Below are 72,089 nucleotides of genomic sequence, written 5' to 3' on the forward strand. Positions count from 1 at the left end.
AGGTGAAAAGTCCTTTGCTCATACAATGAGGGAGTATATATAACCCAGGGTGACTCTTTGACTACCCTCATGACTATTTGACTTCCTATGACTTTTCAACTTATATGACTCTTTACAATACATTTTGAATACAATATACATGATCCACACTAGTTATGTGGCATATGACCACTCATGACATGACATGACATGACACTGCTGACATGGACTGCTTGATGATGTGGCAATGTTAAGCCAGTGTTGTTGCTGAGAGTTGAGTGTCTTCATGAAGAATATTTCCTTTTCACCTTCACATGCCTTGGTGATAAGGAGTATTCAATGATCTTAAGTCTTGGATAATGGTCGCAAACTAGTGTCCTTTTACTTTCTCCTGATTGATTAGCTTGCAAGTTCAGCTGCAAGAGTGTCTTTGAACATGCTTCCCTCCTTCTCCTTCTCCATAATCTTTCCATGACATGATAGGGTACCTATTCCTGAAATTCAATCATGATGAGACAACATCAATTCAAAAATTCCTAGCCTAAGATGATGCATTATGATCCATAAACTAAGCCCAGAACAAGTGATAGGCTGGGCTCAGTTACTATGCAACTGCGCAGTTCAGACATGCAAGGAGAAGCCTTGAGCCTTGAGATTGTGCACTACATAGTTCAAGCAGGGATGAGGAACAATATTGTGCAGTTTCAGGAGCCAGTCGGATAGGTTGAGGGGATGGACCTTGGGAGAGCATATATGGAAGCTACACATATACGAAAGATATGCACATATACAAAATATATGCATATATAAAATCTGCACATATACAGAAGATATGCACATATACAAAAGATACACATATACATGAGAGGTGTGCATGTATGGAAGATATGTGCATATACGGAAGTTGTGCATATATGAGTATATGTGTATCTTATGTATATGTGCATATCTTCCATATATGCGCAACTTCCATATATGTGTATCTTTCGTATATGCACAGCTTCTGTATATGCGCATATCTTCCGTATATGTACAACTTTTGTATATGTGCAACTTCTGTATATGTGCATCTACTATATATGTGCAACCCCTTGATATGCACATATATGGAAAAAGCACATAAACGAAAGTTTTTCATATACAAAGAACATTTACATATATGAAAGATTCGCATATATGAAATTTACGCAGCTTCTTTATATGCACAACTTCTATATAGCATATCTTCCGTATATGCATATGGTACCACCCGCCGCTAGAATCTAGAATCTTTCATATATGCATATGTCGAAGCTACACATATACGAAAGATATGCACATATATAGAAACTACGTGATGCAGGTATAACCATAGGTCCTGCACTTATAAATAAGCACATACCATAAAAAACTGGATTGAAAGCCAATATCAAAATGGACATAAAATCCCAAATATAATTTATTAAAGACATAAAATATTTACAAGAGAACTTCTCATACTTCATTCTCACACTACTTGCACACCTTTACATACTTACATGCCCCATGGGCTCACCTAGATTTATACAAATGGATTAGAACCGAGGTAGGTTCTAGATCCTAAACTAACTCCCAAAATATCTCTCATGATCTATAAAATCTCTCATCTAATCCCTTGTCCCTAGATAAGAGCTAACTAATCCAAACTTTTCTCAAACCTTTCAACATAATCTCGAACCTTCTCCTATTTACAAGAGTTATCATTTTCTCCTAAAACTATAGAAAAATTAAATTAATTAATTAAATCCTTACTTTGTGAACCAACTCCCATAGTAAACATTTGACCTAGGTTATATGCATTTTCATCACTACACATAAGTTGTGCATATACGAAAGTTGCGCATATACGGAAGATATGCGCATATATAGAAGATACGCATATACAGAATATGTGTGCATGTACAGAAGATATCCGCATATATGTTTATCTTATGTATATGCACAATTCTGTATATGCATATCTTCCATATATGTGCAGCTTCTGTATATGCTTACCTTCTGTATATGTGCAACTTCCATATATGTGCATCTATTGTATATGCACAAATTATTGTGTAAGACACATTTTGAGAAGGAGTTGTTATCATTAGGACAACCAGGCCTAGTAAGTTAAGAGAATGTTGAAACTATCCTGGTTGTCCTAATGATACCTATCTTTCCGTATGTACTCTACTAATCAAGCATTCCTCTCCATGATCTAGTCTTCTAGAGATATGATTCAACTCTTTAAAGGCATGATTTCATACTTGATCTATGAATTCACATCCAAAGAATAGATGTTGAACCATTTCAACTTCCAAATGGAAAAAAGTACATATAGAGGGATCTTGTATTCCTTTTTTCTGCAATATGAATTTGGAAGGATTCTAACATTTCAGGTAATAACGATTAATAACAAAATAATATAAATATTTACCTTTTGTCTTTGTGAGGGTTTCAAGAATGATCAATGTTGAAGGGTTTGGAAATCTAGGGTTTGCAGTGATCTAAAACTCAGATCTTGAGAGTTTCCTGATAGGGGAGTTTCCCTATTTGGAGAGTTTATGTATACATGGAAGCTACGAATATACAAAATTCACACAATTTATATATATACACACCTTCTGCATAACATATCTTTCGTATATGCACAACTTCCAAATATGCGCAACTTTTGTATATACACATATAATGAAGACATGCACATATATGGAAGTTGTGTATATACGTAAGATATGCACATATACGGAAGATATGAACATAAATAGAGGTTGCACATATACAGAGGTTGAAGTTGAGAACAAATTCTGCATATGCACATATATAGAATTTACACATATACGATAGTTGCATATATACAGAAACTGTGCATATACGAAAGCTACACATATTAGAAATTCATATATACAAAATTTGCGCATATACAGAAGCTACATATTCGAAAGATGCACATATCTTCTGTATATGCACATATCTTCTACATATGTGAAACTTTCATATTTGCACATATCTTTCGTATATACACATACAGAAGTTGCGCATATACATAAGTTGTGTGCGACTTTTGTAATATGCATATATGGAAGATATGCGCAAATATGAAAGTTGAACATATACAAAAGATATGCACATATACAAAATTTTTGTATATACAACTTCTGTATATGCACATATACAAAAGATTTTGTATATGCGCAACTTATTTATATATGCATATATGCTTCTGTGAAATTAAGATAAAACGTGTTAACTCATCAAATCATGAGAAATTGAGATCCATAATACCTAGAAATTTGGAACAGGCATATTCATTGAACAACTTGATAAGCAAAGCACGTCAAGAATATAACATAATGTTCTTCAATACTATAACTGAATCTAGGATCACTATCAAGAGAAAACATAGTTCCTTGAGCTCGGTCAATAAGAAAATACAATGTGGTTGCAAGTCAAAATCAGGGAAAGACAAACTACAATTTGAAATGTGATTTTTAATAACTTGCATATATTCAATCAATTAATTTAGTTTCATGCTATGTTCATTGAAAGATATAAGGACTCTTATCCATCATTGAATTTAGTTCAAGACTGTTGCAAGCATGCCTATAGTTTTATTGAAAGCCTTGAGAAGTTTTATGAAGATGATAATTTCATGGATGAAGAGATCATGGAAGCATTGTATGAAAATTCATTTCAGCAGCACATAGAAATCTTAGAGGATACTTGTCAAGATCAACAGGTTGAAGATGGCCATATGAATGTAATTGATGAAAGAGAAGAGCTTGTTTCAGATCTGCCCACAGAAGAAGACCAGATTGTAGATTGTGATAATGCTCAGTCAGCTACTTCAGAACTAGATTCAAATTATGATGACCAGGAATATCTTGTGCTGAAGCCCATCAAAGAGAGCTCTACTGTTGAGATCATAGACAGAGTTTTGGATTCAGATGTTCATGAACAGCGAGGTGAGATCTTTGTGCAAGTAAGTGATGAATCTCCTTTCAATAACTCAGTAATAAATGATAGTTTGAATGCCTTGTCATATAAAGATAATTATTGTTTAAGCAAAAGAAAACAAAAGGCATTGTCTCCTTTGTCTGAAGAGGAGATAGATCAGCTTTTGAAAGGTCTTGTTACAGCCCAAGCTACAGCAGATTCGCAGTGCGCACACAATCAGGAAAGTGTTGGGAAAACTTTTTCCTCTGTTGAAAAATATGACTGTCTTGTAGATCAGCAAATAGATAATGTTTTCCTTCACAAAGATGATACTCCGGCTGTCATATCATTTGAAGATGACATACCATGTTGTCTGACTACCGAAGATCATAGCATACATGATTACCTTTCAGATTCTTCATATGTTTCATGTGCTGAAATGTTTTTCCAAGAAGAGATCTGCTCATCCATTTGTTCGGAGTTTTTTGAAGCCCATGAGCATACTTTCACCGTAGCACATGAGGAAGGCAAATCAGAATTTGAAACAAAAGACACCTTGTTCTTGCAGCAGGAGGTGGCAATGGCAAATCTTCATGTTTTTCACGATCCTCTAGCAAGTTTGTTGCAGCCAACAGTGATAGTGTTTATTGCAGTGTTCAGTGATGAAGGAGATCATGGTCAGCTATGTTTTTGGATGCCCGGTTACCAGTATCTATTGTTGATCATGAGATCTGATTGGGAGAATCAGTCAAGAAGGCATTTGCTTGATTGGTTGCATTGGCATTTTGATATAGTTTGATGTATATTGTCTTGTAAGAATCGCAGGTGGTTGTCATCATGATTTCAAATCTTGATGGACTGCTGCCCTTCTCTTGTTTTAGTTAAGTCAGTCATGAGTCATTTGTGTTTGGTCTATTGAGTGAATTTTTTCAAGTTATTTTAGTTTGCCATCGAGTCGGTTTGAGTCAAGCTTCAGTTAAGTTTCAGTCAATTTTCAGTCAAGTGTTCATTCAATAAATGCGTCAAAGTTTTGTGTCAAAGGTGTAAATAATGACTCCATCGCCCAATGGTTGCAAGCACTAGTCTGCTCTCCCGGATGTCTAAGGTTCTTGGCACCTCCAAGGAGCTACCATCCCCATTGGAGCCAATGTTAGTGTCAGTCTTTCCAGCCTTCCTACAGTGATCAAATATGCTCTTACAAAGTGTTCTCAGAGTGTCAAGGTCAAATTTTGTCATTTCAGTGAGTCTTCAAGCCAAAATTTGGTCACTAGGCATTACGTCTAGGGTTTGCCCAAATGTCAGTCCATGTCATCATTCAGCTGAGCCTATCATCATTCAGAGGGTTGTCATTATCATGTCAGTGTCAAATGAGTCATTTTACGCCTTATTCATGCTTCAGTCGTGTCTTGGCAAGGTCATTTCCCTCTCCTAGGGTTTTGAAGCCAATTTCTCTTGGGCGGCTAAATAACCGGAAAAACTTGTTTCCTTATGTTCATACACCTTCCCCTATCCCTAAAGTACCTTATTAAACACTTCCCAACACTCAAATCCGCAAAATTCCTCATTTTTGCACAAACCCTAGTTTCTAGCTACAACCTGGCAATTTTCTAGGTTGGGCCTGTGTTTTGCCCTTTTGGACCCCTTCCCCTCACTCAATCTCTGAGATTCCACTTTCCCCTACTTCCTAACATCCCTCCCCACTCCCACAAATTTCCCCAAGAATTTAGAAGCCCCCTATCCCCTTCATTTCGCTCCATTTCGACAAAATTCCTTGTTTCACACATCGGGACAAGTGACACTCAAAAGCTGTTTCTGAGCAATAAAAGATGAATTTTGGAAAACTGAGAGAGGTTTTTGTCCATAACATGCCAAAGAAGAAAACCCTCCTTCACTTTTTACACAGGTGTCATGGTTTGAGAGAAATGTCAAAAATTCCGGCGAGAACGAAGGTGCTCCAAGGACGGTTGGCCAAAGCACAAAAACGAAGGAAAACGCCCGATCCACTCCAAATTTTGGCCAAAGACTCTTTGACTGAGCATGGTACTTGATTGGGGACTCCCAGCCCAAATTTCAAGAAATTTGGAGAAATTTTTGTCATTTGTGAATTTTTTGTGCAATTTACAGGTTTTGGCCATTGGAGTGGTCTCACCCCGCGCGCGACCACTCGGGAGGACTGCTCAGAATCACAAAAAGTTGACATTTTTGGAAATGGCATGCAAAAACTAGAATTACCTATACTTGGGGTCAACTTGATTTTGAGATTTGGGCCTCCAAAAGCTCAAAATACATCAAAATTTTGACTTTCTGCCCACTTTTTGAGTTGCAGAAAGTGACCTTGGGAGAATTGACTTTTGAGGGGTCAAATCAACTCCAAATCCAGAAATTCCACTTGGGATGGAAAGTAGACACACAGCGATTTCCAATGAGCCATTTTGCACTTGATTTGGACAACTGGAACCCACTCAAAAAGTGCTGCAAAGGGGCGCGACCACTCGAGCAGGGGGCGCGACCACTCGAGCTAAAATTGCCAGTTTTGACTTTTCAGGCCTGCAAACTCTGTTTTTTACCTTGGTTGATCATTTGTACTTGTAAATGATGGATGTATGGATAATTTTCATGGCACATTGATAGATTTAATCTCTCTTAACCCTTCTAGAAGCTTCCTTGATGTAAATAGTGAATATTTAATGCATGGATGAGTTAGCTAAGTTTTAGAGGCAAGTTGTTTTGACTGCCTATTATCTAGTGCTAAGTTTAGAATTAGTTCAAACTACTCCTAGGAAGCTGAGCTCGACCCCTAGAGGTGGGGAAAGGAGTTATATGGTCTATATTATTCCTTCTCTTGCTCATTTTCATGGTTGGACTCTTGTGGGAGAAGCATTATTGTATATTGTACATCTATTACTGCAATTTAAGGAAAAGGAAGGCCAGGGTTTTGCAGACATCATTGTGGATTCTTGTGGATTGTTGTGTTGATGGTGTGTTCTCTACATGTTATTGTAAGTGTGTTTATGTGTTCCATCTCTTTCTTTGCTGCTAATTGAACAGATGAAGTGATAAAGTTTGAATTCATGCATGCCATGCTCAGCTTTTAATTTTGTTCAATATCTATGTTTTCCACTGTCTAAAGAGGATTCAAAGTTGTTGTTTTCCCTCTTTAGCTCCTCCTCTATCATTCCTGATCATCCATCTCAGATTAAGGCATCAGCACTCACTCCTACCTTGCCCCAAAGATCCCCCTGCAAAAACTGAGCCCAATCCCCGCACCCTGAATTGCACTCCCTCCAATTGCCACCAAAAACCCCAAAAATCTTTAAATCAACCTCGCTTATCAATTTACTAGCCTAAAATCTTTATTCCTAATTGGTCAGCTTATCATATTGAAAGATCTACCGAATCTGACCCGAGAGAGCCTTCTCATACCTCGTAGGGCTAGCTACGAGGTGAAATGGTTTGATGTAGCCTTGAGAGTTTCTCTATCTCAGCCTAGGTGAATTCCAAGCGCTAACAGAGTGTATGAGATGGACTACTTGGTAGGGAAACTTCATGAGGGGTTGGGAAAAGTGCTACATTATCATGATTTCATACTCATTAATAGTATGCATAGGGTTTCTAGTATATATACCTAGTAGGATTGTGAGGGGAGCAAGGGGAGATTAATGTTGGACAAGATGGATTAGTATCCTAGTATTCAGGGATTCCTTCATGACAGGACAATGTAGAGGTCGGGGATGAATCAGTGGTGCATTTGGGACCTTGGCATAGTTCACATTGGTAGTGGGGATTAACAACTAGAGAGGGTGTTTGTTCAATCATTGCTTGAGGATAATAAATTTTTGGCGAGGAGGACTGTAATATCCCCAATTTTGATTTTTCATTTGAGGAGATTAATGAAATTTATTAGGGAGGTGCTAGGTATAGCACAATTTTGTAGTTAGAGTTTTGGAGATGATTTTGGCTCGAGGAGCCTAGGTGAAGAGGAAATATTGTATCTCGTTGGCAGGTGGGGGTCATAAGAGAGAGAGAGAGAGAGAAAGAGAGAAAAAAAGGAAATGTTCAGTTGTGGAGCTAGAGAGAGAATAGGAAAGGTGGTGAACTATTGGAGAGTGGGAGGAACCAAGGGAGAGGGAGGCCAAGAATTATAAATAGAGCAAGGAGGCTCTCATTTAGGATATCTTCGATCATTTTAAATTTAATCACTAGTTCCCTTGAGTTGCTAATCCAAGGAAACCCTTGATTTTTCATAATTTTTTCTCATTTTTTAGTTTGCACGATGATGACTGAGAGATATTGAGATTTTTAAGAGTGCAGATGAGTTAAAAATAACTCATCTTACGCTTTTAAACTCAGATTTGGAACCTTGACACTTTATACCCTTTGAAATTTGAACCTTTGTAACTTTATTAGCTTTCTTGAAACATTGGATCTTTTTGGAACTCTGAACTGTAGCCATTGGAACTTTGAAGTACTTATTACATATACAAACATAAAATTACATTTGAAATCAAAATTTATTGAAGATAATTTCTTATTACCACTCCTCTTTTGCTGGATTTTATCCGTGAAATGAAAGTTTTAGTGAGCTTGAAACCCTAATGACCTAATGGAGACACTGAAATGAATGAAATCATGATCGTGATGACTAACATGATGATGATAGTCTCTTAGTGATGATACACTTAGTTGAGTGATGAAAGTGACCGGTATGTGAAATTATTGAGAGAGTAGAAATAACCCTAGACACACTAACGAGTGACCAAATTGTATTTTGAAAACCTAGTGACATGATAAAATTTGACTTTGAGACCCCTAACAAAACTTGGTAAAATCATATTTGATCACTGGTGATAGCCAGAAATGACTAACACTAACAGTTTCCAAGGAATTAAAGTTATGGAAAGAGGCATGAGGTAGCTCAATGTATCATTTAGCTACCGAACCAGTTAAATTTTGTTGCAAAAGACGAAGACAGATGGAATCATCAGTTAAAGAATTTGATGCACACCAAAGATGATATGTCATCACATGATTAGATGATTCTTATTCTTATTTTTGTTCCAATTTGTGTATGCCACTTGCTGACGTGGTAGGAATCACCGACCAAAAAGGATAATATTAAATATGAACGTTGGTTAACCAAGATAAATCTAGTAAATCTAGTTTCGCAATAAACGGTAACTACTGGCTAAGGTCTTGTAGTAAAGTTTAATAACCTTGCGGGTTAAGACCAACCATTAGAAGCAGATATCCAGAATATCCTAGAATAGCTTGAGCAGTTGGAATTGTTATTCGACTAGGGTAACCAGGGTGAACCATATTGGGTTGAGGTTGAGTAGGGACTTGATAAGTATGATCAGCGTACAATTGACTCTTAAAAGGTTGATCTTGACCCATTTTACATAAATAATATTACCCCTATATAGGTTATACTTGTAAAGGTTAACCTTGAACAAATTGACTTGTAACATGTTGACTTTGGATAAATTGACCTTGAAAAGTTGGATTTGGAAAGTTTGGCCTTATAAAGGCGAACTTTGAAAAACTTGTCCTCGAAAAGGTGGAACCTGGTAAGATTGACCTTGAAAAGGTGTTTTCATTATTCGAACAACAGGTTTTCTGATAGGAATATGTGGTATAGACTATATTGTAGGAACAGTTTGAAAAACAGAAGCCTGTGGGATTTCCTAAGTAGTCTGAGGAACAAATATTTAAAAGGTTACTGGAATGGTCATTTGTGATACTCCTAGAATAGGTGGCTGAGGATAAATGGGAACTGGCTACGAAACATATGTTTGAATAAAGGTTAGTCATGAACTTTGAATAGGTCATTGAATCAGTTGTTGAATAGGTGTTTGAGGATTTCCTTGAACAGGTTGTTGGACAGGTAATGCAATGCCTAGAACAGGTATTTGATGAATAGTTTTCCTAGTATGCTAAACAAATTGATAAAGTGGCACTTGTGGATCACCTGGACCATATTTTTGATTAAATGAAGGATTCAAAATAGTTTTTGTCCTAGGATAAGGAGTACCATATAAAGGTTGATTTACAATAGGTTGACCTAAACAGGGTTCAGGTATCTGACCATAGGTTCTAGTAAAATTTTGACCCACATCAAAAGTTTGTCCTCCATGTGGAGGATAAGGTGGTTTCCCCCAAGCTAGTATTAAAAATGAGTCAAGGTTAGTTACTTGGATTACTAGAAACCATGTGAAATTGTTGGTCTTATGTTGTAAGTGCTTCAGGTATGGACGTCATTCTCTAAGCAGTAGATGTGGATAAACCAGATTACCAAGTAGAAGGTTGGGGAGAAGAAGGTGCTCCTGAAAAGGTCCTAGTAAGTGAATGGTATCTAAGAGGAACTCATGGACCACCATACAATAAAGATTTCGGGGAGCTGGTAAACATAGATGAATCAATGGGTCGGCTTCCAATATGAATTTTTGAAATAGCTCTTTCTAGTGAATAAAAAGGGATAAGTGGCGGTGACAAATATTGACCTAAAAAACTCAGAATTATAGAATACCAAGGGTCGGGTCGAAAAAGAAACAAAGGAACTCTTGGTTCAAAATTTTCAGTACCGGTAAATTCAAAATGAGGTGTCTATGTTTCTTCGGTAACGTCTTCATTGCTAATTAACCCAGGCAGTAATTCAGTCGTAACTATCAGATTCCTTTGAGGTGAAGGTGGCTCAAAAGTAGGAGCTAAAACAACTGAAGGTGATTCATGTTGAGAAACTTCAGACTTGGGTTCTGCTACCTCTGGTTCAGTTAGTTCAGTATCTGAAACTTCAACAATGTCATATTCAATGTGAACTACTTCAGTAATCTCTAGATCAGAGTGAACTAAGCCTGATTCTACTTCCTGAGTTGGATTCAAATCGATTTCTACTGTCATCGATTGTAAAATTGTTGATGTTTCAGGGTCGTCTTAGGCTTTTGATCATGTATACTTTGACCTTTCAGTTTTTGTCTTTTCCAACTGACTTGGTGTGTATTCAGGAGGTTGACCTCACATTCTATGTGATTGTCTTGGTGATTAAGCCAGAATTAAAATTTATCAAAAAATTAAGCAATATTCGCAATATAATCCTAAGGTCACTAAAAAAGTAAAAAACAAACAATATAATATGCTAAAAAAGCCTAAGTATTCAAACCATGCAAACAAGCTTTTCACAAGGAAATCACTAGTCGATAATGAAATCCATTGTCGCAGAATTCAAAGTAAAAAGTGGTTGTAAATAGAGCGAGTAGAACTAGTTACACTGGCAACCTGCTTAATGAAACAATCTGGTGCAATTAACTTCACTTATGCCATCTCGAGTGAATATTTCCCTCCAAAAATTTCAACTGAGTCTAGTCAACGTCTATTCCAGGTACAACAGGACCTTCCCTCTGTTTTCAACTAGGGTAATAGCCCTAAGACTATGGTACTAAGGTTACCAACGACAATAATTCTACTTGCAGGGATAGTCGTTGATCAGATGTACACACAAGGTCAGTGTAACAAAGCTCAATCCCCTTGAAAGCCCCTCAACATGGTTAATTGGAGGTTTACATTCAAGTCACACCCCAAGTACCTTTTGGCACCATTTTAATACGTACAAATCATTGTACAATATCCAATGAAGTGGGTATGATCACTTCAACATGTCTGATATGATCTCATTCTTGAATCGTTTATAAGGGGAGCTTCCTAGAGAAAAACTTAAATAACTGGATTTATCTCCCTATCGCAAGATTCTAGTGTTTGTCTATAGTTTTGGAAAGTTTACTAACTTCCCTATTCCAAAGCCCTACAAATTTTATAGGTGGAAAAGAGACCTTAGAATAAAACTTTCTATATTGATTTTAATATTTGTTATTACGCAAGGTAATGGATGTGAAACTTGACGAAACTATGACTTGATGCAATCCTAATGTAATCGAAAATGATGATATGAGATTTTCGTTTCAATGAAATTATATCTAAGGTAGGGAAAGAGTCTTTCAGTTTTTGAACTGAAATATAAACAAAAACATAAAACCCCACCATAACCCTTTTTGCTAAAATGCACATAACCAATTGCAAATCACCCGAATATTGAAAACAATTTTAAATTTTCACTTTGTCCCATAACACAAGAAAACAAGAAATTTGTATTTTCATACAGTCAGTCAAAAATTTGAACAATGCAATAAGAAAACAATAATTACTAGAATTGAATTTTCCCTAATTGAATGCCATAACTCTGCTTGCAGCAACTAATTTAGTTCATAAACACTTCAGCAAATAGATAGAAAATTGATCTTTCATTTCAGAACAAGCATAAGAAGCATTTTTATAAACCAAACCTAAATTATCTTGTAAATCATTCACTTTTATATCCAAAATAAACTTTTTCAAAATAGAAATCTGGACTAAAAAACTTATTTAATCCACAGAAGAAAGATAGACGACCAACTCAATAGGACCAACAAATCTCTCTCTTGATAGGTTGACCATTAATGAGACAAGACTCAACCCTAATTTACAAAAGCAAGACTAATTGTAAGAAAAAACCAAAATAACATTCAATCAGACTAACAAACACTCACAAGAGGTTCAAATACGTGTAAGACAACAGGAAAAAATAAAAAGTTTGGATTTGAAGAGGAAACAAGTGATTTTTTCAAAAGTTCCAAGTATGTGCCCAGGCTCTGGAGTAAACAAGTGTGAATGTGATTTGTTGCTAAAGTGTAAATGCACAGAAGTGTTCAATGTGCCAAAAGTATAAGTGTGCCCAACAGAAAAATTAAGAAAAATAAAAAATAAATCAAATCCAACTTAAAATCCAAATTTCTAAAATTCTCAGACACTCGAGGAAGGCTTGTGCGATGGGTTGAAAATATCAAACAAGGAAAAAGACATATATTGAAATGATTCCCCAGTGGACTCACCAATTTTTGATGTGGAAAAATCCCTCTTGCGGGCAAGAGTGATCTCCCTAGACTTCAAACAATCCTAGTAACAAACAAACAATAATTGCTACCTTTCTCTAGGTTCTGATCGACTGAAAGAAAATAGAATGAAAGAGGCATCTTACTAGTTTAACGAACTAATTGATGAAGTCCCTCAAAGATTTCAATCACTTGCTCTTTGATCCTCTAAATGTCCTCTCGTCGCTCCCAACAACTTTGCCATAATGTCTTGAAATATATCTGCAAAGAAAGAGACAAACAAGAGATCAAAGCATACAACATATAGTCAAAGAGATAAATGAACTAACTAATCAATTATACAACCAAAACCTATGTAGGTGATCAAGGAATTTTACAATTTAAATCAATGGAGATGTAACTGAGAAAGAACAATTGCTTATATTCATAAAACTAGAGAAAATCCTTACAACCATGAAGCCTTGATGTTGCAAGTTCCTTCTACAATCTCCAACCCTCTCCCCTGCAAGAGAAGTCTTCCAAACTAATCTCAACAGCATAAACCTACTTCAAACAATCCTTCCCCAATCTTCCGACCTGTAGTAGCTTTATAGGCCAAGAATGGGAAGTTATGGATCCATTCTCCAAGGGATGAGATCCACTATTAGTGGGATAGAGGTTCCACAAAGGAAGGGGAGTTACTCCATGATCGGAGGGATTAATACTGAATAGGAACTCATTCTAAGCTCATTGGTTGGGATAGATGATATCAACAATGCTTCTAGACTTTGCTTTTTACTTTTACATACCTCAAGTCATTTTTGCAGGTCATAGTGGAAGACAGTGCGTACTTATGCACAAACATTATTTGTCTTCTCTAAGTATGCATAACAATTAGCTAGGAAACTATGAATATAGCCAAAATAAAGGTTTTGTACCATAAGATCTAGAAATTATACTTTCTTAAAGATATTTCAGATTCAGACTTTGTAGGGGAATGTTCTTGGGACACATTTGTGAATAGTGAAAGATCCAAACCGATGGTGATTTGCCTAATGTGACAAAATGACGTGTAACACCTCATGCCTTCCTTTTATCATTATACTAATCCACCATCACTCGAGAAATCTATGTGTTTCCCCATTATTATCATTGATGCCTCTATAAGTAGCTAGAAGTAAGAAAGTTACAAGCTACTATAGAGGTTTTGGAGGTTCAGGAGGCCAACAACAAGCTAAATATTTTGTGCATTTATATTGAAACCAAACATCTCATCATATTTAGGATGAAATTGTCATATAAGAACAAGACATTGCAAGACAGCATGGTTGTCTCATTGATTTAGAAGTTGTAGACTGGGTGCCTGACATAGGGCACACTAGAGGAACGTTTAATTAATAGATGAACACCATGGACACTTACTAGCATATGCAAATTCTTATGGGTAGAGTCATGATAGATGTAATTGAGGCCGAGGAGGGAATCATCCTATTATTGAATGAATTACAATTATTCTTGAAAACTTTGGATAGGCACCTAAAGTGGATATAAGACCGCTTTATCTTGCCTTTAGATCTTAGAAGCTCACCTCGGAGTAGTAAGGATCCAATCACGGTAGACTTATTAGATACCTCCAAGTATGCATGAATAGTCATTGTTTTTTAGGATTCTTTAGTTCTCTATTGGTTTTTTATTTCCATGTTAAATGATCAACTATGTTGTAAATATACGAATCAAATTCTCTTTTTTATTAATATTCCATGAATTATGTTTGAATGTGAAAAAAGTTATAGCTTTACCATTAATCTGGTTTTCTGAGGGCAAACCAGAATAAACCAAAACCAATATATATGAATAAACCAAAACAAATATATCTTTTTAATAAATAAGTAAAAATTAACCCCAAAAAATTAACAAAAATTCAATCTGTATTTCAAATAAATCAAAACTTTTAAAACCACAACTTCATTCCATATTTAAACTTTTTAAATTCAAATTATCCCAAAATTTTAAATTTTAAATAATATTATATTCACCATCGTGGTAAAGAAGACAGGTCAATGGAAACTTTTCAGCATACAAACTTTCACAATATTTTAATGTAATTACATTCGTAATGCGTTTCCCTTTGAAAACACGTCCGAGCTACCACCGTGTGCAATTGTGTGCCTTCCATTATCTATATTAGAGGATAGAACTATCTTATACCTTCATATTGATACCTCCATCAACATATCAAGGGGTTACTAACTCCCAAGTAGCTATGATGGTAAAGAAATCACCAAAAACAAGAATTAAAGGGGGAGAATTTCAGTAGATCAGGCATGGTAATGGTGATGAAAGAGGAGGACTTTCTAAGTAACCTACAAATAACAATGCAAGCTCCTTTTGTTGTGTGTCCAACTGAGAATTAAGTTATGTTTCTTGAACTTGATATTGTTAAATTTAATTTATGTTTCTTGATTTTGATACAGTTTAACAGGTTACATGGAAAATCTCTATGAAAAGTTCTATGAAAATATAGCAAAATAATACATCAAATGAGAAGAAGAAGAAAAAGAGACAATTTGCTAACAATCTAATCTGGAAAAACAACAAACGAAAACATCACTGGAGATTAAGGTATTTTACGTTAATGAAGCAATTTTAACATCCCTGTGGGGGTCGAAACTTATGTGGACGATTCTGGAGGAGTTTATAAATCATGGTATAGTTGCAGGGACCTCACAACCTTTTGCAGCCTTTTGCAGAGGAATTCCTAATGTTTTTATTCTTTTACATTTTCTTTAGACACCCTACTTTCCAATAGCCTATTTAAATCTAGACTTCTCTCGAATGTGCACTTAAATTAATTTAATGTTTATTACAATTTTTAAATTGAAAACTACATTGGGAACGAATTGTTGGAGAGTGATTTGTCATTGATGCTAGAGCCATGGTAGGATTATGGCAAATTATTTTAGCATTTGATTTCTCGGATTTTCATAATTTATTTCTGAGAATGAATGAATATATATATATATATATATATATATATATATATATATATATATATATATATATTATATTTAAAAACGTTTTTTTCTAATAGGAATTATTTTTAAGAAGCAGGGATTGTTTTCTATTATTGTATGTTATAATTGTGAGAGTGACATATTTTTGTCATAATAGTCAAGATTTAATCTCTACCCTAATTTTGATATTGAGATTGAGGGAATACTTTGATATATATGTTAATATGACATTGCATTTGCACATATTTATATCTAAATATCAAAGGTTTAATCTCTACCTTAATTTTGATGTTTAAGGTTGAGGGAAGTTGTGATACCTACGTTAATATGGAAATTAAATGTTGTTGTTAGCTTTGACATTAAAGTTGAGGGAAACTGCGATATTAATGTTAATATGGAAAACAAATAAAAACTTAGTTCATCCTAACAACTTCCATGTTCCACATAGATACATTTATGAAATCTTCTTATCAACTTCAACATTATCACACTATCATGATTCCATGTCCATAAAGTCATCATATTCTACTATCTTCTCTATATCTTCTCTAACATATATTGATTTAGTAGTCCTGCCCATTCTAAATAGATTAGAACTCTATTTCAACATTTTGGAATGACATTATGGATAGATTCTTTACTTCAACATTTTGGAATGAGATTGAGAGAAATTGTGATATTAATGTTAATATGGAAAACAAATAGAAACTTAGTTCATCCTAACAACTTCCATGTTCCACATTAAGACATCTATGAAATCTTCTTATCAAACTCACAATAGTTCCCATTATGCACCAAATATTGTTAGAGTACCATGCCACCAAACCTATAAAGTATACAATAGTTCCCATTATGTCATTATGCACCAAATATTGTTAGAGGACCATGTCACCAAACCTATACCCATTATGTCATTATGCACCAAATATTGTTAAAGTACCATGCCACCAAACCTATAAAGTATGAAAATATTTTACTTATTTTGTTTTTGAATGCTTAGAAAATACATTTTAGTTGCTTTATTTTTGAATGCTTAGAAAATACATTTTACTTGTAATAATTTTTCATTTAAACAATGACCATTTGGTAATACATGGGAGTAGTCTTAGTAACACTCAAAATCAAATCTTCGAGTTGTCACATAAAACCATGAGTATATCCAACTACCTACAAGTTAGATATATCAATAATTTTTTGGTTTAATAAGGGCCGAGATATTGCCAAAAAAAGGTACCTACTCTTATTTTATCATAACAAGCTAAACATATCTCCTTATAACAATAGAACCAGAGTGGAAAATAAAATTGTTTATAAGTCTCTTATTCACCCAAATTCTACCAACCTAAAAAAACCCATATACAATAACAAAAACAAAATTTATAAACTTAAACATTTTCAAATTAATATTTATTATTACTCAAACAAAATTTTAGAACTCAAGATAATCTAAACTAATATTTATAATCCATTTTCACTTATAACTACTATTTTTATTTAAGAAGCCAACATAAGACATTTGAAAACATTTTATTATGAAACGCTCAATGATCCTTTTTATTCTATTTTTAAAAGAAAACATTAAACATTTGAAAAAGAAATTACTAAAAACCCCTTAATCTTTTTTTTTACTAGAAATTATCTAATCATTATGAATTATTGTAATTATCTTTGATTTTATATACGAATTGACATTTGTCAATATTCAATTAAAAAAATTAATCATTTTTTTCAGTATTGTAGAAATTATCTAATCATCATGAATTATTGTAATTATCTTTGATTTTATATAAGACTTGACATTTTGCGAATATTCTATTAAAAAAAAAAATAATCCATTTTATTCTTTATTATTTTAATATAAAACTCATTATATAAGAAAGAAATATAAGACATTTCAAAATGTTTTATTACAAAGATTTGAATTTGAATTTTATTATTTATTATTTTATTATAAAACCTCATGTATTATCTTGATAGAGATAGTAATTATATCATTTTTTTAATATTTAATATTATATAATATATTTATTTTAAACCCACATCAAGGAAGTTGAAAATATATGGAAAAGGGTATATTAGTGGGTCCTAAAATCTGTCATTTATTTTGATAAAGATATGGAAGATTACATTATTTTTTTAGATTCTCTTAAAATATATAAAAATATATATATTTTTTATTTTGATATTGTTTAAAAAAATTAAAACCCATCATATATTTCGATAAAGAATAGTTTTTTAATATTCTTAAAAAAATTATATATATTTTTATATTTTGATATTTACTATAGGAAATCTGTAGAAAGTTTTTTTTAATCATTTTTATTTTACAAAAATTACTTATATTGATAATTTTGTTAAAAATTGTTTTTATCAAATCACTTCTTATTTTGGTGAATGATGAATGAATAATTCCACGATAATTCTGGTGAATGATTAATTGGTAATTAATCATTCGTTGGAATAATATGAAATAAAGCCCAACATCAAACTTCCAATTACTATAATGCGCTTCGAATCCTTTGAAAAGGATTTAAAATGCCTTTAAGAAATACATTGAGAAAAAGCAATAAATACATTCGACAGCAACCAGACATGAAAATCAATTTGCAAACCGGAGTTTTTAGAGAAATGATTTACCCAAAATCTCATTGCAACATAACATTTGGGCCTCCCCGGACTAATAATCCGACCTCGTATTATTCAGCCATGGGTAGCATCAAATAATGATAACTGAACTACATATTGTTGCGATCGTGAACACATTTTGGAGGCATTTTCTTGTTTCTGGGCGTGTCAGTGCAGTAATTGTAGATGGTGTAGTGCTTCCTCGCCCATTTCAAGTACCGCCATTACCACCCATATAGGTCTCTGAACTCCTCCTGATCCCACCGCCACCACCCCTGCGTAGTGCACACCGATTGCGGAGCAGAAGCCTCACACGCATCGACGTGGAATTTCATGTAGGAGGCGACGAATAGCGCCTTGGCCCAGTCGGTTTTCTCCAGACCACCTTGGGTGGCCAAGTCATTAGCATTCCACAGGCTTAAATATATCTTCATCGGCTAGTTAAATGGGTACCTCATGCCCGGATCCTTGCTGTTGTTGAACACCCGGATTGGTACCTCATCTACCAAAAATCTGCGCCCCAAAAAAAACATCACACCAAACCATATTAAACAAAAAGAGGTTCATTGTAAATTACATGCTACATTTGCCTTTGGCTTTGGTTCGATAATAAATAATGAGCTCGGGGTTGGGGGCTTACACAATTTGGTACATGTTCCAGAGCACAGCATAGGAATGGTAATCCTTGGTGGGGTTAAACCAACGGTATATTCGATGTTCTCTCTCACCCTTCCCGCCTGTAAATACATTGGTCTGAAGAATGTAGGGTTCCCCGGACTTGTTCCCCAATAATTCAAATTCTATCTCATCGTGCTCTGCAGTCTGAGAAGAAAGTTGCCCGCACCAAAAGAAGTATAGATACATAAACAGGCAGAAGAAAACTTAGACCCCCCAAAACCCCCAATATTATTATAAATACTTACATAAAAGGCAGTGACAGTGCCAGCGGAATCGTCGGGAACCAGCTTTATTTGCATACTAAAATGCCCAGATAAATATGTCCCCTTAGACTCGAACCCCGCACCTGCCAACCCATATTTCATCCCACATTGTTATTCCCACAGCTCATAAAAGGATAAAACAACCCAAAAATATACAGAAAGAAATCCAATGTATAATAGCTTACCATATTGTTTGTTGAGGAGAAGCTTGGTCTTTCGAGCACCATGGAATTTTTTGATGTGATCTGAGCCCCAGTTGGTGACATAATTGTTGTGAAAGGGCACACTCACTGGCTTCCTGGGAGTGGCAGCCATGGTAGCAGAATGGAGTAACAGAATGAGAAACAGAATAAGAAATTGTGTCCTCTTCATGGCTTCCAATGACCTTTCTAGCGCCCGAAAATGAAGCTGTGCAGAGGAAGGCAAGCCTTATTTCCTAACGAGGATTCTAAGTATCTTCCCATTGAACGCCAAAGTTGCGAAAACAATTCGCTGAGCAGTGATATAAATTTAGTTTTTCTAATTTAAATATAAAGCGTGAATGTTGAATTTGAAATTCTCTTAGGTAGATGGTGCATTGAATACATGAAGTGAATGTCTAATCCACATTGGTCTAGATGTCAGATTGTCCAATATCTGCATTAATTACATTGAATACTGGAGCTTGTTAAAGGTAGAGTGATCGAGTTGCCGAAATGTCCATGGATATTTATGGCTTTCATGCATATGTAGCATGCCTTCGGATGCATGAATGTCCTGCCACAGGTACTTAGCACTCATCAAATAACCTATAGGGGTGGAAATAAGGCTCACCTAATTAAAATACGACGCATAAAAATGACGTATTGACCAATCAAGTCATTCAAAGCATGGTATCTTTACGGAAAATCAATGAATCGTAATAATCATAGAGCGTTCATGGCCCATGTGTAAACATCAAACATTTTCTCAAAGAAAATTAAGTTTTTGGGGCTGTTGTATCGATAATCAACACTTAAGCCAACCCTGTTTTGGGTTTCCTCTATCTTGGGAGGCATGTTGATGGTGATGTGTTGTGTCAGTAAGTCAATGTAATGATGTAATGATGTCGTTCAAAGAAGACCATCTTAATCCATAGATAATTTAGTAGTATTTTTTTTATTTAATATGATTTTATCACTAAATTTTAAAAGATAAATAATCACTTTTTCTTGAGGATGAACCATATTAGTTGGTTCGAAACGTCGACCAAATTCTAATGATGTGATTAATCCGAAAGACATTGATTCTACAATATAGATCACAAAAGTCACAAATTGAACAAAATACAATTTTATTAAAAGTTGTTACAGTTTTAAGTATATTGTTTTCAAAAACAAATCTTGATACTTGAATAATAAAACTTAAAAAATAAGACGATTAATTTAAAAATTTTGAAGAGAAAAAATTGATTTTAAAATGTAGAAATTTTGGAGAGTCTTATTTAACTTTAATTTTGGAGAGTCTGGCTATATCAGTAATGGGATCATTCTGCATGTTTAAAAGAGTGAAACATATCACTCTACACGATGGCATGTTCGTGGATGTTTCAAACTGTCTTTTCTTGCAATTACCATACAGTTTTGAAGCTCCATTGGTTCATGTTAGAAAAGCTTAATTTTTTTGAGCGATCTCATTTTCCTTCTAATCTTTTTACTATCATGTATCTATATAAATGATGATATAATTGAGTAGCTCATAGAAAAATGCCATCTTCTTAAAAACTTAATAGTCCACATCATGCAAGGCTAAATAGTTTGAACATTTTTGCACCAGATCTCAAGCATTTAGATTTAAATGGACTTTATTTCTGAGACTTAATAATCAGTTTCCCTTAGATGGTGAATTTCATAGCAGATGATTTCTCAAGTATGTGAAGGTTGGAGCTTAGTTTTTGCGAGTTTATGAATTTATTCAGTACAAAGCTTAATGTAATAACACGGATTTCTACTACAAACATATGTTGAGAAATGTCACTTTGTAGGTACCATACATGAGTGCATGACCATCATGTATTCAACGGGCCTAGAAGAATTACTCTTCATTCTAGTTGACAAGTGCTTTCAATTGAAGTTGTGGGAAACTTCTTAATCTAGAGGAACTCTCAATAGAAAGTAAATGGTTTAAGGTTAGTCATGCTCATGCTTTAGCTTTAATATTGCCATGATATTTGTATATTATAGAGAAATTGTTCATACAAAACTTGGATGGAAGACTAAAGCAAAAAGCCTTGAAGTATCCAGGATGACCTTTTTCATGAAAATTATAAAAAAGGTTTAGGTAATGCTTTCAACTTTTGGTAAGGAGGAAATTAATCTCTTGGGTTTCCTTTTGAGAAGTTATCTAGTCTTTCACCCTCAACCTTGTCATCCTCATGGACATTAACTATTATTCCTTTGGCAATGCACATGACTGTTACTTTGCATTCATGTGTAAGAGAAACCCTTGTACATATGAAGATAACCCTATCTTGGGGAATATTTATTGCATGATCATGTTAATGAGGTTCAAAATCTGATTATGGTCAAATCTGATAAGATTCCAATGCACCCCCTAGTGTATGCTCAAATCCTATTAGATGCGGTAGAGAAACATCATGTTTTAATAACTTCTCAATTTTAACCAGTATGCATCCTTTATTTACCATTTTTCCATGCAGATTATGCCCAAGCTTTGTATTGAGGATGGAGCCCTCACCCACTTCACTCCATCTTTCTAAAGATCTACCTTACCTCCAAGAGAAAATGTAGAAGAGCCATTTGCACATGTAAAACAAAGTAAATAAGCTTAGTATTTTCTCAAACAAAATATTTAGTATAGTCTCAATAACACTTAGCACATGCCTCAAAATTTTGATTTACCTATGTTGAGCCGAAAATACATGATCTTTCAATGATGAATATCCCCTTCATCAACATCTTCCATGATCAAATCTGGTTGAGTGACATCAATTATCAAAATTGTACAATAATCCGCATTAACTCTTTCTCGAGCATAATAAGTTCAAGTATCTATATATTCAACCCTTCCGAGCCACCCAACAATTAAGAGGTCAACATAATCTCCTTTTGTCAAAATCATTTTTTCCATTGTAACTCATACCAATTCTGCAAAACATAATTGTAATTTGTATTTAAGGTTAAACCATGTAAAGTATGATTTATATTTTAATGAAAACACAACTTTCAAAAAAGTAATATGGACGAAATAATTCAGAATATTGTTGTAGCTATTTTATATTTCTTGAAACATTGTTCCCCATCATTTAGTGTTTGGTACCAATATATATATATATATATATATATATATATATATATATATATATATATATATATAAGTATGTATATGAAGACCTAAGAATTAGATATCTAGGTAATATTATAGAATGATAGATGTTAACTCATACCAAACCACCAAGTTCCTATTTAACTTTGGAAATGGTGCCTGTATTATTGATATATGTGTACAAATAATGCTCATAAGAATTTGTAGAAGTTGAAGAACCACAACATGGTCCTTTAGAACATCAAAGAATGTCCAAAATTGATGGTTCTTGAGATTTTAAAAATCCCTATGTTAAGTAGAAATCATATTTATATCTCACTTAGTGAGGATGTTTGATGTACAAACTGGACATTTGAAAGTCATTCTAGAGGTTTTCTTCCAAAAAGAAGTTTTAGTAGTATATATACTAGATAATTTTCATTTTTACTCTAAAAGTTTTGAAATTACATTTGAAAACTTCAGTTCTAATGTTAGGACTCCCTACCTTTACATATCTGAGAATGTACTATTTAGGATGAATACAAAGAGATTTTAAACTCTAGGTCCTTGAAAAGTGAAGATTTGATTTTTGACAGATAGTCGTGTTGACGAAGAAAAGTGTGACCTTATGCATCTAGAAATTAGTGAAGTTGATTTTGGAAGTTCATAACTATACATGGAGTGGAAAGAAAATTGATACATGTTGCTAAAACAAATGTTCTTATCACTTTATAGTTGCATATTTGTGCATTGGAAGCAAAGTATAAAATAATTTAATAATATATTTATTGATAAACTCCAAAATTGGACAAAATCTTATTTTCTACATGAAATAGTCCTTATAATATGTGTGTTAAATTTAATTCTTTCACAAACATAAACATATTGCCAACAACATTTTAGAGAAAAATAAGTCCGCCACATTGTAAATTTCCTTTTATACCAAACAAAAGCATCTTGCCAATAACAACACTACAAGGTGAAAGAAATCTGACACGTGCAAGATTTCCTTCTAGTGCAAACACAAGCAAGTAACAACATTGTAGGGTGAAAAAAATCTAGTACATTCGAGATTAACTTCTATCACAGACACAATCATGTTGTCACTAACAACACTTCAACACAAAACAAATACAACACATGCTAGATTTCTATCTAGTATAAACAAAAGAAAATGCAAGATGAAACAAATCTATGCATGCAATCAAGGATGGAATTTGATGGGAATATTGCTTGTCATAGACCATTTTCACTGTATTTAATGTTTACAAAATTTTAATTCCATTTTTCTGGATGGTTTTGGAACAGTGAAAAATGTATTTTTGATAGTCAATATTTTTCTGAAAACACTATTAGTGCCTATTCTGCAAGTACTTTGCCTACAGGATGAAATTCCAACCTTTAGGCATTGTTGGAATCTTGGAATCTATCGTCCGGGTTATTGGCAACTTGGCATCTCAGAGAATCATATAAATGAGGAACTTGATTACTACGTTGTCGTCGTCACGAAGTCAAATATTATTCTAAGTGTCTTTGCCATGTGGCATGAACAGTATTGCAAAAAAAAAATGTTTTGTTTATTTACTAGCATTTTTTGTATGAATGACATCGCATGGAAGAAATGATATGAATCCATACATGGAATCCTTGCAAGGCATTAGTTATATACAGTGTGGTCCCATGGGATATTCCAGGGAATCATCATGGGAAATGCTACATCTTCCTTCTTCCAATTCCCATGGAACTTTCAAAAGTCATCACATGTTGCAAACTTAATCAACAATCCATCGATTAACTCTAAGTTATAACAAGCTTGAGTGACTACCTTCATTTTTCACCATCTTAATAAATTTTTCATCATTTTTAAAAATTAAAGGGATTATGAATTTCTAGAAACTTTTAATCACTATAAATTATCTCTCATTTCATATCAAGATTTTGAAAATATATATAATTTAGTGCTTTCATTTTCTTGAGAATTATACAAATATATTTTCATGATAATGATGCATCATAAACTTTTATCCTCTTGGTACAATGATAGAGGATAATGTGGAAGGAAATACAATATATAGACCTCTGTGTTTGGACGAGTGGCTTGATTCATTCAACTATTTTACATATTCTCTTGTTTGCATGTGCCTTGAATTTAATATGGAGATAAAAAGAAGCAGATGATAAAAATGTTATCTATGGGAGATAAGAAATGTGATGATTATGAAAAAAATTATATGAATGATGAGTGAGTGGCTTGGAATCAATTAAAAATAATAGTAAGATGATAGTTGTAGCAAAATTGTTTTTATAAAAGATAACAAAATTTTCCTTGTTTTCTTTGTGCAAATTGAATAATTCAATCAATTTGTCTTTAGTTACATCGCTGAAATAACAATGGTCCTTAGTTACATCATTGAAATAACAATAAAAGAAATTTGAATGTGGTTATGTATAATAACACTTAATTTTACTATACAAAAAAATTATAATTTTTATTTGCTATGAAAATTGTTGAGATCCTTTTATAAAAAGCCATTTTTATTTATGCTGAGAGACAATTTTTATGAAATATTCTTATATGTATTTATATTTTAATCTAATTTTTTGTCTAATGGTCATAAATGAAAGATATTGATATATTCTGGTTATCAATATTTACCTTTTTACATTTACCTAATACAATAATGAAATCACCACAGAAATTATCAAATAACAAATAACACCATGTGAATCAACCCATTAATTTTAAAAGGTAAAAAATAATGATTAACATATATCAATCATATTTATTAATATAACTGTACCGATCTTAAATTTGTCAGTTCCTCATATTTAAATTATTATTAGTTATAAAAATAAATATATTTGTATTTAAATTAATTAAACATTAATCATTAAAAAATAATCATTCATATAAAATTTAAATTTAAAAATTCATTAACCCATAAGAAACAGGTATATTAGCATTCATATATCAAAGCACTAAGCTTCAAACAAACTTGGAAAAAACAAGTACATTATTTTTTCATATTTACTTTTAGATGGAATTTCAATATATTAGTTAGTAGTTTTCTTTCCTCATTTTTTTTTATGAAATATATAATTTTCTACCTTTATATGTCGATAAAGGGTTTTATGAAATTTAGGATGATATTAAAATGTAAAGTGTAGTTTAATTGTCTAATGTTTTATTTTTTTTAGTAAATTTTGTGGTTAAGGTATCTGTTGGATTGTTATAGTCATATATTCTACACAATTTAAGTTCTCCAAGGGTTTTTTAGGGCATTCAATCCATTTATGAATTCAAAAACACAATGGAAAATTATGATTTTGCCAAGAATTTTATCATCAAATTTTGACAAAAAGACCAAAATATAGAAATTAAATTACACCAAATATTAAGAGACAAAGTCATATATATTGACTTTCCACCATTAAATTCTCAAGTTGGGCTTAGGAACCATATCCATAAGACCTACGAGAGGGTAATAAGATTAATGGCTCTCATGAAACCTTGAGCTCATGATATATAAGCTAAGTAAGGGAGTATCCTCCAACAAAGAAGGGTCCAATCACTATGAAGAAAACACCAATTAATAAAGCTTTTAACAAACACACTTGTTCTTGTGGAAGTGAATAGACAAGGAAAAAAATTTAGCAGAGCATTTTTTGAGCACATAAACGTTTAAAGTCTTAACAATTACATTTTCATAACACCCCTCTCTCTCTTGATAGTTATACATCCTCCCACACTCAAATTTTGTAAAATACATACATTGAAAAAGATGCAACATTGTAAGGAAAGCAAATAATTTTTCTGATGCTTGTTATTAAGTACAACACACATGTACATCTTGTTACCAGACATGCTAGTTTTAGGGTTAATATGAAACATAATTTTTTATAAAATGACAATTTAAAAATAAGAGGCACTCATGTACAGTACCATGCACACTATATTAGGCTAACATTTAATAATAATAAAAATGTTAATGCACTAAATAAAATAGCTACGTTGATTCAAGTGATACAATGTGTAGTATAATAAGTTTTAAAAGGATTGTTGTTCAATGTGCACTAAACATACCATTGCTCTAGTGTGCTCTAAATAGACCATTTCATTTATGTTTCTTTATAGAAGGAGCATTGCATCAAGGTCCCATTAAATTATTTTATTTAGAAATGGATTTTGAAGTGTACTAAACATAGCTACAAATTGGTGCATAATACAAACATCTATAACAAGGTAGGTTAATATATTTTATAGAGGAAAACATATTAGTAGTGTGACCTACACCTATCAATGTGACATTGCATTAGAATATGAGGCACATTGGAGTAGGGTAAAAAAAGGCACCAACCAAATTATTATTTCAATTTTCGTTTAATACTTCACACATGTTCAAGCTTCAAAGTTGTCTCAGAATGTAATAATGAAGGAGGAAAACATAGAATAATCCTATTACATGATGTTAAGTGATCCACAATTCCCATTTACTTTTTTAATTTTCAAAAGGTTCAGGTACTATGTATTCAATCTTATTAATATTAGTGTATATCTCATGATCCAAACAAATGCTAAAATATATATGGTAAAATGTATATTTTATCTTTAGATCCAATAATATATATTAGATTATGTAAACCATAACATAAACCATATTAACTAATCTACTTTTGAGTTTTTATTTATAACATTCAATAGTTGTACTCTGTTAGTGATCTTATATGACCCATAAGATCTCCTTAGTCATATGTCATATATACAAATGCAATGGAATGTCAGGGTCAAGAACATTTGATTTCAAGTTCCAAAGATTTTGTTGTGAGTGTTCCATGCAATTTCAAACCAAGATTCAAGATTTAATAAGTCATTTGCATGTTATGTTAATTTTGTTTTTTCACTGTGACATATATGTGAAATTTTTTAACATAATTATGTTATTGAAGGGTAATTTTTTAATTAAAATTTAATTGGTGAAGGGTTAATTTATTGTGAGAACATCACTCTTGAAGGGAGAAATTTTAAACGTAACATTTCTTGGAGGTAATCATAAGGACCCAAAAAGTCAAAAAAAAAATTGTATGATGGGTGAAAAGAAATCCAAATTCCAAACTTGCTTGCAATGTGCTTGTGTTTATGTAAGAATAAAATCTAGTGCACGCTAGATTTGTTTTACCCTGCAATACTTGCGTTTGTCCATTTTTTTTACCTTGTAAAGCTTATGTGTGTGCTAGAAACAAATATAGCATGCACTAGATTTGTTGTACCTAGCAATGATTTGTTTGTGTTAGAAACAAATCTACCGCATGCTGGATTTGTTTTACCACGCAATTTTTTTGTTTGAGATTTTTTTTTACGTTGCAATGTTTTTGTTTGTTTTTTGCCTTATAGTAGAGTTGTTTTACCTTACAATGCTTGTGTTTTTGTTAGAAACAAATGTAGTTTGAGCTATATTTGTTTTACCTTTCAATATATGTATTTATAGTAGAAGGAAATTTAGCATGTGTTAGATTTTTTTTACCTTTCACTGTTGGTGTTTGTGCTGGAAAGAAATATAATGCACACTACATTTGTTTTATCTTGCAATGTTTTTGTTTGTGCTAGAAAAAAAAATATAACGTGCACTAAATTTGTTTCACCTTGCAGTGTTTTTGTTTGTGCTAGAATTAAATCTAACACATTCTAGATTTGTTTTACCCTACAATGCTTTGTCTTTATGATTTCATTTTACCCTATAATGCTTTGGTTTATGCTTTCATTCTACCTTGAAATGCTTTTGTGTTTTTCCTTACACTAGATTTGTCTTACCTTGCAATGCTTGTGTTTGTGTTAGAAACAATCTACCATCCACTAGATTTATTTTACCCTAAAATGCTTTTGTGTTTGCTAAAAAAAAATCCATTGTGCACTATATTTGTTACAATGTTTTAGTTTGTGCTTTTTTTAACCCTACAATGCTCATGTTTTTCCTTACACTAATTTTTTTTTACCTTGAAATGTTTTCTTCTGTGTTAGAAACAAATCTAGTGAACCTAGATTTGTTTTACCTTGCAATAATTTTGTTTATGTTAAAAGAAAATGTAGTGCGCACTAGATTTAATTTACCCTCTAAATCTTGTGTTTGTTCAAACCTAGAGCATGCTAGATTTGTTTACCCTGTAAGGTTTTTGTTTGTACTAAAAACAAATCTAGACAACACTATATTGGTTTTACTTTGCAATGATTGTAATTGTGCTAGAAGCAAATCTAGAGCACGCTAGATTTGTTTTAGCTTACAATGCTTGTTTTTGCGCAAGAAACAAATCTAACACGCACTAGATTTGTCTTACCTTGCAATGCTTGTTTTTGCACTAGAAGGAAATTTGTCACATGCTAGACATTTTTTACCTTGCAATGTTCGTGTTTGTGCTAGAAGGAAATATAGCATGTGCTAGATTTATTTTGTCTTACAATTATTGTGTTTGTGATAGAAACAAATCTATTGGAAGCTAGATTTGTTTTAACATGCATTTTTTGTGTTTATGCTAGAAACAATCTAGTGGGTGCTATATTTATTATACTCTACAATCCTTTCGTTTATGCTATAAATAAATCTAGTGCACGCTAAATTTTTCTTACCCTGAAGTGTTTGTGATTGTTCCAGAAACAAATCTAGTGTTTTGTTTTACCCTACAATGCTTGTGATTATTCTAGAAACAAACCTAACATGTGTTAGGATTTTTTTTACCTTGCAATGCTTGTATTTATTCTAGAAACAAATCTAGTGTGCACTAGATTTGTTTTAACCTGCATAAAACTTGCCACAAAATCCTTTTAATTGACCATAAGGGCCGGTGAAATCAATTACCAAATTTACAACATAAATATGTAGAGCGTCACATAAAATTGTATATGAAGAGGCACAGTAAAAACATGAACAAACCATGAATAAGAGAAAACATGAATCATCAAAGACAAATATGATAACAGAGTTCACTTAGTCAACCCTTCCACTGGGCTATGTCTCCGGATTCGCCTCCAAAGTTCAAATAATTTTGTTGTCTCCTTCAAAAGAGGCTAAATGTATACAATGCTTTAAAAAAAGGACTGACTCTCAAAACTACCTTCTAGTGTTGGAGTACAAGAGGTGGAATATCTGGGTCATATTGTATCTCATGAAGGTGTTAAGGTAGACCCTAGCAAAATTAAAACCATTAAGGAATGGAAAATTCCCACATCCATAAAGCATCTGCGAGGATTTCTCAAGTTGACAGGATATTATCACAAGTTTGTTAAGAATTATGGGAGAATAGCAGCACCTCTAACAACATTATTGAAGAAAGATGCATTTTCATGGACTCGAGAAGCAATGAAGGCCTCTGAACATCTTAAAGACGAAATGTGCCAAGCACATGTCTTAGCTACAACGAAATTCACAAAAACCTTTATTGTGGAATGTGATGCCTCAGGAAATGGAATTGGTGTTGCCTTAACGCAAGAAGAAAGACCCATTGCTTTTGAAAGTCATCCAATCAAAGGAAAGAATTTACAAAAATCTATTCATGAGAAGGAAATGTTAGCAATACTGCATGCACTTAAGAAATGGAGACCCTACCTAATGGGAAGACAATTCAAGGTCACAAAGATGGGTCACAAAGATGTTGGGTTATGACTTTGAAATCATCTACAAAAAAGGGAAGCAAAATGTTGTGGCAGATGCACTCTCAAGGAAGGATGAGGACATGGAAGCATTTCTTTGCGCCATTTCTATTATCCAACCAGATTTGATAAACAAAGAAAGGGATGAATGGAAGAATGACGAAGAAGTTTGGGAACTCATTCAAAGTTACAATAAGATCCCAGCACATCTAATACATTTAACTAGAAAAATGATTCATTATGGTACAAATATCGGTTATACCTATATAATAATTCCCCACTCAAACAAAAGATTCTTAGGGAATTATACACCTCTCCCTTAGGAGGGAACTTAGTATTTCTAAAAACTTACCACAGGGTTAAGAAGGATTTTTTTTAGGATGGCCTTAAATCGGATATTAAAAATTTTGTGGCGGAATGTTTTGTTTGCCAGCAAAATAAAGTTGAAATAATTAACACCCCATGTCTATTACAACCTTTATCCATTCCAAGCCAAAATTAGGAGGAGATTTCAATGGATTTTTTCATAGGTTTACCCAAGTCCGAAGGAAAAAGTGTTATCACGGTGGTAGTTGACAGACTTACCAAGTATGCATACTTTTGTGCATTATATCATCCATTTAAATTGAGTACAGTTTCTACTACATTTATGGAAACAATTCAAAAGCTACATGGAAACCAAAAGATTATTGTAAGCGACAGAGATCCCATTTTAATTGGAAATTTTTGGACAAAATTATTTTCTTATGTTGGTACTCAGTTAGCTCATAGCTCATCTTATCATCCTAAATCTGATGGGAAAATTGAGATAGTAAACAAATGTTTGAAACGATATCTTCGTTGCTTTATATCTGATAAACAGACAAAATGGGTCAAATGGTTCCCTCTGGCTGAATGGTGGTATAACACTTCCTTCCATACTGCAACCAAAATGATCCCATTTATGGAACTTTATGGATATCATCCACCATCCATCACATCATATTTAATAGAAAATTCTAAGGTTCAACTAGAGGAATATCACATCGAGCATCAACAACAAGTTCTCCAACTCTTAAAGGACAACCTCACTTTAGCACAGAATAGAATGAAACAATAGGCAGATCAACATCACAGCAAAAGAAGTTTTGATGTAGGTGATTGGGTATTCCTATGGCTACAACCATATAAACAAATGTTCCTCAAGCAAGCTAAGAAGTATAATAAATTATCACCAAAGTATTATGGTCTGTACAATGTGTTGCAAAATATAGGTAATATGGCATACAAATTGGAGCTTCCTACAACTTCCCGAGTGCACCCAGTTTTCCATGTTTCATGCTTAAAGAAGGTTATAGGTGACAAGCTCCCAGTTCAAACAATATTGCCAAAACTTGATGAGGAAGGAAAAATCATATTGGAACCTGATGCATTCATATAAATAAGACTTGACAGCTACGCAATCGATCATTTTAGAGTATCTCATTAAGTGGAAGAACTTACCCGCTGAACATTCCACATGGGAGGACGAGAATTTTATACAGAAGCATCCATAACTACTCAAGTACTGAGGACAACACCTTTTTGAAGGAGAGGGGCATGTTAGGTCCCTATAATACTAGTGATTCCCCCATTACTATTGTCATTGTAGCCCTTATTGTTAATTTTGTGCCCCTGTTGTCCCCATATTGTTATTATTGTGCCCCATAGAATCCCACTATTGTCATTTTTGTGCCCTTATATTATTATTGTTAGGTAGGCTTTGGTTATATTGTGACCCCTTAGACTCCTACATATAGAAAGGAGTTTTTTTCATTTGTATCATCCATGAATTGTTCATTTGTGTAATGTAAAGGAGGTTGCCCCCTTGAAGAGGTTCATTTCTAAGTCGTTGATCTATCTTTTCTATATTTTTGTGAGCTGGTTTCATAACATCCTTGGCTTCTCAATTTTTGCTCTAAGGATCAACATTCAAGTTGTTAGGCTTGTGAGAAGGTACTAGCTCTAATACCAATTGTTGGAAACACTTAGGGGGGGGGTGAATTAGTATTTCTTTTCAATTTTTATTTTTACCAGTTAGATCACTTATATTTAGAGCACAAAATAAACAATAAGAATAAATTATTTTATTAAATTCTTCTTTCCAATGAACCAAGTACAATATATGTAGGGCTCCAACCCTAGATGAAGACATCGATTTTCAATTTTCTGGGCTCCAACCTGTATATTCCAAGCATCAACTTAGACATCCAAGCCTCCAACTTGTATTTTTCGAGCACAAACTTGGACTTCCAAGGCTCCAACCTTGTCAATTATGAGGAACCAACTCCAAGGGTTCCAACCCTATATCTGGTTCAGGCTCTAACCTGGTTTCTTGAGGAATTCGATCCTGTAGGGCTCCAACCCTATCTTCTCAGACACCAACCTTGTATTTTTGAGGCATCAACCTCTTAGGCTCTAACCCTCACTTACTTCATCAAGATGTATTTGGTTATACTTCACGTCTCCCATTGTCTTCTTCAACAAGCCCTGTCAAACTTTTCTTAGTCTTCACTTTGGTCTCCATGTTACATCATCAATGACAACCTTAATCTCTTAGAAGGTGTCACCACTGCTCTTCATCTTACCCAAACACTTTCTCCAAGGTCACCTCACGATGACTTCAATGCATCATGGTCTTCAATGATCTCCACAAACCTTCAATATGCTACTTCAGAAAGTTATCCAACTTTGTCCTATTTTGTTCTCAAGAGAAGACTTCAACAAGCTCTATTTGTCCAATCCCAATAAATCAACACTTCAACCACGAAAACTATGACAACTTCAACCATGACAACTTTAACCACGACAACTTCAACCATGACAACTGCGACCGGTTTGACCATGGAAACTATGGAAAATTCAACCACAGTAACTTCAACCACGGCAACTACGAAAGCTTCAACTATGGAAGTTGCAATCACGATAACTACAGAAGCTTTGACCGCGATAACTATGATAGATCCGACCATTGAAACTACAGAAAATACGACAACTTCTATTCTCCTAGCTCGAACCTCTGGGAGACTATTTAACCCAAGAACAATTCCACAAACATTTCTTCCTTGCTTTTATAGGCTGCAACTGCTTCTCTACCTCTTGTCTTGTCTCCACCAAAAATCTTAGCTTGAATAGACGAATTTAGTTTTATATTTATAGTGGCTTTTCCATATTCTGAAGGGACACATCTCTTTGCCAAGGGTTATGAACCTACTCAAGTTGGCTTGGAAAGTTTCACAAATTTTGACATATGCTAATTTCAAAATTGATTTCTCTTCAATGGTAAGGAATTAGGAGGCAAGTGAGTACTCATTGGAAAGAGGAAAAAATATTCTTTAAGATCGTCTAGGTCCCATTAAAAAAATATGCCTCTACTGTGGGAAAAAATATTTTTCTTTGTAACTATCCTTAAATTTTATGTACAAAAATTTTAGGACATCATGAGAAATGTTTGGGACAACATGGTTTCTTCATTCTTTAGCTTCTTCATTATTAGCAATGTGTGAGTGTGTCATCATGTAGGAGTTTTGCATTGATGTCATCATGAGTGTATCCAATAATGAGTGTATCACCCCATGTCATCATACGATGGTGCATTGATATGTCATAGTGCAACATCATTAGGAAAGTTATAAGGTATTCCTCCATATGTCATCAAGGGTTAAGGTCTAGATCATCAAGTTACATGAAACATTATAGTTAGTTCAAGAATTTCTTAGGACTTCTTCACTAGAGGTTTGACATATTCATTGATCACATCCTTACCAAACAAGTTTTATGACATCATCATCTAGAACCAGGCATCTCAGGAATATTTTCCATCCCAATAATGCCATATTGATATCAATGACAACCTTGATTAATAGGGAAGAGATAGTGAGCCCAAAGGTTGTCATTATCAATCATAGCCTCATCTCCAATGATGTTGCTTTAGAACCGAAAAACATTTCTACCTAGGAGCAAACCATTCTACACTCTGAAGAAAAATTCAGGATGTTGGGAATAAAAAGTATGCAAGCTTGAAAGAGGAGATGGCATGCCTTGCCCCACAGTCCATAGATCAAAGAATATCACTCTTCTAAAAGGCTAAGGAATTCCCTGGACAGATCACCATTGTACAAGAAAATCATGTAGAGGATTGAAAATCAGGTGGATAGGATTCAATCTTGATATAGGGATTAATGCACGGGTGGTTGTGGCTGGAACACCCTCAAGGATCTTCCTGGGATCCAAGGAAAACCGTTTACATTAACTACAACTCACACAAAGAAGCATATATAGATATCTATATTAATGCATGATATTCAAAGTAGAAAGGAAGAGATTACCTCATATCTTAATGCACTTTTACTACCGAACCCAATGTAGCAGAGCAGAAGACCCCTTTGCTAGCTCCTAGATTAGCACCTACATATAAACAAGATGAAGAGTAATAATACAGCATATAAACTTTGGTAATCAAAGCATAAATACATAAATATATGGAAATAACATGCATCTAAGCTACTCATAAAACAATGGTACTAAATCAACATGTAAGCAATCATTACATCGATACCATCGAGTAGACAACACAATAGCAAGTTTATATTATTAAGTAGGAAGGAATGATTACAACCATCTAGTGAATCAAGCTTCCCTTACTCCTCCAGATCCTTTCTCTCTTTCTCTTCTTAAGCTCTTCGTAAAGAACTATATCTCATACAAAGTTTCAACAATTAGTTGACAATCCTTCAACCCCTTTCACAATGTCGAAGCCTCCAGTATATAGTTGATGGGAGGCTTATCCTTGCCAATTCCCTCATGAGTTCACTTTGGAAGAAGCTAGGATGTTTCCTTTCTTTATCTCTCTTTGCCTCCAGTTATTACACTCTACTAGAAATAACAATATACTTAAATAGGTTGAAGGTGGATGTTTCTTGCTTTTCAGGCTGACATTTGAGTGAAAAGTGGAATACTAGTCATTCAACCCGCTCATTTGACCTCCAGAATCTCACAAAAATTGGGTAACGTTGTCCCTAAGGCAACATAGTGAGTTACCCTAGGGATTAAAGCCCATGTCTCATGCATAGGGAGTGTTATAACTCTTCTTTCTAGTTCTTGGGGAGCGTTACCTTGGAAAATAGGCCTGTGAACTTGGTCTTGTCTTCAACCAAACTTTCTTTCTCCTCTGAGATGATGAGGAGGTAATTTTCCTATATAAAGGATGCCCCCTAAAGTGTGACGTCAAAGATGAAGAAGATGGCCAAAATACTTTAGAATTATTGTTCGAAAAAAGAGAGACAGGATTGGATCTTCGAGACTATGAGAAACCTGATAAAACCACATATGTTAAAAATCTAAAATCATGTCCTAATTCAGGCATTCGCACACTTAGTAGTTATGTCAGAGTGATATCTCAAAAGAGGTATGACGATCATATCCACCGATAAGCATAATGTATAACTGTGTCATAATATGATCATCTCGACAAGTTGTCTCCAAAAGCAATATACGCAACTTGGGAGAGGAAACAAGGTTGAGTGATGTAAGCCTCTACCCAAGGTCTTGATCGTCGTTTTATCTCAAAAAAATATTTCGAAACGTGTGAATAAAGGAGTTGAGGTTGAACATGTGCAAAATAGTCTAATTACCAATCAGTAATGAAAGTTGTTAACAGACACGATGGTGGCCACCGATAATATGATGGTATCGAAGATGCAAAGTACAATATAACGAGTGTGAATAATGATGTTTTCATCGAACACTCTTAGAATCATTCAATTGTGAGCCAATAATGAAAACCCTCAATTAAACATAAGATAACTTTCCACTAAGGATTGCAAGTTCCAGGGTATTGATATGTTTCTAGACTGCTTCGTAGATAGAGTGTTGAAGTCGATAGGAAGAGACCTGTCAAAAGGTAGGAAATAATATGTCCTACATGAGTTAACACAAAATGAGACAAGAATGATTGTTTTTGAAGATAAATTTTGAGCAATGGGTCAAACATAGGTAAGGCTTGATGGAAGCATATGAGTGACGATTGATACAGGAAGCAGAGGATAAAGGAATCCCTTGAACAATAAAAGGCACAACACAAATTTTTTCCAGGCAGCTTTATACTCATGAACAACAAGGAGTGTTAGGATACAGGGATATGGGAACATCAGTATATAGGTTAAACTCATAAGATGGTAAGGTTCATCTAAGAGGCTGGAAAAAGGGAGGTTTTTTTGAGCGAGTGCCATGTTCAAGGGAATGACTACTGCCAAAAAATATTTCCGAATATAGACATATAGAAATTGCCTTGTCCAGTTTTTCCCCATCTGATTAAGTTTAATGAGTCCATATGGGTAAACTCGATGGTCTTTTTATATTTAGAGAGTATAAAAAGATCATAAAGGGAAACTCTAGGGGGGTCACATTGTCATAGATGATAACCGGGTGTGACAAAAGTTTAATAGTGTACCCAGCACAATTCCTTTTCCGTAAGTTATTCTATTGAGTCTAGATAAAGTGATAAGCATATGCTCAATAGACGTTTGCCTCATTTTGTTACGAGTATGAGGGGAAGAAGTAAAATCAATATTCTTCATCAAATTTTAATGAGTCACGTGAAGACAAACTCAATAGATCTTCATCACATTTGAATGATTCAAATGATGAAAACTCGATATACCTTTTGTAGTTTAATGAGGGATGAAAAAGAAATAAAATAACTACTCATGCCTTCTTTGTATATTTAACGAACCCGAATATGGGAAAAACTTGGGGATTTTTTAATTTAAGAGCGAGAAAAGGTCCCAAAAAAGAAAGTGCTCATATCGTCATCGTAGGAGTTTTAAGAGCTCGAAGATCATAAATCGGGTTTTTTTTTGAGTTAAAGAGCAAAAATATATCCCATAAAATAAAGCATGCATCTTGAATCAAACATGGTCAATTCAGAAATTCAACGCTAAAATATTCATCAGAGCATAAATAATATTGACAGCATATCAAAATGGCGTATGATAAACAACATAGGAATGAAAAAATTCAATTTCAATGACTAGCTAAGATGATTCATACCTCCAGAGTGACTATAAGAAGGGTTGAAAAGCCTTCATTTTCACCATTTGAGTTATGTGACAGTTTTCTATAGTGAAAAAGGAGCATATCTTCCCCGAGTGATTGCGAGCAATCAAGGCATCCATTCGATGTGCCGTATATTCCAAGTAGATAGTCTAACCCTCATCTTGCATTATATTACCCTTTTAAGCTATTTTGGGGGTGAAATTCTAGTTTATGAGCAATCCCTAGTTACCTTAGTGTGCCTAACGTGGCCTCCTAGGGCAGGGGGGAGCATTAAACACCTTTCACAACCTACAGGGTTGCGTTAGCATGCCCCGTGGGCCTTGGGGAGCAGTGTTATGCTGCTTGGTCACAAGTCAAAACCCCCATGCTTGCTTTCCTAGGGTTTTCAACACCAAAATGACTGATTGATGGGTGATTTGATACAAGTTTTGAGCCATCAGCATGAGCCTTTGGAGGGAAAGAGCTCACAATAATGAAGAACTAAAAATTCTTAATGATCCAACATGCTTACTTGCTTTATGTAGATACAATTTGATGAAGTATGCTAGACGTGACCTGATGAAGGGTCAGGAAGAAATCCTCAACTGGATTATCCAAAAATGGGATGAGCAACAAGGTGTGTTCACGATCAGGGATCATGAGATTGCGATCAAAAGAGATGATATTTACTTTCTTACAGGTTTATCGTGTAGAGGTCCACGAGTAAACTTGACCAGTGGTAGAGTAGATCCACGAACCACCCTTGAGTTGGTCCAGACTCACTGTAGGCTAGGTAGTGGTTTAGTTACTAATAGGGTCCCCATCGAGAGGATCACAACTAGGCCTATAAGGGTCATTCTTATGATGATCGTGCGCTTGGAGGGGTCCAAGAGCTAGCACGTAGCCACAAATTTTCAACTATTACTATCCATTGATTATTTGCAACCCCAGATATTCAACAGTTGTGAGGGATTTCTTCGCCAAGTGAAAGCAGAATTGACAGCTTGCAAGACTCAGGCCCAAAGAGAGCTTTGGTATGGTACTCTTATCATATCCTTTTTCCTCGAGAGAGTGCCTGTGTTGAGGCCTCGAATGAGTTTGGGTCTAGCTGGTCCCATGGAGCCAAGACAGGGGCGATGGGCTTCCCTAGTACCTAGGATTGGAGGGGGGCTAATTAGACACTTATTCAAAGATTATTTTTTCGAGTGTCTTAGCTGTCAGATTCTCATGATCGATGATTATGCCTATGCAGGCATGGATTTCACAGGAGATCTAGAACTAATTTTTCCACCTGGCACTCAGTGGGGGCCACAAGGTAAGAGGATTTGATTAGAGTACAAAAAGTATTTTTTAACTTTTGAAATTTATGTAATGTTTTTTAATTATGGGTGAACAAGTACTGACATGAAGTGTTTTCTTGACACAGATGTGTCACCAGTACGTCCTGCGGCTATGCCCCACCATGCAAGGTGGGGTGATCAGCTACCTAGGGCTAGAGCAGGTGCGGTAGCCACCGAAGAGGGAGATGACACACAAATTCTTTGCGAGGTTGCTAGGAAGCTCAAGGGTATGAGCATGGGTGTGTCACCTCTTTCCATGAGGGAGATACCATCTCATATGTAGCGACACATGGTGGGTGTTCCTGAGTGATTTCTGGTTCCTCTTAGGAGGTTGGCTAGAGCTTTTATGAGTTATCATGAGTAGCAAGCTTATCAGTAGTATGGTATAGCTAGCGAGTGTCATAGCGAGGCTTAGTAAATTGATTTTATACTTACAAACACCCAAGTTTTGGGAATTTTTGATGTAAAAAGGCTGGACTCGATATATATATATATATATATATATATATATATATATATATATATATATATATATATTCGCGATTTATGATGTAAATGTGTTTTTTTTCTAGCTTTTTAATTGTGTAAAATTTTACTTTCATGCATGTATCTATAATGAATGACATAGATTCCAATCTAATACATAATTTTCTATCAAATCATTTACTGCATTAAATTCTCGAGGAATGTGTTCATATGTAATAAACTCAAATTGACGTTCCAAGAGTCCTACCCTTAAATAATGACGTAACAGGATTGGATTGTGAATGTGATACTAATTTGTCAATTGCATAATGACTAGTTGAGAGTATAACCTAACCACCAAATTGGAGATGCCCTGAGATGATGCTTCAGTAACAAGTCCAATTACATACATATACTCAACAATATTGTTGGTGACAATGCAAAGAAAAACTTCCACAGAACTAAGTAGTTTCGACTCAGGTGTGTAAATGACCAAGCAACTGATGCAATGTGTCGTGTGTGATGACTAGTACCATCTATGTATCCTATGTATGGTAAGGGTAATGAAGTCATTTGCGCAACAAGTTACATGCATGAGATAATACTCATAAAATTCCAAAAGGTCCAGTGACAACAAAAGAAGAAAAACTTATAAATACATAAAATTACAAAGTAAATGCCTAGTGCAATACTAGGCATAATACCTTTTTAGATAGAGCCCCTTGCGGGGCTCTGCAAGTGAGATTCTATCACAGTCTTGAATTTCATGGAACCTCTTGAGAGGGCCTTGGTAATGACACATGGACCAATCCACAATGGTTGAAGCATACCAGCCCCTAAGAGGTCATGTTTTTAGTCATAACGTAGAACAAGCTCACCTTCTTGATAAGAATGAGGCTTAACAATTTTGTCATATTGGGATTTAACTCAATGCTTGTGGACTTCGAGGACCATTGTGACATATCAATGAGTCTCATCCAGTTGATTGAGAGATAGCAAGTTCTCTTCTTTGGCGATGGTGTCGGGAAAGAGTTCAACAACTAGTCTTAGTGAAGGAATCTCGCATTCAATAGGTGGCACTGCTTCCCAGTTGTAAGCGAGTTGGAATGGAGTAAACCCTGTAGCAGTGTTGATTGAGGTTTGGTATGCCAAAAATGTAGGGTTTTTTGATGTCCTACTAATTGGTGGATCATGGTTTTTAGCACGTCGTTAACAGCTTCCACTTGGCCATTAGCCTGTGTGTAGTAGGAGGAAGAATGTTCTTGCCTCAAACCTAGCAACGACATTAAGTCAGAAATCATGTGGTTTTGAAAGTGAGAAACATGGTCTGTAACGATCGTGTGAGGCACACTGAAACGACAGATCATTTGATTGAATAGGAATAATGCCACGGTTTCTTCACTCATCCAAAAAGTGGGAATGACTTCTTCCCATTTCGTAAAGTAGTCCACAATGACAATAATGTAGTTGTTTCCATCAGAGGAAGTGAGGTTACATGTGACGAAATCGATGCCCCATTTGGCAAAGAGGTCAATGAAGATAACCAGGTGTAGGGGGTTGGGGGTGCGCACATTTTCTTGGTAAATATTTGGCAAGGATGACACTCCTAGATTGCCTTAATACAATATTTAAACAAGGTCGACCAGTAGTATCCTGCGCGTAGAATTTTCTGGGCAGTAGCCATGCCAGAAAGATGAGTGCCACATGCCCCAGCATGAAAATCATTTAATACATGTTCCACCTCTTCATGAGTGCGGCAACATCTCATAATTGTATCAGTGCCACGGTGATATAAATTATTGTTTAACACTAAATAGTGTTGAGCCTGGTGGCAGTTTCGACAACAGTCACCTGACGATAGATCAGGGTGGAATTGTTGTGCTTGGAGGTAGACAAGAATGTATCCCTACCAGGGGTCAATTGAGTCAATCAGATAGATAGATTCATTTGAGAGAGGATCATGGGCTATCTCATTTGGATCAACTATGGGAAGATCTGACAATAATTCTGTGAATACTAAGGATTTTTTCGCCTTAGAAGTGGCGAAAAAAAAATCAAATTGCTAGAGGATAACAATCCATTTGGAATATTTTCCTCTGATGACTTGACAAGACAAAATTTGTCACATGGGATTCTCTAAAGTGATGAAGGTAGTCTGTCGCAGTGGTATATAGTGTCGGAAGAGATTAACAACAAATACAACTACCAAGGTAGCTTTTCCACATGTGAATATCGAAGTTTGGGCCCAACCAAGCCTTTTGAGAGATAATAAATCACATGCTAACTAGGATCATCATGGGTTTGAACCAACACCACACCTATGGAGGATGGTGAGGCTGCCAAGTATAGGAGAAAGGTGCACAAATAGTTGGGAGCACTAAGCAATGGGGGAGATATAAGTGCCCCTTTCAAGGCATCAAATGATAGTTTGGTTTGATTGTCCCACAAGTATGGTACTCCTTTCTTCAGTAGGCGCATCAAATATTTCATCAAATCAACATACTTCATGATGAATTGCCATAAGAAATTTGCCTTCCCTTGCAAATGTTGGAGCTAAAAATGGATTGTGGTATGGGAAATTGAGTAATTTCCTTTACCTTATTGGGATCAACCCTAATCCCATGTTTGGAGACAATGAAACCAAGTAGGCATCCAAACTCGACAAAGAATACGCATTTGTGCTGATTCAGACATATGTTATAGAAGCTCCAGCTAAGAAAAGTTGCTCTGAGATGAATTAGGTGTTGGGCTAACTTCTTGGAATGGGATGGGAGATCGTCCAAGTAAGCTTGAAAAATGAGTGTAATATCATGGAATCTGTAGTCCATGTCCCATTGAAAGGCCGCTACATCATTCCTTAGACCAAATGGGAGTTTTTGATATGAAAATATTCCCCAATGGAAAATGAAGGCAGTTTTGTGCTGATCTGGAGGTTTTATGGCGATCTAGTTATAGCCTAAGAAAACATCCACAAAGGAGAAGGATTCACAACAGGCACAATCATCAATTATTTGCTCAATTAATGGGGTCGGATAATTATCTTTTGGACATGCAATGTTCAAATCCCAATAGTCAACACAGACCGAGATGGTACCCTATTTTTTATCTATAGGAACTAGATTGGAAACCCATTCCATCAAAGGAAAAGGGTAAATGAAATGAGCACATAATAATTTTTCCACCTCAATGTTGACGGCTACAGTTCTGCGGGGGTGGACTGGTTAGAGTCTTTGGCAGGTAGGCCTAGAATTGTCATAAACCTTGATCTCATGCTCGATGATAGATGGATCTATGTTGGGCATTTCCTCGTAAGACCAAGAGAATATATCATGGAAATCCTTGAAAAGGTAGGTGAATCTTGCAATTTCCTCAGTATTTTAATCAGCCCCAATCTATATATTTTCCATGATGTCTATCTTGACTAAGATATCAATGAGCATTGTCTTTGAAATATTTCCCATGTTCCCTTATGAATCAAAAGTTTGGATAGTTATATAACTCAAGGGAATGACCTTAGGTGCTTCAAAGGACAAGATTTGTATAGGGGTCACATCTGAATCAGATATCGAAATGTGATGGTGATATTTTTCCAAAGGTCTCTCCTCTAAACACATGATCTCTTGAATAACTTCATCTAAAGGTAGGAATTGATTGAGGAGATTATTAGAGGGAGTAGATGTGGGAGAGGAGATGGTACCATTGGTTGTGACTAAAGTGACAGGAGAATCTGATGCGGATTGAATGGCTTGATAAGCCATTTCGACTGGTGACAATGACATTTTTTCTCCGAGTCAATGTTTGAAGGGGCCAGGTGGATCCAGGGATCTGTTGTGTCATGAGGAATAGTGGAGACCATAGATACAATTTGTGGAACCTCAGGCAGTGCGAGAGGAAAGCAACCCATCAGGGAAGAACCCTTCAAAAGACTGGTACCAATATTGACATAAGAGTTAGGTATGCCACCCACTAAAGATATTGTTCTGCTAGGAAGCAGGGAGTAATATGGGCTATAGAAAGACAACTAGTCCATTGTGACTATTATTCCATACAATGGAAATAGTATGATGTGGCAAACTGTAGACGTAATAGCAGTCATGAAATAAGTCCAACTACGGCCCAAAAGTAGATTATAGTCGAGTTTTCGATCTACAACTTCAATGTCCATCATTACCGTTTTCCCACTCAGAGTGATGGGGTAGTTGACAAGGTAAAATTTTGGGATGAATGTATGGCCATCGAATTCTTTAATGGAGTTTAACAGTAGAGAGAGGGTTGGATAACCAAGGCGAGCCAACATGAAGTAGACATGACGCAGGTTAAAGCACCTTCATAAATCGAAATTGTATGTAGACCTCAGCCTTCTGAAAAAAAAATTCACATAAATGAAAGTTGGTGGGAAAGGGGGGGGGTTAAATTTATATTTTTCGATTATTGCTAGCATGGAATCCTAAGGGTCAACTGCATCAATAGCCGAAAGAAAAGATTTTTGTTTTGTTGGACAATTTTGCAATTCTCCGAGTGCAGACATAGCTGACGGTGCTTGTGCCAAGTCTTCTACAATATTGTAGTTCTGGGCAACACGTGCAGATGTATTATGTGTTGTGCAATGAAGTGCCCCTTTTCAGGGGTGAATTACAAGATCAGCAATAGGCCTTTCGATATGAATATCCTTGGGCAGTGGTGGCTTTGAACTCAAGGCAGTGTCTTGAGTGTTAGCAATTGGATCTCCATAAGTTTGCACTCACGTTTGAAGATTAGTTGTTTCAAAGGTGTAAACAGTCGATAATCCTTCACTAGAGGAAAGTTAATTTGAAATGTTGTTGCTCCCTTCCAAGGGTTGAGGCATGTTCATAATAAGATGTTGTTGCTACTGAGGGGGGAAAGGGTTGTGTAGGACTACGAAGATCTGGGCAGTGTCCATTTGAGAAAGAAGATCCATGCATTCTTGGAGACATGGACATCGATGTGTCATATGATCTTTCGCATATATTTTGTAGGGGAAATTCATAGCTTTATCCTTTCCACTGTCAAGTGGTGCGACAATTTTCTACTTGGGGTTGGATTGCTTGGCTGGCTACTCTTCAAAAGCAGAGGTCATTTTCTTATTCTTCATGTTATTACCACTGGGTTTTTTCATATATTGTACAAAGTTTATCATAGCGGTAGGAAAAGCAACCAATTGGGTAGAAGTAGTGAGATCAATTGACAACTGGGCAATGTGCCTACTAAGTTCTTTTACAAAAAAAATAGAGGTAGCATCGATGATACCATCAATGTGCGCGTTGTGTTTCTGAGTAGTGGAGCATTGGAAGTTCTAGTGGCATTGGGGATTACATTGTATAATGTGCCAGATTGTGAATAAATCAAATCTAAGTGTTGGGCACGATGAATCGATTAGTCTTTAGTGATTGCACCACTAAGGCAATGTCCTTGGTGCTTTGGGGAAGAAGTGATTTACAAAACCAATCTCCTAATAGACAATCCATAATGAGAGCTTTGACTAGCCTCTACCTACATCTCCATTCATGAATGTGATCAGAGATGTGGGTAAAGTTGTCTTGGCGTAAGGTAGTAAGAAGTTCCGCCCTAGTTTTGTAGTGGATGGGAAATTGATAGTGCTTCAAAAATTCCATCGCCGAGGCGCCAAAGGTATTAACTGATGCACATGGTAAATTGATGTGCCACTTGGTGGCATTGCCAATAAGGGTGTGGGGGAAGTGCTAGAGCCAGATATTGTCATCCACCATGGATTTCGATATGCACCATAGATGATAGGTGGTGACATGTGTACCCGGATCATCCCCTTGTTTTCCATCAAAATTCGGGATGTCAGCAAGTATTTTGTGAGGGAATGGGGGCCAATGTAAGTTATGCTAGATGGCGTTATTGGTCAGTTTGTACAGTTCGAGGATGTCGAGTGTTTCCAAAAAATGTAAAGTATTTGGTGCCCCTGAGTCTAACCAGGGTGATGACAAATGACTTGAGGGAACCTAGGGTCCACCCATCATATTTTTCCCAATAGTGTGCATAGGGTTTGTTGGATAATAGTTTCCTTGTGGTGGAGGAACATTCATATAATGTGGCTATCCATATGGGATGTTAGGCTGGGGGATATAAGCTTGATTTCCCCAACGATAAAAATTTCCCCCTTGACTCAATTGAGGTTGATAATGGGGTGCCCAAATGGACTGACTGAGATTGGGTTAAGGGATCCTGCCAGCCACATAGTTGGCCATAGGCACATGACTGACAATGGGGTAGTGTACATTTGGAGGATTGATGTCAATTAGTGGCAGTCTAGCTTGTCCTATACAAGGAGGGGGAATAATAATTCCCTCTGTCGACATATGCATGTTGGGAACATTTCCCCTTGGAATTTGAGCTTGGGGGTCTGAACTAAACAGAGGATTCCAACCAAAGGGATTACCGAAGGGACCCGTGGTAAAAATGTTGTTGGGTGTGGAGCCTGATTATCTTCTATATTCAAAGGTATCGCCACATAGGACCCCAGCTCGAAATGGGGGCGGCAACGCCGCCCGTAAAATGTTCGCTGCAGGGGGGTCCAGGGGGGGCGGCTGTGACCTTTGGGAGCCCCCCCCTGGCGGGGGGTTTCGGGGGCAGCGCCCCCGAAGCTAAAAACAGCTGTAAAATTGCCTTGTAAAAGTATAGTAATTTATAGTCAATCTGGATCGTTCATTAGGCGGATGATCTGACGGTAGAACTTATGTTTAGTTTAGGGTTTTTTTTGCCCTAAAAGGCAACCCCTCTCTTTGTATGAGGGTATTGTATTTCAGGCTGTGTGATAGATGTGTATTCTGTGAGTGAGGAATAGAGAGGTGAGACTGTGAGAGAAAACAGAGGATATTACAGCGGATTTGTTGTAGGTTGTGTCTCTTCATTTTGTTGGATAATGGAAAGGAAGGACTAGCTGTTCGGGGTGGACGTAGCCCAAACTGGGTGAACCACGTATATCTGTGTCTCTCTTGTTTTGTGCGTTTTCTGTGTTTATATTTCTGCAATAAATTATGTGTTCCATTGCTCCGTAATATATAATTTTCTAACAAATGTTATTTGGAGCACCAACCGAAGGTCCAGGAGCATACACAAAATGGGCAGAAACTGGTATGTACAGGGTTTCGCTAATGGTAGGTGTAACTAAGTTGCTCGGACTTGGAATATTTTGGATAGCGGGGCTACCAATCAGTTGTGTATTACTGACTATCAACTGGGGAAGTGAGGGTGGACCAAAGTTGTCCACAAAAGCCCATGACCTGTTAGTTGCCAAGGGAACGGTGGATGTAGGTACAGTTGAAGAAAAGGTAGGCACAGGTGAAACTTGAATCAATAGTGGTCACAAAGGATTAGTGATGGGAGGATTATAAGGATGTACAAATCCTTCAATTAAAATGTCCTTCGACAGTATTGTTTTGTTTTATTTGATTCGGTGTTAGATATTGGAGACTGATTACCTGAAGAAGGGTAATCGAGATCACCAAGGCTCGGCGGATCCTCCGTAGTCAATGGAGGAAGACCTTGTTGTCGCCGAGATTAATGAATAGGGCCGTATGTAGCCATGGTGACCAATATATTTTATCAAAAAATTTATAGTGATATTGATTATAGTCTCAGAGATAAGAAAACAATAAAAAATACTCTAAAATCCAATCAGCAAGTAGTCAGGGGATATGACTATGTCTAATAACCACCGTTTGTTGGAGATGAAATGCACTATCACATGGATAAAAGAGATATCTGGCCACATATATAGTTACAATTACTCTTGAGCTTTGCCTGAACCTCATATTAAGGGGCCAAGTACTCTCATGAAGATGAACACCCTCCTTAAAACTGAAGGCAGAGAAATTCTGTCTGTTTAGGTACCAAGGCAACATACCCCAGTCACCTTATGTTTGTCACTAAAAAAGGTTAGCCACTATGGTTACCTCAAATCACAGACACTACTGGGGGGGACATTTTTGTAGATAGTATGTTATGTGGGTAGGATACCTGAGTCCCTGACTCAGCTCCGATACCCCTGAAGGGATCCCCGATACACAAAATAACCAATGGAGATGAATTGAAGGTGGGTTACCTTGTCTCACATTCCAACGTTGTCTCTCATTTAACTCCACTTTGACTGGAGTGGTATTGGATAGTATGAGTGCAACAGGATTTTCCCTCTTTAACGGCACTAGTCTCAGTTTTATAATCTTTGGTAGTTAACTCACAACTGCTTAGCCCAAGATCCTATCCTATACTAATATGTGTGTATACTAAAAAGTAGTCATTGATCGATTTTATTATGAGATAGATTTTAAATGTACTTTATTAATGTCTTCAAAAGGGGTGCTGACATATGAAGTTTTGTAAGACTGACACAAAAATTCAGAAAATGCTTTTCAATTTCAATTTGTTAAATGAATTATTTCCACAAGGAGAGAATCATTTATACATGAATCAACACCATGCATCCAATGCACTAAACACTAGCACAACTTGCAGACATTCAACGCTCTCTAACAACTAACCTAATATACGGATGCAGAATCTAACCAACTAAACAAAAACAAATTTATATTTTATTTTCATGAAAAACATAAGAACATAAGCTATTTTCCGAAAAAGAAAAAAATCTCAAGAAATAGGCAACCAAACACAAGTGCACAATTGTAGATCCTTAAACATACTATAGGCAACTTCCCCAACCCAAGAGTTCACAGAACAGGTTTCTGCTCAAGATATTGGCTAGCTAACACACTTTAGGAGAGACCACAGAGAGTTAGTGATACGAATGACACTTTGTCTATAAGCCATCATAGCATTATAACTCTGTTTTTCACTACTGGGGTTCTTTAAGGGGGAAGAAGCTATAAAAGGAGTTTTTTAGGGTCATATCAAAGGATGAGCACAGTGAAGAGGGTGCTAAAAAGTTTTGAATGGTTAGAAAGGGAACCAAGAAGAATAGGAGGACCTAGAAAGAAAGAGACATCTAGGAACTTGGTAGAAGAAGACTGGGAACTAAGTGTAGTCCGCAATGGAGTCGCCAATTCCTCTATATGGATTAATGCACGGGTGGTTGTGGCTGGAATATCCTTAAGGATCTTCCTAGGATCCAGGGAAGACCATTCAGATTAACCAAAGTTGGCACAAATAATCACATACACATCTATATTAATGCATGATATTCAAAGCAGAAGGGAAGAGATTACATGAGATCCTGATGCAGTTTTTCTAAAGAACCCAATCTAGCACAGTGGAAGACCCCTTTTCTAGCTCCTATAACAACACCTGCAGATAAACAAGACGGAGAGTAATACTACAACATATAAACTCTGATAATCAAAGCATCAATACATAAATATATGGAAATGACATGCATCTAAGCTACTCATAAAACAATGGTACTAAATCAACATGTAAGAAATCATGACATTGACACCATTGAGTAGACAACACAACAATAGGTCTATATTATTAAGTAGGAAAGAATGATTACAACCATCTAGTGAATCAAGCTTCCCTTAATCCTCTAGCTCCTTTCTCTCTCTTTCTTCTTAACCTCTTAGTAAAAAACTACATCTCATACAAAGTTTCAATAATTAGTTGACAATCCTTCAACCCCTTTCACAATTCCCAAGCCTCCAATATATAGCTTATGTGAGGCTTATCCTTACCAATTCCCTCATGAGTTCCCTTTGGATAAAGCTATGATATTTCCTTGATTTATTGCTCTTTCCCCTTTCATTAGACTTCATTAGAAATATCATTATCCTTAAACAGGTCAAAGGTGGATGTTTCCTACTTTTCAAGTTGTCATTTGAGTGAAAATTGGAATACTAGTAAGTCAACCTGCTCATTTGACCTCTAGAATCTCACAAAACTTGGGTAATGTTGTCCCTAAGGAAACACAGTGAGTTACCCTTGGGACTAATGCCCCTGTCTCATGCATAGGGAGCATTATCGCTCTTCCTTCTAGTTCCCGGGGAGTGTTACCTTGGAAAATAGGCCTGTGAACTTGGTCTTGTCTTCAACCAAATTGTCTTTCTCCTCTGAGCTCATGAGGATATCATTTTCCTATATAACAAAGCTCAGTCCACCTTTGCTACTAGGATTACAAGAATGAAGAGATGAAGCAGGAGAGGAGAAGGAGTGGATAGAGATAGAAAGGAATGCAAGTTTTTACCCCCAAGAGGGCACACCATCTGAGGAGCCTTAGGATGTCAGGGAGGCCACCAGGGACATGAAAGAGATGCACATGAATGACTGAGTTGTTGAGACAATGAGAAACACCTTCAGTAAGGGGGTTATGAGTCACATCAATATGGTATCTTCCAGCCTTAAAACTATCCTTCTATTATATGAATTCACATTTTTTATTATATTATGATTAGTAAGAGGAGTAAAAGATGTTTGTCATTGTATGTGGCCTAATGTGGTTTAATTGCAGCAAAATGAAGAATTTTTTAGGCTATTACTATGCAGGGGCTTGATGGAGATAACTAGGAGAGGATCTAGGGGGTTTGTCCGCCTACTTAACTCCCTAAACTCGGCTTAGGATCACAATATCCTCCCTAACCAGTCTGAGCTCATTGGCAGCCGAGTGACTCCTATTCTAAGTGAAGATCAAGAAGGACAAGATCCACCATTTTTGTTCAACTAGGTGTAGCTATTGAGCTTCAAGCTTGACATTGTAATTTTCAACTTTTATGTGATGTATTAGACCTTCACTTTTTGATAGTGAGAAGCTGGATTTTAAGCTTCTTTTGAGTTAATTTCACAGGGCTAAGATCCTTACGATTGGACCCAGCCCATAGGATTTGGTCCCTCTTCTTTTACTTATGAATCTTCTTGATTCCAAGCAGTTCATAGTTTCTTTCATTTGAGTAGATATTAATCTATAGAATCTAGTGATTCCAACCTGTACATCACCTCTCTTGTGGGAGAATGAGTAGAATGATTCAAAACCACAATCCAATTTCTTGGTAATATATTAGTGTTACTTGTCATGTTTTACATTTTATTTATGTAGCGTAGAATTCATTTTAGTGATTAGATCAGTGGTATTACAAAAATTAGAATTTATTTAAATTCAATTCATATTTTCCATCACTAGTTATTTCATTTTGTCAATGATAAATGGGTGCATGTATGTGATTGATTGCAAGGATGGTTGATTTGAAGGGAAGGGCCCCTTCACCACTTCCATCTTAAGCTCCTTCATATTCTCTATCCACTTCAAAACTTTATCCAAAAACCCTGTTTTATATGCCATTTTTCCTAGTACACCGAGAGCACTCATCCTAGTGCAAGAGAATCCTCTGAGAGGTCCTGATCTTCGCTAGGGGCTCAAACCAACCTACCTACCTACATTTGATTCAACTTCCATCCACCTCTCCATACTCTCAAGACAACATTTTCACCTTAAAAAACCACTTGGATGCCCTCCTGAAGGATTACATGCCTCCTATAGTAATCATGTGCAACAACATTTTCCTTCATCAGTCTTAATCCCCACTACAACTTTGACTTAGTATAGACGTATAATGACCCCCAGTTGTGATTTTATGATTAGGGAAAGCTCCTAGGCCACTCTAAACCTCCTTTTCTTCACTGCAAAAATATATTAGAGCTAGTTTCTTTATCATGCAAGTAGCTTACTTATTCATAAGAAAGTTTGAACTAGGTAGATGGTACATGCAATTTTAATTGGTAGTTTGATGAATTATGCAAGATAAATTAGCTTCCTTTCTACAAGTAGATGTGTTAATTTGATGAACTTTGCAAGATAACATAGCTTTCTTTATGTAAGTATATTATCCGATGTCCTTTCATGAATTGATTAGTTAGCACTTACAAGTTGAGTCAATGAAATTTCTATTTTCATAGCTAGAAGAAATTTATGATTGTACCTTTATCAGCAAGATTTCATTCTAATTTAGTAGGAGGAAGGGTCACTAAGCACTTTTGATCTAATTTCATAACTAAGGGTGGCATGAGTGGAATCATATCTGTTATGCATATAGAACTATCACCTCGAATTTTTTATGAACCCCGAGCTGATAATTTTAGTTGAGGAGCCCTTGGGAGTTGCAACATTCATGGTGCAATACCAGGGCTCACCAAACCTTTCCACCACAAACATGATGGAATCATGCTATCTAAATGTCCTGAGAAAACTTGTGATGAAATCCATGGAAATGACCCCCCATTTCCACTCTGGAATCGCAATCAGCTGTAGCATTGCACCTTGATTCTTACATTCTACTTTCACTTGTTGACAGTCTAAACATCTAGCCATAAACTCTGCTACATCCTTATTCATATTTGACCAATAATAAAGCTTCTTCGTTGTTTTCAATGTTTTCTGATACCCTAGGTGACCCTAAGATGGTTTCGCATGTAACTCTCTCAAGATAGTCTTCTTGAGGTCACTATTGTCTGGCATACATATCTTGTCCCTAAATGTGATCAAGCCATCTATTGTAAGATGATAGTCCCTATCGTGACCACTTGTACCCTGCTATAACCTGTGGATAAGCTCCATGTACCTATCATCCTTTTGACCTGCCTATAAGATCTGATCGTGTTTGTCCCATAAGAACTCATAGTTGGTACATTATTCATCTGTATCCACCTACTAAGAGAGTCTGAACCCTATTCACTTTACGCTTGATGTACTTGATCTCAAAATCGAACTCACTAAACATGGCCAACCATCTATCTTTCCTGACATTGAAGTTCAGTTGATCAAAAAATTATCTCAACCAACTGTGATCACTCATCAATACAATCCTCCTACAAAGAAGATAATTCCTCCATGTCTTGAACGCATGGATGATCGTTGCCAGCTCAAGATAATGTGTCAGATAATTATTTTCATGCTTATTCAGTTTTCGTGACTCATAGCACACTAGTTGTCTATCCTGCATAAGGAATCCACCAATTCCTCTCTTGCAAGAATCTATGCATACCAAAACTTCTTTCTCTGGATGTTGCAATATTTGACACTGGAGAATTTGTCAACAACTGCTTATATTGCTCAAAACTAGATACTTATTCCTCTTTCCATTAAAATTTCTTACCTGTCCTTTACAATGATGTAATAGGATATTCATTGCAAGAGAAGTTCTTGATGAACCTCTTATAGTAACCTGCTAACCCCATAAATTATCTTACCTCTTCCACATTTTTAGGAGTTGCCCACTCCATGTAGCTCTTATCTTTTATATATCCACTGCTATACCTTCCTTGGAAACAACATGTCCCAAGTAATGTACCTATGTCTGAAAGAAACCTCATTTTCTAAGCTTGGCATATAACTGATGCTCTCTTAGTAATCTCAACACTGCTACTAAATGCTCAACATGATTTTCCTCATTTTTAGAATTTATCAAGATGTCATCAATAAAAACAATAACAAACTTGTCCAGATAAGGACGCAAAACGATAGGAAATTCATCTTGTATATGTCCCCTTCCTTAATGCGTACCTGATGATATCTTGATCTTAGCTCAATCTTTGAGAACACTGATTCTCCCTTCAACTGATCAAACAAGTCATCAATCCTCAGCAATAGATACTTGTTCTTGATGGTCACTTTGTTCAAATACCTATAATCGATGCATAACCTAAGAGTACCATCCTTCTTCACAAATGATATTGGTGCACCCCAAGGTGATACACTTTGCCTAATGTATCCCTTGTCAAGCATCTTCTTCAATTGTAACTTCAACTCTACTAACTCTAGCACGCTCATCCTGTTAGGTGCCTTCGATGTTGGTGCTACCCCTACTACCAACTCAATGGAAAAGTATACTTCCCTGTGAGGTGGTATATTATGAAATCTCTCCCGGAAACACATCCCGAACATGTTTCAAGATCGGGTACCTACTCAATACCTCTACATCTTCAACATCCTTACCTTTATCGCTAGAAATATGCAATGCAAATAACACACACCCTTTTCTCTGATAGTGTTTTTCCTACATAGTTGTCACCATCCTAACTGATGTTTCTTTCTTCTTACCCTACAAGATTCTTTGTTCACCACTTTCATCCAAGCACTCAATGGATTTGTCATAAAAATCTACCTTGGTCCTATGAAGATATATCCAGTCCATATCGAAAATCATACTATACGATCCCAACAACAATACAGTCAAATGTGGTGATGTAGACATACCATTCAACTCAAAAGTACAAGATCTTACCTAATGATGAACTCACTTATTTGTTCATATAACCAATTGCACTAAACAATACTATGCATGCACTTCTTTATTCAAACCACACTTATCCACCAAGTAAAGGTTAACATAACTATAAGTAGATGCAGGGTTAATCAAATAAAAACAACTTGATCACAAAGCTTACCGTCCATCGCAATGATAGATACCTAATGATCTGCCTACTTGTTATCCATGTTGCATAGATATGAGGAATTCTTTTCCAAACATCCCCAACATTTTGTGCCTCTTGCGTGTGAAAATTTCTGAATCGAACATGTCAGAAATCCTACTGCATTAAACTAATTTGCATTACCTACTTGTGTTCTTCATTTGACAAGTTATTTTCACAAATATTCAGGAAATATTAATCTAAATATAGTGCAACCTACACCAATATATAAATCAAGTATTGGAAAATAAATGAGACAAACACACAACGGACATAATTATTTTTGGACTAAATGTCCCTGGAAAGACACAATGCGAGAAAACTAGTGCAATAGCTCTAAGGGATATTTATAATTAAGTAGAAATTTGAATACAAATTTTGGTTGCACTCCCGGCAAACCAGTGACAGAGAAATACAATGTCGAAAAACCTGAGTGAGTTTTACCTCACTTCACCCAGCATATTTTGGTTGATCTGACAGCAAAACTGGTTGGCCCTGGCTACAAATGCACTGCCCCTTCGCAGTAACTACGTGGGCATACATGGAGCCCTCTCAGGCTTTGTAACATCTCTGCATTAGTTGTTCTTCCCAGTGCTTCAACTTTCTTGATTGTTTCGGTTGTTCGCAGAAGTTCCGACTCTTTGTATGGAAGGAAGCTCTCTCCCTCTGCACTGGCCCTTCTAACTCTATGTGAAGGCTGCATGGACCTAAATAGACCCAGAGTTAGCTCTCCTAGATACTACACTGCCTCCAGAAGCTTCTCTCTTCCTCTCTTTTAGTATTCCTGAATTATCCCTGCCCCTCAGCTGCAATATCTCCCCAATCAATTTTCCTCCTGAGAACTTCTCACCTCAGAAAATTGATTTCCTCAATCTCTTTGTGTGTCTTCTCCAACTGACCCTAAGCCTCCATTTATACTTTTCCTATTGGGAAATCAACGGTCGTGATCTAATCTCTAATCAATTGCTAATATTAAATTAGACTTGATCCTCATCTCTTAGAAGCTTCTCACCCATATTTTTATTAATACCCATTAATATTTTAATTTTCCCAAGTTTAGACTTAGGAACCCCATTAAAAATATTAATTATTTAAAAAGAATACAATCCGGGTGGAATTTCACCAAACAATTTCTGGGTCTTCGATATCTCATGTGTTCTACCCCCTCCACAACATTTTGGAGCTAGAGCGCATCTGATGCTACCCAAAAATCAACAATCCCTCTCAGCGAGAAATGTGCTCTAGCAATACTTCCTAGCAGAAGTGTCACAATGATCCATGGCATCGGTCCTCTGTGCTAGTGATGCTCGACCTGTTGTCCCTCATCCACTTCTTTGTTGGAATCTATACTACTTCCCATGACACTACCACTGTCAATACTGCATTTGTACTGGAACTCCCTCTCAATATGTTGCATCAAGCTACCCATAACACTGCCACTTCCTACTACACTGAAACTCAGTTGCTGAGAAGTAAGAAACTAAAAATCCACCCAAAAGATGACATGTTAGTCAGTATGGATGCTATTTGATGCTAAAACTACCTCTGTTGCTAATCTATGCTGATCCTCTGATGCTACTGCATTGTTGTTGTATCTGCTCTATGTCGTTTGCATTTTTGTAACACTCCACTGCACTGCTTTAGACTTTGGCACTCTAGCACTACCAGTGTTGCTCCATCATCCCTCGTACCAACTAACTCCCATTATTCTGATATTGTCATTAAGGGCTCTCGTATCCTTATGTGATTCAAGAGTTTGGGCACCTCAAGGACCCTGCCCACTTGTAGCTCTTTCAAACTACAACTCTAAACTTCCCCACCTCCCTCCTAGAGATGCGGCTACAATCTCTGCCAAATGAATTTTGAACTGGTTCTATTCTCCCTTTTTGGCTACTTCCCTAGAAAAACATGGATCTAGATTTCTTTGCTGCTATAAATCCTCTAACGAAGAAGCTCCCTCTCAATTTTGATTTCCTTCACAGAAATCCTTTTGCCAACCACTGTCGAACTACCCCTCTCTGGTCTCTCTTTGTTGTTTCTCAGCACTAGATCTAGATGTCTTGGTCAGAAATCTTCCGAAGAACTTATTCCCTCTACTTTTCTTCTACCCCACTATGTATTGTTCTGCACCAACAAAATCAACACCCAACCAACAACTCTAGATGAAATCCGTGTGGCACCACTAGCCATGGAAATCGGAAAAATGAGACTAAACAGTCTCCGCACTATTCCAGTAACCACTGCATCTCCCTATGCAGCAAAAATGTCACCCAATCAGGCTGACACAAGCTCTGCGTGAGCCTCCCTCAGTGACTGTGTCACCCCTTCTCCTCTCTTGGCCTAAAACTACGATGTCTCTTGGGACAGTTGCCTTCATGCACATATTTTCCTTTGTCCTTTCACTGATAGCTTCATTCTTCCTTGATCTGCAATCCCTCTAATACCATGTGAAAAATTATGAATCAAACAAATCAGAAATCCTACTACAGTGAATTGATTTTCGTTACCTACTTGTGTTCTTCATTTGACAATTTATTTTTAGAAATATTCAGAAAATATTAATCTAAATACATTGTAGCCTACAAAAATATACAGATCAAGTACTGAAAAATAAATGAGACAAATAGACAAAAGAAACACTTATTTTTGGACTAAACATCCCTATAAAAACCTAATGCGGGGAAACCGGTGCAACAACTTTGAGGGTTTTCAAGAAGTTCTAAATACAAATGTTGGTTTCCCTCCCGACAAACCAGTGATAGAGAAATACAATGGCAGAAAACCTGAGTGAGTTTTACCTCACTTCACCTAGCAGATTCGAGCTTATCCGATAGAAAATCTGGCTAGCCCCAGCTATAATTGCGTTTCCCCTTCACAGTAACTGCATGGGCCTATGTGGAGCTCTCTAAGGCTCTGTGACAACTTTGTGTCAGCTCTTCTGCCCACTACATCATCTTTTCTGATTGTTCCAATAGTTCCCGGCAGTTTTGACTCTCTACATGGAAGGCGGCTCTCTCCCTCTGCGCTGGCCCTTTTGGCTTTGTGTCAACTTTGCATGGGCCTAGACTGGCCCAGAGTCAATTCTCCTAGCTACTATGCTGCCTCCACAAGCTTCTCTCCACCTCTCTGTCAGTATTCCTGAACTATCCTTACCCCTCAAGTGCAATATCTTCCTAATCAATTTTCCTCATGAGAACTTCTCACCTCAAAAAATCGATTTCCTCAATCTCTTTATGTGTCTTCTCCAAATGACCCCAAGCCTCCATTTATACTTTTCATGTTGAGAAATCAATGACCGTGATCTAATCTGTAATCAATGGCTAAGATTAAATTAGACTTGATCCTCGTCTCTTAGAAGCTTCTAGCCCATATTTTCATTAATACCCATTAATATTTTAATTTTACTAAGTTTAGACATAGGAACCCCATTAAAAATATTAATTATTTTAATAAAATACAATCAAGCTGGAATTTCACCAAATGATTTCTACTCTTGGAGATATCATGTGTTCTAGCCCCTCCACAAAATTTTGGAGCTAGAGCACATCTGATGCTATCCAAAAATCAACAGTGCATTATAGATTTGTGGTCTACCACCTTGATGCTACTGAAAATCCCTCCTAATATGCTCCTTACCACATGTCCAACGCTGCAACCATCATCTACCATCACCTGTATTTTTCTACTGTGACCCATGTCCCTGTTGAGCTATGTTGGACTTCTTATATGGTGCAACATTCTCTTTATTTTTTGCATTCAGATGCCTTGTTATTTTTGGCTACCATTTACCTTTACCTTTATCTCTCCCTTTCCGTCATTGTTGAGATTATGACTTACGATTTGATTGTTCATAGCAATTCCTCAATTTCCCAATAACTTCCTCAAGTGACTGAGGCTCATCGTACTCAATTTGATCTCTAAATGCTAATGGAAATTCGCTGACAAATCTATAAATTTTTTCATTTTCATCCTTAAGATATGGTACATACCTCAATAGCTCCAAGAACTTGGTGATATGCTCCTCATATTTCATCAATCCCATTTTGAGCTTATAGAATTCATTGGCTTTGATATTGTAGTACCTTTCTGACAATTAATTCTTCTTGAAGAGTATCTTAAATTCATGCCAACTCAAGTCTTTTGTCTTGATGTCTCTAACATATCTTACATCTTCCCACTAGATGTCTAATTTCCCTTTGAGGCTGATGATAGCTACTATGACCTTCATATTCTATGTGTACTCATGCATTTCAAATAAATTCTTCATCTGAAGTAACCAAGCCTCTGAATCCTCTGACTTTTTCAAATACCCATCAAAAATAGGTGGCCTAGTTTTATTAAACTCATCCCACAAATATCCACTATCACTCCTCCTGTAAGGATGATAATGATGATGATCATAGTGCCTATCATAACCATAGCTAGAATATTACCTATGTCCATCACCTCTCCTAACCAGAGTGTCCAAGAACCTGCCATCTCTAACCATGTCATCCCTATTCAACTCGTTCCCACCATCAGATATACCACCATATCCAATATGCCCCATTTGATGTCCCCTCCTATCCATGGTTGATCCGAAGTGGTCCGTGTCTCTGCAATTATGACAAACTCTGAAGGATTACCACATTGACTTCTGCTTGTTTCTCCTATTCCTGAATGATTATGTCATTATCTACCTTGTAACTCAATTCTTCCTTCAAGCTTCTCAATGTGTTTTCTAAGTCAGAAGAATGCCAAACACCACGCTACTCATATGATCCATAAGGAGAATATCAGGAACTATAGTATACCATCGTGCTAGTCATCTTTTTTGTTTTCTTCCTGCAAGGTATATCATGTCAGCTAAACCATAATATAAACATAATCAACATACCCCACTATAGTTTGAGGAGGATATCTCATCTGCAAGATCAACCAAATTAGCACAATACATGTATAAACATAATTATAACATCATATAGACATCATCCTAACCATATTCCAGTCATCAATGCATGACCATATCAACCACACATCATGACCTCGTGCATGAAAACTATAACCATGTCAATGTATGCATAATCAACATATGTATGACATGCATGCATACACGATACATACAAACGCTATCATTCATAACCAATGCATAACCGACCTATACTCATGATAAACACATCCTAATTTAAACTTTAAATTTCAAGACCATGACTGTTATCTTACTTTTTTCTGCAACACATACAGACGCAATGTAGGAAAAGTTAATGCTCGCAACCCGAGCCTGATGAGCCAACTCGATCTAAGTAGAAAAGGCCAACAAATCCCAATGCAACACAGCCAAACTTTCTACAAACAGTCGATGAAAATAAAACCCATAACATAAAACTAATTCCAAAAAATCACCAACATAAAATAATATGCAATTCGACATCCACACCACCCAAATATAGCCTACAAACATTTCCATCCTCATCCTTTAGACTTCCCTTCCTTCTACACAACATAAATCTTTTGGAGGCATCTTCGAAATATCATTATACGCGTTGAATCCTCTAACCTAATGGCCAACAACGGACATGCAATGTTTTCTTTCATCGATGACTTGATTCTCTAGTTTCAAATGCTCGCATTTTATTATTTTTAATTTTTACTTTTTCATTCTATAAATTTTCTTATTACTTTATTTTCATTTTCATTACTTTATAATATTTATTTTCATTTTCCTTACTTTATAATATTTATTTTTTTGGTCCCTTTTTTTAATTTTTTAATTTTTTTGTCGATCAAATAACTTCTATTAGCATGAAAATACAAAATGAGCCTCAATGGCTCTCCCAGCTTCACTCAACCGGATTTGTTAACTAGGAGAGCCGGTTTATAATGCGGAAGTCTTTTTCTGGTAAGCCTTTAATTCTGAAGGGCTAGATAGCCATACATTCCAAAAGAGAGACAAAATAAGAAGACATCCTGTAAAAAACATATCAGGATGGTGGTTGAGGAGGGTACATAGGAGGAGTTTCCATTAGGTCGGGAAGCTCATATATGTGGAAATTTGTGTTACACTTTGGCCTCTAGTTCATGCAAAGGGGCTAGTTCATGCAAAGGGGTCATTACTCTGTTGTTGGCTCCTTCGTAATTTAGCTAGCTACTCTAGAATATCTCTAAGACTGGACTAGATGTCATTCATATATATGCCACTAACTCATTCTTGTCTTCGTATATATGCTCCTTGAGGAAATCCAGGTTGCGCTAGAGGCCCCTCAATTGCTCACCTAGCAATTCTAGGGTGACCCAAAGGTCCACATGCTCCAGGGAGCGGCCCTGGTCCTAGGCGACTTCGCCTTCTCTCTCCATGCTCACAGAATCTTAGGTAGAAGAATTGTTTCTGCCTTCTCGTGCCACAAATTGCCCATGTTGGTCGCCACCTCTACAGGGTTGTCCCCTTTTCAGGCATACCTGCATATAAACTTATAACACCAACCTACAATTTGGTCACCAACACCGTCGATGATATCCACCACAGAAACTGAGAACAAAAACTGATAGACCAAACAAGGAGGAATAATGACAGACCCTAGTGTTGGGCAAATGTTATGAAACCAACTCACAAAAAGATAGAAAATAAATATCAACACCTTAGAAATAAGCCTCTTCGAGGGGGCAACCTCCGTTAGATTACACAAATGAGCAATTCTTCGATGATACAAATGCCAATACCTCCTTTCTATATATAGCACTCTAAGGGGTCATATTGTAATCAGAGCCGACACAACAATAATAATGTAAGGTCACAACAATAAAAATAGTGGGCTTCTATGGGGCATAATAATAACAATATGGGGACTACATGGGCACAAAAATGTAATAAGGGGGTTGCATTAATAACAATAAGGGGTTACACTAGTAGTATAGGGACCTAACATGCCCCTCTCCTTCAAAAATTGTTGTCCTCAATGTTTGAGTAGTTCTAGATGCTTCTGTATAAAATTCTTGTCCTCCCATCTGGAATCTTCAGTGGGTAAGTTCTTCCACTTAATGAGATACTCTAATATTGATCGATTTCATAGCTATCTGGTTTTTGTTTCTGTGACTGCTTCAGGTTCCAATATTCTTTTTCCTTCCTCATCAAGTTCTGATAATATTGTTTGAATTGGGAGCTTGTCACTTATAAACTTCTTTAAGCATGAAACATGGAAAACTAGGGGCACTCGGGAAGATGCAGGAAGCTCCAATTTGTATTCCATAGTACCAATATTTTGCAACACCTTGTAAAGACCATAGTACTTTGGTGATAATTTATTGTCCTTCTTAGCTTGCTTAAGGGGCATTTGTTTGTATGGTTGTATTCGTAAAAATACCCAGTCGCCTATATCAAAACTTCTTTCGTTGCGATGTTGATTTTCCTGTTGTTTCATTCGATTCTGTGCCAAATTGAGGTTATCCTTTAATAGTTGGAGAACTTTTTGTTGTTGAGTATCTACCTTAACACCTTCATGAGATACAATATGACCCAAGTATTCCACCTCTTGTACTCCAAAGATACATTTGGAGGATTTTCATATAATTCTTTCTCATCCAATAGTTTGAGCACTCTATCAACATGTTGAAAATGATCCTTCCAAAACTTGTAGTAGATTAGTATATCATCAAAAGATACTAACACAAATTTTCTAAGGAAGGGTTTGAAAATGGAATTCATCAAACCCTAGAATGTAGAAGGTGCAATGGTAAGACCAAAAGGCATGACCAAAAATTCATAATGACCCTCATGAGTTCTAAATGTTGTTTTCGGAATGTCTTCAGTATTCATTCTGATTTGATGATATCCTGCATGAAGGTCCAACTTGCTGAAGTAAATTTCTCCATGGAATTAATCCAATAATTCACCAATGAGAGGAATGGGAAATTTATCACTAATAGTGAGCTTGTTGAGCTCTCTATAATCCAGACACCATGATCCATCCTTCTTGTGCACCAATACTACTGGAGCAGAGAAAGAAGTTTGACTAGGTTAAATTATACCAACCTCTAGCATTTTTGCAACCATACGTTTAATTTCACTCTTTTGTGCAAAGGGATATCTGTAAGGCCTAATGTTTGGAGGAACACTTCCTAGAAAATGAATAGCATGATCATGATCACAAATAGGTGGGAGGCCTTTGGCAACCTCAAATACCTTGGAATGATTGTCCAAGACTTTTTGGAGATATGGAGAAATAGATGATTTCGACGTGGGAACCTCTAGCGAACAGAATTGTGCAATTACGCGTCTTTTTTCTTTCTTTAAAAGCTTTTTCGTTCTGTTAGAGATGATTATCTTTCTCGGTTTCCCTGTGATATCCCTTCCTTTCCTTTCGAAGAAAATTTCATGAAAAGTTCTTGAAAATTAAAAGCTATTGGACCCAACGATTGTAGCCATTGGACTCCTAGGACAACATCAGCACCACCCGTTGGAATGGAAAGCATTGGGATATTCAATACATATTCTCCGATGGATAGCTTGATATTATGGCACTTTCCAGAGAAATTTATGGTTCCTCCACTTGCAACCATCACTTTACACCATGATGCTGGATATAGGAAGCAATTCAATTCTTTGGCTATCTTACAATGAATAAAATTATGGGTACTTCCCGATTCAATAAACATTATTACCTTTTTCTTCTTGATGTGTCCTTCTATCTTGAGAGCTTGAGGAGTGGTAATTCTTGTCAATGCTTTACAAGATATGGTTGGATTCATTTCTTCTTTCTCTGGGGTTGGTTCCTGGTGTATATCCTCTTCTTTTAACGTTTCTAGATCCTTTTCTTCCTCCTCTTCACAATCAATGTAAAATAATTTCTTCTCAGCATACTTATGACCTTTAATATATTTGTTATCACAATTGCAACAAAGCCCTTTTACTATTTTTTCTTCTAATTGTTGTGGTGTCAACCTTGTAGGTTGTGGAAGGCTAGGAGAAACAACACTTCCATTTTTATAGTTGTGAGGGCTAGACATTCTTGTTGCCATAATTTTTCTTTCCACTTTTCTTTTCAACCTGAATTCCTTCTCCAATGAATCAGGTTCCCAAAGACGAACCTCATGTTGAACATTATCCTTTAAAGTCTGTTGAAAAATGTGCAACAAGAAATGTTAAATTTAGAATATGCTAAAAATAGCATGTCTAAAAATAGCAGTTTGGCTAGTGAGGTCATTGGCCACATTGGGTGAGAGGTGAAACTGCTAAAAATAGAAAGTTCTAAAAATAGAATTTTTAGGTCCCTTCCTATTTATAGCAGTCCCTAGTCTATCTATAGGAAGTAAAATTAGTTTTGGTCTTAACAATAGTTGGAAATATTAATTAATTAATTCAGTTGAGTTAATTAGTTAAGGAAATTCAAATTTGAAGCCTTTGTGAGCATGCATATGAGTTGTCCCACTGATTGAGGAATTTATCCCTAATTTCCTCCACTAATTGAGGGAATAAGTATGAGTTCTATAATGAGAGAATCAGTTGACTTAGTTCTAACTAGTCAAGCCTAGTTGGATTATTTTAACAAGTTGTTAAAACAATAAAATATAGTTTGTTAATGCTTGCATGCATTTGACAACTATTATTTTAGATAACTGAGAATTCACTCATGGATAATTGTTGCATGTCAGTTCTGTCAGAGACCCAGTTGAGATCAGATGTGGGATAGTGTACTATCAGATGCTTGGATATTTCTAGTAAGTATTCCTTGCGTGGAGAATGATATATTATAGGAGATTGGAGGACTTGTGGCCTATATATTGAGGCCTAGGTAGTCCATTATTTTCATCTTCTGATTGAAGATCATCAGGATCTTCTGATTACAGAGAGAGCAGGATAGCTGTTGAGCATATTCCTTTTGTATGTTGTTGAGGATCTACACTTGATTGATAATACATGGTTGGGGTTTTATGCTGGTGATTTCCCCTGGATATATCTTGTGTTATGTGTGATTATTTCTCTTGATCAGTTATGCATGTTTCTAGTTGATGTTGCTCATGAATTCGATTATGCTTCCGCTTAATGTTTTGTAGAAGTAGAGAAAGTATTATTCTTTAGGACATTGCATATATCGGTTTGTTCTACAGGTGAAATTTCTACATGGTATCAGAGCTAGCTGATTTGTAGAAAAATTGTACAAAATTCTACATGGTATCAGAGCACAGGTGATCAAGCAAGAAGAGTATACTAGAAGGAGAAATTTGAAGTTTATTATTTGGGATATAGATCTCAAGTTCTTATCACATCTATTTCATTGATGGAATTCTATGGTTTGAGGCTTGAGTATGCCCTTGATGGTAGTTCAAACTATATAGCTTGGAAGGATCACATGGAGGCAGTTTTGGAAGATAATGGCCTTAAGGATTTCATTGATCAAGAAATTCCTAAGCCCATTGAAAACACTCAGAAGGTGGAATGGAGGAAATGTGTGGCTAGAGATAGGAGAATTCTCTTGGAGGGAGTGCGAGATCACATTGTCTTGAGCCTCCATGGGAAGGAGACTCCAGATGCAATGTGGAAAACATTGAAAGATTTATATCAGAATAGAAGTGATCAGAGGAAGCTAGCACTGAAGGACAAACTTCAAAAGATCAAGTGTGAAAGGGATGAGACGATCTCTATGTATCTGACCAAGCTCATCACATGCATGGGTGAGCTTGCAAGTGTCGAGGTCGTGACGTCGGATGAGGATATGGTGAGTCTAGCACTTCTTGGCCTTCCTAAGAGCTGGCATAGCTACCAGGACTTAGTGAATGGAAGGGAGAAACTGCCAGATTGGGAACGACTATGGTCGGATTTGATGCAGGAGGAGATCAAAAAGAGGACCAGAGACAGCTCTACATCCACGCATGATGAGGAGAACTGTGCCTTAGCGAGTAAGGTGAAGAAGGGGAAGGAGAAGGTTTCTCTTTCCGAATCTAGTTCTTCCAATGATGGGAATAAGGTTGACAAATCGAAAGTACGATGTTTTTGTTATCATGAGGTGGGCCATTATGCTGCAAATTGTCCATAGAGGAAATCCAAGAAGGGATCCGGGGAAGGATATGAAGGTGAGGCACTTGCTTCATAGTTTGAGTTGGATTTCACACTCTTCGCATGCATGGTTTCGTCCATGGTGGGAAGTGGTTGGTTTCTTGATAGTGGAGTTTCTTTCCACATGAACGGCGACAAGAGTTTGTTCAGTACTTTGGAGGAGAAAGATCTCCAAATACTCATAGAAACGGGTAATGATGAGAAGTATAGTGTCTCAGGTGTAGGCACGGTTATTTTTCAGAGGGAGCATGGATCTCGCCTTACCTTGACCGATGTCAAGTATGTACCAGGACTGAAGAGAAACTTGGTGTCGATCACGATGCTAGAAGACAGAGGTTATGATGTAGTCTTCAATAAGGGAAAGGTTTTCCTTAGACACATCATCACTAGACAGGTGAAGAAAATTGGTTCATGGGTCAAGAACATGTATGCTCTTGAGGTTCAAGATGCATGTAAAGCCTTGAGCAGCAAGGCAACTGATGGAGAATTGGTGGCTGAGAGGGAGGGTATATTACCTCTCAACATGCAGTGTCGGAAGAAGTCTCAGACGATTATGGAGGAGCCACGATTAAAGCAGCAGCTTTAGGAGGTTGTGGAGCAACCACAACAAGGGAAGCTGAGAGGAGATCGAGTAGAGACATCTACTCATGCAGAGACCTCCAGTAGGGGGAAACTTCGAGCCAAGTGGGCTGGGGGATCACATGTAGCCATACCTCCAGGTAGGAGGTGGGGCAATATAGAGTGATTGTCCCAAGGAGGAGGGGAAGGATCCTTGAGGTACCCAACCTCTTGGATGAGACCTTGCTACGAGAGCCCCGATGTGGAGTAGCAGGAACTGACTAAGTGGGTAGAGACAGATGTAGATGGAGCGGCAGAGAGAGCGACAGTGCAGGGAATCCCGGGACACCGCATAGCTAGCAGGCTGCGACAATGAGATAGGCACAAGTGTTTTGCACAGTGCTAGGTGGCACAGAGAGGTGTGCAATGGTGTGAGATGCATGGAGGTGTTGCAATAGCACAGATGTCAAAGAGTGAGCACTTGTCAGTATCGAGTAGAGCTTCAGCATCAGAGTATGTTTCTAGCCCAACAGAGTGGTCAGTTAGGAGTGTTTTTGTTCCAAGTGTTGTTGGAGCAAGTGGACCAGGACTACGTTCAAAGAAATTTTTTCTCCCTGATCTCATCTAGACAAGATGGAATGTATTGAGAAACTTGGAGTGAAGAAAAATTACATAGGGGGTGAGGGAAACAACATGATTGTGTTTTCTTTTCCTTCATATCCCACCCATAAGAGGATCTTGAGTATCGAGAAACCTAATTTACAAACTAGATGGAATGTGAGAGAGGAATGTGTGTTATCCATTGCAATAATGTAAATAAGAATTGTTGAACTGAGAGATCTAAAAGATCCCCAACCACCTATTAATTCATTGTAACACATCCTTGATCAATAAGAAATGATGAAAATGATGTAAAATTATTCCACATATCAAAGTCTTGGAACTGATACTCACCACTTGATGTCTATAGAATGAAAAATTGATTAGCTAAGGTTGTATGACATGATCGATCGGTGACTTGATATCCACATCAGAGTCATTTCCAAATAATTTTATATGATTTTCCATCGTTCTCATGTTGGAAAGGTATAAAATATTTTTTGTTCAGGTTACCTAGTGGTGGCTCAGGAGACTATCCTCTGCACTTTACATGCAACTGCTTATATTGTTAAGGAGGCATGCTGTCACCTCCCACTAACATGTAGCTTGGTGGAATGGTAGAAGCCTGCCCACCACCACCTCGCACCTCGATCACTCCATCTAGAGAACATTTAAACAAATTATTAAAAATTCATGTAATATATTATTTTAAATTTATATATTATATTTACAAAGATTGTAAAGATATCCAAATTACTGCTTATCTAATGAATTGGATTAAGGTCATGGTTGATATTTATGAGACCAAAATTACTTGAAAATAGATAGGGAATTGATGGCTGCACTATGTGGAAAGAATTTATAATCTTGAAAGATACTTTTATCTCTAGCTATCTATACTTTCCACCAAATATATTTAGGGAAAGAAACCCAAAGATGCTTGAAGACATTTTTAACTTTCATTGATCCTAAATAATGATGATCCCAAGAGGTGAATTAACCACTTATTTTGGATATCCAATTTAGTCTATCCTCCATAGGATGCAAATTATGCTTCCATACCAAATAAATGAAAACAAATTCCAAGACCAATGAGAGATAAACTCTTCCTGAGAAGAAAAAAGAGGGTACCCGAGAAGGACCAATTATTCCCCTATTTTTCAGATTTCCAACATTGATATCCTAATGAAATAAATTCCATCAAATATATTAATTTTAGGGTGACTATTTTGAGTCAAAATATTTTCCCACATGAGATTTTGGAGGGATTCATTTTGGGAAAAATAGCTGCAGATATCTTTGTTTGGCAGAAATTTCAAAGGCTTGCAAATATATTAATTTTAGGGTGACTACTTTGAGTCCAAATATTTCACCATGTGAGGTTTTGGAGGGATTCATTTTGGGAATAGTAGTTGGAGACATCCTAGTTTGGGAGAAATTTCAGAGGCTTGCCATCCTCTTGTGCCTTCATCCTCATTATGCCCAAGAGAAAAACGAGAAAGCATGTTTTCTAGCAAGCAAGCTAATTTTTTCAAGGCAAACGGTACAATTAGAATACCCCATCCTTTCCACCTACCTTTGTGCATCCAACAAGAGATGTTTGGAAGTGAATATTTATCTTGGGAGGACAACCAATCTTGAAGAGAGCTAGATTCTAGATTTTATTCTAGTGGAGGGCTATTGAGGATCCCATTGCTCTAGATACTTATCTTCATTCCATTACTTGGAATCCAAGTTAGATGCTCTTTAACGATTAATATAGTTGAAGACAAAATATTATAAATGGGGGAACCTCCCTAATCCCAAATGGGATAACCCAATCCCCATAAAAGTATTTAAATTTAAGAACCTTCTTCCACTAATCATTAGAATGAGATGTTAACCTACAAACCAAATTTTCCCCAATCACTGTGTTCACTAGTGATGGATCTGTAATACCTAATCCACCATGTAATTTGGGAGTGTTAATAATGAGCCATTTGACTAGATGAAATTTTTTGATGTTAGATTTTCCTCCTTGCCATAGAAATTTGTGGATATTTTCAAACGTTAGATTTTGAATTCCAAATGGAGCTCAAAAGGATGAGAATTGAAACATGGGAAGTGCTGACAAAACAACCTAAATAAGAACCACACATTTAGCTGGATTAAGCCAATGAGCTCTCCATTGGTCAAAATTATACTTGAATTTGAAATAATTGGAGCCCAAGTTTTAGAAGTGGGAATTTAGGAATATAATAATACTTAAATACTTCAACTCCTACCAAGTGTTTTCTATTGAAAATCCCAACATAGTTTTGATTTGGGTGATGAGGGATTTGTTGGCATTCCATCAATATATTTGAATTTTACCTTTATTAATATGTGCTCTATATACTTTAATAAATTTATTCAGAACTAGAAGAAACCTAGAAGCTATAATAACTAAGTCACCCCCAAATAGTAAAGTGTCATCAACAAATTGAGCATGATTTATATTTTTAATACTTGGACCAAGGCAAATACCTATAATATTTTATCTTGACAATTCAAGGCCTAACCTTCTACTCAAGGAATTTTCCATTATGATAAATACAAATGGGAAAGAGGATAGCCTTGTCTCAAAGCTCTTGAAGCTCTAAAAATTTTTGGGTCTCCCACTGACCAAAGAAGAGATTCAATTGTTTGAAATGAAATTTTTTAGCGATTGTAACATTTATTCCTCAAACCCAAATGTTCTCATAACTTCAAAGAGAAACTTATATAAAACTCAATCAAAAGAATTAGTTGTGTCTAATTTAATAATCATCCCATTTTCATGTCAAGCTTTACTTGAATGGATCACTTCTTGGACAAGGACTATGTTCTCCTCAATTTGTATGTTGCCTACAAATCCTCCCTAGTTTTCTAATATCAAATTTGATAAGAGAGGCTTGATTCACAATGTTAGAATTTTAGAAATTAACTTGTAGGTAAAAATTTCGAAGGGAGATAGGTATAAAACAAGAGGAGGAGGAAGGGTTGACCTATTTTGGGACAAAAGTGAGAAAGGATGAGTTGACACCCTCTTCAATACACTTATTCTTGATGGAATAATATATCATTATGCAAAGATCAAATTTAATGATATCTCAACATTGTTGATAAATATGTGTTGAGAATCCATCGAGACCTAGAGGTTTATCTGGGTTGAATAAAGAAAGACATTCCATACCTCCTCTTATGTAATAGAGAGTAGTAAAGCCTCATTATCCTCTTTGAAAACTAGATGAGGAATATTTTCCAGCATATCACACATAACACTATCCTCCTAGCTACCTAGTTATTCATAGAGAGAATGAAAGGGATGAATGATCTCCTCTTTGATTTGTGAGAAATATCCCATCCACAAATATTGAATTTATATTATTTTTCAAGGTTCTTTTTGTGGGATGATATTTATTATTTTTTTGTATTTTTATCTCCTACTTGAAGCTGCAAGATATGGGATTTGAGTCACCATTCTTCCTCTTCTTCTCTAATAGCATTGTGATATTTATCAAAGTTTGATTTTCCTCCACCAAGATCTCCTTGTAAATGGGGAGTTGCTCCACTTGTTATTGTGTTAAGATCTTGAATTTTTATTTTTGAAGCATTTTGCTTGGCCCATTGTTTTAAAATCACTTTTAGATATTTAATTTTTTGTTCCCAAATAAAAATTGGATAACCTCTTTTATTCATTTCTCTCAAGATTTTCAAACAAGTTCCCAAAATCTAGGCTTATGCAACCACATTGGATTAAATATGGAAGGTAAAGGGCCATAATCCAATATAGTCTGAATTTCTAAAGAAATAGGACAATGATTAAGACCACTCCAAGACAATATTTTAGAGTAAACATGAAGATTTTGATTTAAGGAAGGAATGGCTACAGGAAAGTGATACAATATTGTAGCTATGTGACTTAGACATATCCTTTTATTACTCCACATATATTTGTTTTCTTGAGTCTTGATATCTATCAAGCCTAATCTAATGATAAGGTCTTACATCTGCTCTTGAAAAGGGTATCTAACTAGGGATCTTCCTTTCTTTCCCACAGATGGAGAGTAGTGTTAATGTTGTCTCTAAAAATACAGTCTTGGCACCAATAAAAGTCCATTAGCATTTACAGGGAAGATAAACGTTTTATTTTTTCTTGATAATGGAGTAGCATATAAATATTGAAGAAACAACATATCTTTTGAGAATGTAAATTCAAAAGTTGAACCACGAGCTAGTGAATAGTGGATTTGATCCAGGTGGATATTGGTGGCCACCTGCCAAGTCCACCTAGACCCCCACCATTGTCCCTCTTGACATTTTCAGTTTCCTTAATTATAGCACAATTTACTATTTTTAGCAGTTTTCGGGTCCTAAACTTCCGGAGCCGTTTTGAGGCCCTAAACGATGTTTTTTGGGAAATCCCGCTCCCTGCGATTTTTTAGGTAAAAAATCGTTGTTTGCGTTATAGTCCTCAGAAAGATCTTTTCAACGGGCTATCATGCGCGTAAAACGGAGATCGTATGCCAAAGTTACGACCCCGGGAAGTTGATGTACCAATTTACCCAAACGGGGCCCATAGTTTGGCGTTTTCATCTTCTAGGGTTAGGTTTTGGAATGTTAAGGGTTTTCCATTGTTTCTCAATAATAAATAGGCCTTCGAGCCTCATTGTAAAGACAGTTCGGAACAGTTCAGAGGCATGTAGCCGACACATCTCTTCTCAGAGATAAGCTACCATCGCCCTAGCTGGGTCATTTCTATTTGTAAGCATATTTCAGTATTCTCCATTAGTGAAATGAAGTATTATTTCCGCTGCATCTCTGTTTTTATGGTTATCGCATCTCTGTATTTATGGTTATCTCTGTAATCTATTGCGTTCCTGCTTAAATCCGGATCAGTGGTATCAGAGCGGTCTGCTTTTTCTCTGTTTTTCTTTGCATGTCCCCGACGAGGTCGGGATATAAGGAGTTAGGGCTTGAGCTGGTCGAACCCTTGCAAGACCAGCCTCGCAAATCTCGACGGCCTCCCATGGCGGATAATAAGAAAGACGAGGGAGCAGGAGATCCCATCAAAATCTTGCTCGAAGAAGCCCTCGAGCGACAACGGAACGCGATGATGGACAACTTTGCCCAAATCCTTCAGCGGCTACCCAAAGGTGACGCATCAGCTTCCAGCAGCTACTCTGGAAACGCCACACCGTTTAAGGTACAAGTTAATTTTGACATCCCCATCTTCGAGGGTCAAATAGACGCAGATGCCGTAGATAAATGGTTAAATCTGCTAGATGGGTATTTTTCTGTTCATGAATTTTCAAGTCGGGAAAAGATTGTTTTCGCTCTTCTCAAAGCAGCCCCCCACGTCAAGGACTGGTGGGAGACCTACTGCGAGCAGAAGGATGAAACTACAGGCTCGCTATTCTCAGCCGCACCCACCTGGAATTCATTCCGAGATGCCATCAAGGAGCAATACTACCCTGTTGGAAGCTATGAGGATGAATACATAAAGTGGACCACGCTGTGGCAGGGAAGGGATCAAGATGTGCCAGAGTTCACCAATCTTTTCCATACCCTTCGCACGAAGTTGGGTATCAAGGATTCGGAGCAGCATTTGATACTCAAATACCGCGGCTGCCTGCACAAGTACATCCAGGAAGAAATGGAATTCCTGAACATCTCATCGCTCGGCATAGCATACCGATATGCCGTCAAGATCGAGCAGAAGTTTAAACAAAAGAAGCGAGACTTTGGATCTACAAATCCAAAGCAAGGGAAAGGTGCTCCTAAACCACAGAACAAGGGACAAAGCCAAGGCGGGGCAGCCCAAGACAACCCGCAAAAGCTACAAGCAAAGAACAGTGCCGCAAAGCCGAAAAAGGACACGGGAAAATGGTGTGAGTTCCATAAGAGCTCCACTCACAACACCAGTGAGTGTCGGGCCAAGCAGTCACTGATGGCTGAACTAAAGGTTTCAGAATCAGATGCATGTTCCGACTCTGAGTCAGAAACCGACAAGGGGAATGACAAAGGGAAGCAGATCATTGATGCGGATCCCAACGCCACTGTTGCTACTGCCAAGATCCAGAAAAATGAACCCGAAGATCCAGAGGAGGAGGAGCGTCTCTTCCACTCCCAGATGTGGGTAAGGGGCTCCCCACTACAGTTCATTGTCGATAGCGGGAGCCAAAAGAACCTCATTTCGGCAGAGGTCGTGAAGCGGTTGGGCTTACCGACCACAGCACATCCACAACCGTACACTATCGGGTGGCTGCACCAAGGACGGGATCTTCGCGTGAGCCAACAATGTCGCCTTCCATACAACATCAAGCCCTTCACAGATGAG

At 36.3% G+C, this 72,089-nt stretch overlaps 1 pseudogene; it reads right to left on the reverse strand.

Moving 5' to 3' along the window:
- Positions 1-18,558: 18,558 nt before the first annotated feature.
- On the reverse strand, positions 18,559-19,761 carry LOC149200552 (xyloglucan endotransglucosylase protein 2-like; annotated as a pseudogene).
- Positions 19,762-72,089: the final 52,328 nt, after the last annotated feature.

Source organism: Pinus tabuliformis, chromosome 2_1, assembly GCF_031772625.1.
Source record: "Pinus tabuliformis cultivar Carrire ecotype Pingquan chromosome 2_1, CPIR1, whole genome shotgun sequence".
In the NCBI taxonomy this organism is placed as follows: domain Eukaryota; kingdom Viridiplantae; phylum Streptophyta; class Pinopsida; order Pinales; family Pinaceae; genus Pinus; species Pinus tabuliformis.